Genomic DNA, 72,089 nt, shown 5'->3' on the forward strand with positions numbered 1-72,089 from the left:
TCTCTTTAAGACTGACACCTCCCAAGTTGATACTATGTCTTCCCTATTCCCTACAATATTTTATAATTAAATCAGAAAAAAAAATCAATAGAGGAAAAATCTGTGCTTACTCTTAGCAGAATTTTCAAGCCATAAAACAGAGAAATATTAAGAACTGATGCTGCGATTGTGCCATATTCAGTGAAATGGACTAATCTGAGGAAAAAAAATCCTCCCTTGTCTTCCTGATGTGGGTGCATGAAAAGGATATCTCCTCTAGGACAATGCACCTAAGTCAAATTAAGAGACAGATTCTTTGCCCAGGTTTTTCATAGCTGTTTGAAGCAGCTCTTTTCAACTCTCCTAAGTGAATCTTGTGAGGAAAAAAAAAAAAATCAACCATAAGATTTGTTGTGTTCTATTATCATTTTGCAGAATAAACAGTGTTACTAGGTCACAACATCAAGCCTAAAAGCAGGAATGAGCAATGAATGTCCTATTAAATTTTGTCACAAAATGGAGTCTTGGATGGGAATCATGCTTTATGATTTTGGCTGGAATTATTTACTGAACCCACATATTCTTCATTGCTATCATCTGATTTCTTCAGTAGAGAAAAGCTAAAACCCACCAAAATCCACTGTCTTGTACAGTCAGGAATGTATGTAGCATTTTGGTACCTAAAAGCTTGTGCTAAGTTTTGTATGTTTACAAACCTAGACCAACAGTCTTTGGTTTTCTAGGTTTTATTGCTGAAACATGTCTTTTCCTCTCCTCAGAATATCAAATATTATTATCAGTCTGAATAAAGATTAAATGATGTGCTCATGCATAAGCAGAAGTATCTTCATGGTGAAAACAAAAAAAGTCACAGTTTTTCTGTAGGCATCAATGAAGTTCAAAAGACATTGCGAGAATATGTCAGAGTAAAAAACCAAAAATTAGTCTACTCTCTACTTTGGTTAGATTTTGCTTTGTTAGATATTACAAGATGTTGTAAAGGCTTTCCCAAAATTACTAAATTAGAATTTTTAATCCATTTTGTATCGAAACAAGCAAGTCCCTCATGTACATTTCATGGACCAGAGGAAAACAGCATCTCTTTTAAGAGAAGGTCCTCCTGTAACCAGGCTTTTTTTTTAACCATTGTAAGGCCTTAAAGTATTTAGATGTTTCTTAAAAGTTTATTTACTTGAGTATGGTGACCTTAACAAAAGCCTTTAAAGGATTCTTCCATGTTTGTCCCCTGTTTGCTATAGAGAAAGCAGAAATGATTCAACTAACATTTCCTGATGGGAAACTCTTATACAGTCAAAAACCTACAGTCACACCTTTATTCTCCCCTTCCCTTTCCCCTTCTCCCCCCACCACCCCTTTCCCATTGCCTTTTTCTTTTTCATTGAGGGGTAAGGACAGCATTGCAAATTGGGTTCTCAGTAACACTGAGTTCAACAGTGAGAGCAGCAGGAGGAAGCACAGTGGAATCAAATTCTATTTCAGTTTTTCTTCATGTTTTAGAAATCTGTGTGGGGTTTTACATGTTGGTTGTGGCCAATTTTCTCTTTCTCTGATTTTCTCTTAGGCTCCTTAGTTGTCTTCCTGCCTAGTCACTGAGCTTTGGTGTAGATCTAAAATCAAAAGTTCTTTTTCCTTCTGTTCTTGCCCTTGACTACTTTCAAATCAGATCAAAATATATACTGTCACACAGTAAAAAAATAGAAAAAGGTACAAAAGGATACAGAGAGAGAGAGAAAAAAAATGAAATAACTTCCTCTTACTTTTAGATAGTTACAGAAAGAAAAAGCTCTGGAAAATATTATTTGGGGTTCTTCCCTTTATGAGAGTATCTTACAGTAAGAGCTTTTTTAATAGTGAGAAAGCATAACAGTGTTTCTCTAGGATCTGTGATCTGTGCTAGCTGCATGCCTATGTTTTTTCTGATTTTTTCTATTCATGAACAGAAAATAATTTTGCTTGGGGGTTCACCTGTCAGCTTTGATTACATGCTGCAGTTGTACAATATAAGCCACAGCATGCAGAGTACAGGTAGTTATTAGTCTTCACTGAGAGGGGGGGAGAGGAAGAAGAGGATGAGATAAAGGAGTTCATTTGTGTTTTAGGATTTTTTTTCAGGTGCCTGGGCTTTTTGGGAGGGAAGGTGTGGATTATTTCTTACTATTTAAAGAGAAATTAGCTGGATTCTTAAAATTACATTGTACTACTATAGGCCAAAAAGATAAGATCAAGAACACTGCTAGAAAGAGCTCTTGCTCTTTTATTCACAATGTGAATAAAGATGAACAAATGTAGAAAAACTGAGACAGACCTCACAGGATCTCCACAGAGGAGTCTAGCTTGTGAAAAACTTATGGTGGGAGAAAGGGAGTAAATAAGGTTGATGCAATTCTTTGCTTCAAACTGTAAAATTAAAAAGGCCAATCCACAGTTTACAATTAAAATATCTAGCTGTCACAACGGTCAGCTCTCTCCATCATAAATACCTCTTTTCTGCATTCACAGCACTCTTTTTTTTAATACAATAGACTCAAACTTTCAAATGTCAGGAAAAATAGCCTCCTGCTGAGATATTCTTACTCTTAACATTCTGTGTTATGTCACTAGTTTTGTTAATTGACTTTACTGTTTATGTAAGTCTGGAATTATTATCATTACTGTTATTGCTATTATACTTTTAGTAAGCATTCTGCATAAACACTTTTTGTTGTGGAAAAGAATCCAAAAGGCAAATACTAATGGCTACACTTCAGGATCAAATAAAAATTACCTTTTCTGTTATTGCATTAAAAGGCTTCTGTCTCCTCTTTAGTACCAACAGTGGTTGGAAATATCTCTGCTAACATCCATATTAAAGGTTCACAAAAACCTTTTTTTTTAAAAAACTCATTTTCATATAAGGTGCTAAAATGTTTCTTCAGAAAAACAAGTTCTTTTAATTATGAGTTTAGCATTTTTTGTCATTTCTATTATCTTTCCCCTTTCTTCCCAATAAAAATGCAATAGAAAAGCACAATGCTTAATTATTTTCCTTTAACCAATTGTAAGTGAAGAAAAGAAATCCTAAGTTAAACATAAAAAAAAAAATACAACTGAAAGTGTTGGGTTCTGGTTACATTTCTGCTTCCTCCACAGATGTACTTTTTCTGTCAAGAAAAACAGAGTGATGGACACAGGAGGAGAACAGGAAAAAAGTTGTGGGGAATTATGAAAATAATTTTAAAATACGAAAACCAGTTTCATTTGAAGAGACCCCTAATAATGCTAAACTCAGTGTTGAAGAGTTATACTGAAAACATGTTTTCAAATTTAGCAGACAGATTCTTTTCTAACAGCTGCAATTTCTTATTGGTTAAAGGAATGTTGCAGCCATCCCAACCCTCCACAATTGCAAACTAGTTCAGTGAAAGCAGAAGCAACTAGAAAGAAATAGTCATCAAATTTATGAATTCTAGCAAGACCCATTAAAATATATGACTAATGTTGTACACGTTTGGTGTCAAATTTTTTTCATAGATCAGCTATTTTTTCCCCTGACATAACTAAGAGATGAACCCTTTATGGCTGAAACATATTCAGCTTCACTTTATTTTTCTTCTTCATGGCATATATTTTAATTTTTAAAAGACTAGTTGGTTTAAATAAAGTGTTGGTCAAAAGTCAAAAATACACTTGGAAGCCACAACTGTAGATATTCAATAGGCTAAAAAAGTGCATTCTGGGGCAGACTGGAAACTTATATTCTTCAAAAACAAGACTATTTTTAAACTTTATCTATGAAAAAATAAATGTGGAAAATCTGTTGCATTAAATAGTGGTTCAATTATATTGTAAACTTTCAGTCTGGTTGCACCATCATGAATACAAACTTTAAAAAAAGCTGATACCATTAGAACCAAATACTATGTGCTAGACACAACTGAAGGTAGAGGATAGTTTTACATTTTTCCAGCAGGGAAAGAAAAAGAAAACAGTGATAGAAATAGGATATGAGGAAGGTGAAGAAAAATCTTTTTTTAGACTGCTCTTTAGTATTTTGTCTCAGCTGTAAAATAATGTAAAATTTCAGCTGAAAAAAAGAGTACCCTCGAAGCAACCATACAAATAGCAGCAATTTCTAAATGCTCCTTTTGTAATGATGTGTCGTCTGGAGGTCAAAAGTGTCATTCTAGTACAGGCTTCGTTAAATGTTATTTACATAACAGCAGGAGACTCTTCTCCTGGGTTATGACAGGCTCCTAGCACGAACAAACCAGCAATCCATACAATGGTCCTCAGAATGAAAAAGTGCAAATCAAATAATTACTATAATAGCATAGCAAAAGACAGATAGATGCAGAAATTAGGGGAGAAGTATGGTAAGAGAGGTCTTCCATCTAGTATTTAGGAAGGCTGTGGATTGCATTAGCTGCAACTCTTAATGATTATTTTTGTAAACCTAAAAGTCATACAGACTGTATCATACAGATTTTGACAATTCCCATAATATAAAATGGCTCAAACTACCATTACAATCAACAGCTATTACAATCAACTGCAGGACACAGTAGGAAGATACTGAAATGTCTTTTCTGCCAAGTTGTCATTCACTGAGGCTGACCTCAGACCATTTTATTCCCTTGCTGATTAGACCATCTCTTACTGCAGCCAGGACTCCAATTTAATACACAAGAATAACACAATAATTCTTTGTTGCTGGGATTTTTTTATTGTCTTGTCACTTTATGCCAAATTCTAACATTTTACCTATGTCAAGAATGCAGATGAAAGATGTTCAGGGTGTTACAATAGATTTTTGGGTGCTGACTACCACCGTCTTTGCTTATTTTATGTCACTGTAATTACATGCTGGAAAAAGGGACAGCCTTGGCTCTAAAGAGATAGGAGCATGGTCTTTCTTTCATAGGCACCTGAAAGAAACTACAACTTTCCCCCCAGCCCCCACTACCCCTCACTGTCACATTGCAACATGACACTCCCCTGGTTTGCAAATATTTCTGTTGCTGCATCTGAAAACAACGCAGTTGTGACAGTCTTACTGCTACTGCCTGCTGTATTTTTCTGCTAACAGCTTCTGTCCACTCTGGTATTTTGTTTCCTTACAAGTACTCTTCCCACCTTTATCCCTTTGAAAGCAGCAGTCCGGACACAGCTCAGGACAGCACAGTACAGTGTCCCCCCTAAGCACCATTCCGAAGAATAATAGCCAGATGAACTAAAACCCACAACAGACTAGAATGTGGAGTCTAAAGCTTTTTTTGTAACATCAGAATTACACAAATGCAATTCTGTTGATGTCAGTGAGCTCAGAAGAAGTGGGAGCAGAATGGTGAATTTCAGCTTTAAAAACAGAGTTGGCCGTTTCATCTCTACAGACATTACAGTGGAGAGCAGAAACTTCTCTGGTGCTTATTCATTGCAAATTAATTGCTATTATGACTCTGCATTGGATTAGAAGAAGCAGTTGGCTTGAAAGAGAGAATAATAACTTGAGATGCTGAGAAAAGTCTAAGATCAGTATTTATTTTTTTTCTTTTTCTTTCCATTCAATTGTCGATCATTAAATATTCTATAATTTACAGGATCATGTGCTTGCTTACCAATACGTTGTACACAATGTCTGAATATGTATCAGATGTAGTTATGCAGACTTACTTTGGTGCAATATTGGAGAAAAGGAGAGAGACTACCTCAGAAAAGACTTGAACATCTTTTTAGAGGGTAGAGAGAAGGGGAAGTATTTCATATCCAGAACACAGCCAGACAGAGCAACATACATTTCTTACAATGCCAGTAGGAATGTTAGATATGTATTTTTTATGCATTTTATTTACATCCACTTGTCTTAAGCTTTCCTTCAAGAATGCAGGAAAACCAAAGAATTAGAGAAATCCCTTCCAGCAGTTTTTATCTCCGTTAGGCCATTTTTAAATTATTGTTCTTCTGAAAAGGAGAATCCAGTGTAATGAGATACATTTCATAAGCACTGACATTCGCTATCACTTTTTTGTTCGTTTGCTCTTTCTAGAAGATGATAGAACTAAGATTCTTAGCTAGACAGAAAAAATTAAATGAAAATTAATTTGAACCATCATCCCTACTCATTGGCATCTGCTGAATGAGTTATGGGAGTAGTCATATTTCTTTAGCACCGAAACATACAGTTCCTTTAAAAAAATTGGACATCTGTTATCCCCGGAACATACATGTGCTACACAAATTAGCCTTTTAAATCTTCTGCAATTTCTAGAGGATGACATCCTGGAAGGAGTGGGAATTCCAGAGTAAAGGCTGGGCACTCTAGAAGTGCAAAGAGGATTTAAGGAAAATCTCCCATGAGTCCAGAACAGGAGTGAAAACACAGCCCCGGCTTTGGAAATGGCTTCAATTTGCTGCAGGATGTGCATGTGGAATTAGAAACCAGTTTTGAAAAGGTAAGTGAAATCAGAAAGCAAAACACATAGCAACAAACACTCTGGGCTCTTCTCAGCTCCTGCACCACCTCTGTCATTGGCCTTAGTTAGCAGTGTTACAGTGTGTGGCACGACTCTTCTATATTTTCTGGGTTTAAGTGTGTTCACATGCTTTCATGAATATTTCCAGTAAAATTAATGCAACTATATTTTCTACATCCCACAGCAAACAATGTGCTAAATGGCTTCATTATTAAAACTATGAGATGTTTTAAAGCACAGGCTTTGGAGACTAATGGGAGCCAAAGAGCAGGCAAGGCATCTGCAGGGAACTCTAAGGACATTGCTGTATTAAATAATGATTTGTTGCAACAGCCCCCTCATTAGAGGTAGAAATGAGCAGAGACACAGACTTCTTGTTTATCACAGTATGAAAATGTCCTGGTTTACTCCTCTTTATAACTCAGTTATCCTGACTCCAACTATTAACTGACTCTGGCTACAGCAAGCTCCTGCTGTAGGTTTGTTTCCCTTGCAGCCTCTGATGGCTGGTTATATCCTGCTAGACTATGACTGCACATATTATTTCGCAGGCTCTTAATGCAGGTTCCAACAACAGGCTCTAACTGCAGACCCAGACTAACCTCACAGCAGTGATTCTCTCTGTCCTGTTATGTCCAGTCCTCCTGGACCATTCCTCTTCCTCCAGGCCTTCCCTCAAGGTCCTCCCATAACCAGCCAACCCATCCCTTTTATCATACTTATCTTTATTGGAAATAGCTGTGACTCTTCAGGGGCAAGGCTGTATTGGGTAATTAATACAGCTGTTACTTATCAGGGGTGATGTTGCCTGTAATCCCTTCTCCTACAATGATTGACATCATCAATCATTTCGGGGATGCAATCTGTAATGTAACATCAATGGATTACTGTGTGTGAGTACATGCTTAGATGAATTATTAAGACAATTTGATACCGTGTAGCTGTGATGATGCTTGTTTCTTAGATCTGCCTATTTCAATGTATGAATACTATGAACCATACTGTGAAAATATATTCTTGTAAAGTACACTTAATATGGTAATTTTAGTTCCAGTGAAGAATGCTAATACTTGTAAAAATCACATAGAAAAAGATAATTTTAATTTTGATTAAGACATCATAAAGTCCATGCGTATCAGCAGACAAGTCCATGGCAAACACCAGCAGCCTTCTGCTCATATGATTTACTTTTGCCTTTGAACCATTTTCTATTGATCCATAATGTTAGTGTATTCCTTATCTATCTGTGCCCCAAAATTCTGACTCTGTAAGACCCTATAGCCAGACACCTTGTGTGTGTTTCTGGGGGTGCTATCATGGGTGTTTATAAAATTGTCTCTCACGGGGAGCTTCTTTGCTGCATGGTATTTGCTTCATGTGCGGTCTGGTCTTTGCTCAGGCAAAGGTTCTTTTCTTCCCTTTTCAGTTTTTGGGGATTTTTCTTCTCCTCTTCTGGGGGAGGCTGCAGCAGGGATTTCAGGCTGCCTTGGGGAGGGTTCTGCAGGAGCCTCTCAGCAGGGGAGGTGCTGCCCCAGTGAGCAACATCTCCCTCAGTCCTGCAAGCCCGAAGCTGTCCCTGCTGGGCAGGGTCTCAGGAAGGGCATTTCCAGCATTTCGGGTCTCTTTGTTTGGGTGGCAGATCGTGAATTTATGTTATTTCCCCCTTTTCCCTTGCCTGTTGACATTCTGTTACTGAACTTTTTTTTTTCACTTGTATCTACTCATATCTCATTCATCATTGGTGGGAAGAGATTGGCTGGAATCAAGAGGCAGGTTATTCATTTCGTACTCCCCACCTCATTAAACTGTCTCAATCCAAGACAGGCTTAAAAAATTTTCTAGGGTCAAAAAAGGCTTTTCACTTCCTTGAAGATTATTAGGTCTAACTAAAAGGGGGGTGCATGGCAACAAGCTATTTGAGATTATACCAGTAGTCTAGGTTTGTATTTTGGGACTGCTTTTTGAACCTGGACCATTCCCATATTTATCTTCGGTTGTCCAGATTGAAAGCACTTATACTGACCCATATCTCACAAGGTTTTTATCAAAGGTCAGAGTCATCACAGTGGGTTAGGTACATGTACTTTTAGACCAAATCACTTTAGTAGTCCCTACAACATCCTCAAAAAGCTATTGAAACTCTGATGCTGGATGCAGCTACCCTTCCATTAAGCTGTGACAGCTGTAAATAGATCACACTTCCTGCATCCTGCTTTTCTCCATCAGCAGTCCTAAGCTGTGAGTGCCATAATTTATGCAGCTGGGATTCCTGTTGCAGGTTGCAGGTGCCATGAAGAAAAATCACCTATTCCACCACTCCAGGGACCAGAAAATTAACAAGGAACAGAGAAGAATTTTTGCCATATTTAAACTTTCTTTGTTTCTTGGTACATGAAACACAGTGCAACACCTGTTTTGAACTGGTATGATTAATTGTAATCATAGCAGCCTAAAAAATTAGTCAGTAGTCAAAGTAAGACAATTCAAACAAATCAAGAGGATTTGTAATGTATTGTATTTGCAGTTCTTTTCCAAGTAAACACCTGCACATGGCATCAAACAAATCAATTTCAGACTCAATTTTTAAATTTCTTAATTAATTCCTCATAATTCAATGGGAAAAAAAAAAACCAACAAACAAAAACCCACAAAGCCCCAAAAAGAAAAACAACAAGACTTCCCACCCCAACATTTGGATGGAATTGCTTAAAATAAAGTTTACTGAAAGGTTACTGAAAAACAGATGACACTGGTTTCAACATTTGGAGGTTTTTTATTTTTGATTTTTGTATAAAAAGACTGAGACATTGCTGGATCTTTTAAAATGCAGTGGTTTTTTTGTTTGCATTTCCAGGTATCTAAAGAAAATAAGAAAATTTGGAACTCTGGACTTTAAATCATCCTGTGGACTATATAAAAATGGTACAAACATAGAGATCTTGTTTCCATGATCTTTTGTACCATAGACATACAAATCAGAATTTTTTTGTTGTACCTTTGTGAGGGGCAGCATAGAGTTCATGACTCAAGGAAAGCAGACCCCTGTTATGAAGCACAGATTGAGGACAATGGGGGAAACTGAAGTGAAAAAATTACTTTTTATACCCTGATTCACATATTTTGCTTGATTGACATTTCTTTGTTAGTTTCTGTACAATTTCTTTGGTCTGTGTACATGCTTTGTAATGCAGCTTTTAACTCGAAGACCTCGACCCCACAATGGCAGCAGCTATCCTAAACATAGCAGAGAGGGCAGGGGAGGAAATGGGAGTGAAGAAGAGGAGAGGGGAAACAATCTCTTTCATGAGACTGGCACAGAGAGACCAAAACTGTGTGGAGGTCAGCAGCAGCAGCGACTGGGTTACTAAAAAAACTGCTGTTGTTTTTCTCCTGGCCCAGACACTGCAGACAATTTGCCTTGACTGAGCAGGGAATGATACTTAAGAAACCAGCGTACACCAGTGAATTTCATGATTAACTTAATTCTTCAGGGATTAATTTTATTCTGAGTTCTGGAGCATGTCATGGCAAAATTCTTGTAGCTTTGCTTCTGGATTTCCTTAAATACCTATAATCCTCTCACTGTGGATTCTTGCATTGATGATCCACTTGCATTGCTGCCTGGACCAGGCATTTTCCATGTGATGTCTGGACAAGTTATCAGGCCTTCTGCTCAAGTCAGCTGTGAACTGTGGAGTCACAGGAATGCATAAAGATATGCAAATGTTGATGTAACAGCCTATTTGCATTAATCATTGTAGAAGAAAATAATACAAAAGTTTTGTATATGTTTTATGCATATACATACTTTATTTTTATTGATAAGAAAACTTTTTGGGTTTTTTATATCATGTTTTATTTTGTATTTTTTAAATCATAATTTTCCTAATTAAACTGGCAATCCTAGCATAATTTTACAGAGTGGTACTGTCAATACAATTTTAAATATTACTGTGGCGCAGGTAACTGAAAAGCAAAACAACTTAAAAGCAATATAAATAAAAGCAATGGGTAACTTTTTTCCATGCATTTCCCACAAAAATGGCAAAATGGGATACAGAACGTTTATAGATGCAACTGAAAATAAAACCTCATAACTAATTTTGACTCAGTTCTACAAGCATTCCCTGATGTATTGCCAAGTGGTCACTGCATTCAATAATCTAGACAGATTAGTACAGGACTCCTATTTTCAGGAATCTATCTGGTATTGTGGCAATTGCAGCTCTTCAGATTACTGCTATATCCCAGGTATGTAAAATGCATCAATGCTCCGAGAGAAACCTGCCCTGTACCACTCCAGTCACAATGTCAGTCCAGTTGCTGGAAGCATATGTGTTAGCTTATTTTCAATGATCATTATGTATAATTAATTCATGAACAGTCATATCATGTTTAAATTTTACACTGCCTTCTTGTATCATGTGTAATGAGGAGGGTCTGACAAATTCAGAGATGGTGAAAAGACATATGTAATATTTTAAGGAAAGCCACAATACGAAGATTTGCTTGGAAAAAAAAAAAAAAAAAAAAAAGAATCTAAAACATCACTTACATGAACCAACAAATACCCAGCTGTGGAAGGGGAGGAGGAGGGGGGCAGGCAGGTGTGGGTGTGTGTTTGGGTGTGTGCGTTCTTCCTGCTGCAAGCGTCAATAGCTACATCTAGTGGTTTTTGGCAGTACGGACAATTCACCTGCAGCCAAACCACGTCTGAGGGAAGCATTTTGTATTCTGCATTAAAGAGAAAAGTAAAATTCTTCTCCAGTGCAGAGCTTCAGCATCAGCATCCCTGATGCTTCACCGAAAGTACTTTTTTTCTCCAGTTCATTTTATACTAATAATGAATCTATAGAGACTGGGAGTCCTTTATATTTTTAATTTTTCAGTTGTATATTGTAAGAGAATATATTTGTGTATATTTGTAAGACTATATTATATTTGTGTATTTTCCTTAATACTAGGCTAAATACACATCTAGATTAAATTATAAATTAAAAATCCTAATATTTAAATTTTGTGGACTATAATTAAACAAGCTCAGGTAACTTGCCATAGGTTCATATCAGGGTACGATGAAAATACTTAACTATCACATTGTTTCTAGACTTGGTAGATAAGCTGTAGATTAACAAAATCTTCAAGTTTCCATAATATCAAGTATCCTATTTTTCAGATACTCCAGAAGCATTTGCCCCAGTCAATTAGAGGCAAGCATCCTATATTTCAAACAATTCCACATAATGGTAATTTCAGATTAAACAAAATAAAAAAATCCACACACAAACCTCCAGTCTTTTTTGAACAATCAGACAGTGTTAGCAGGAATAATTAACAACATATGGTATCTATTAATATCCAGTTATTATTTGAAATAAGCAAGTATTTGGAAATAATATTACCAATTTAGAAATCAAAATAATTAATTTGCCAATAAACTCATGCTAACTGAAATGTTAATTTCCAAGAAAATATATTAAAAAACTTCCAATCATCCACATAATTAAGCATATATGACTCCATGAAGAGTGGAGAGCTTTGCTGTAAATGGCATAAATAGCAGAAGAACCTTTACAATTCAAATGGACTTCTTGAAATCTGACATAACTTCCAGAACTTCCAGAAACTTCCAAGGTATTTGCCAGTTGTTTAGCAGCCAAGTTCTAGCATAGGTTAGAATATGGCAAGAGGAGGTTGTGGAAGAAGGTGTTGAAGTTCAAAATGGATAAAACTGAATAATAAGAAATTAAATTTTTTTTCTTCATACATTAAATTTCATTAATCTACTATTTTGAAAAATCAGCTGGCAATTTTCTTATAGTGACCTACAACCACTTAATGCAGATAAGAAGGAAGGACTAAGCAGAGTTTGACAGAGGCAGAATAAGTTTTATTGCCAAAATAAGTTATTATTGACAGTCAAAAATATATGTTATATGATACTTACTAGCTGCAACTGCTCAGAAAACATCTATTACTCTCACAGTGAACAATTTAATTCATCAATTTAATTAAAGCTCTGCAAAGCATAATCAAGGAACATACAAGATCTAATTTCTGCCTTTCTTTATTCAGACAGTGCTAGAAATACTATGATTCATTGATTTGTGAAGAATAACCCAGAAAATAATAAATATGGCAATGGGCATCTTGACACCAGTTCTGTAAATCTGAACTCCCTAGAAGCGGAGTGTTTGGCTTTTCTACATTTGGTCCCACTGAATGAGGGAGGCACTTGAATAGGTTGTAAAACAAGACATTAAAGACTAAAGCCCAGATTTTTAAATAACTTTTTGTCTATATTATTCCAACTATTTGAAGCAAAATGGACATACCATAAAAGCACATAGCAATTGATAGAACTGGGCACAGACCACCTCTGGAATGGAGATGGAAAACCAGCCTGATTTGATAAAGTGACATATTTATGTCATTTTATCTTTACTCTAGATAACCACACAGGGCTGTTTAGCTGTATTACCTTGCCACAGCACCTTCTGTAGTGGTGTCTATTCAAAGTTCACCCTTCTTTGCCCAAATCTGCTGAATAAGAGAGACATACCACGTGATAAATGAGTCCTTCAAGCACAGGGGTTGTTGTTAGCACCCGCACACATCTGCTGCAGTTTTAGAGAGGTCTGGTGGTGTGTTGGGTTTGGAGGGTTTTTTTTCCATATTCTACAACTATCCTATTCTACAAGTGTCCGTGCTTTGAGAAACTTCTCTTTGCCTCTACCCTTGATAATACTTTTTTCTACTTGTTCTTTTCGAAACCAGTATGAAAAAAATGAACTCTGGAGCAGGGGGGAAAATAGAAACCCCCCATTTTCCATAATATACTGAACTACCTTATTTTTTATTATGACAGTTGGGAAACAGCGCCAGTATAAGACCTTCCCCTGTTTGAGACTGAATTTCTGTAGAAATACTATCCCTTGTCCTTGTTCTCGATTGTCACAAGGTGGCACCACAGTCTTTTGGAAATGCCATTTGGAAATGTAATCCTTTTCTTAGCCTCCTGTAAATCCATTATTTGTTTTGTGAGGGCAAAGCCATAATAGTCAGAAAAGCATTCACAGTGAAAGAGGACCTGAAGAATCTGTCCAATGCATGCAGCAGATGGCTGATCATAAAGTAATAATAAATTAAATGTGACAAATGTAGTATTTCCAGTGTATTCTATTAAACAGTCATGAAGGAGTTAGTGCTATTTGAAGGAATGGTTTTCCAATATATTTCTAAATTATTTCAAAGTTATCAGCCCTTACGAAAGCCTTTCCTGGTGGAGATGCAAGGTAACCCTTTCATTTACATGTTTGCACTGAAGCTGTGCCCTCACAGTAGTTTTCTTCTGATAGACTACAAGTGTACAGTGATTTAAAAAATCATATTTCAATCTTCTTGTTGCCTTTCTTGTGACCCTTTTGTCTCTCCCTCTCCCACCAACTTACAGCAAAGCAAGGAAGCCCTTCTCATGAATTTCACTATGGCCTTTATTTTAACATATTAACTTGACATTTCCTCTTGATTTCCTCCCCTCCATCACCTTTAAATGGCGGGACAGCCATTTCTCATCGAGTGGATCACCATTGCTCACAAGCTGGAATGCAAGTCAAATTCTAATACATGACTTTCCAATAAAATCATATCTTACTCTCTTTGAAACATGGCAGGCTACATTCCTTCTATTCCATGTTCACACCTGATTAAAGGCTTCTTTATTTTTGCAGGGTGTTATGAAATACCTGCAAATACATCTCAGAAGAGGCATAAAAATTCATAAATTCAAAATTCAAAAATTTATAAAAAATCATAAAAATTCATAAATTGAGTTTCACTAAAATAGTGGTGAGAACCTGGGTGAAAACTGGAGTTGTTTAGCCTGGAGAAAAGGAGACACAGAGGTGACCTGATCACTCTCTACAACTCCCTGAAAGGAGGCTGTGGTCAGGTGGGGGTTGGTCTCTTTCTCCATGCAACGGAACCAGAGGACACAGCCTTGAACTGTGCCAGGGGAAATATAGGTTGGATATGAGGAAAAAGTTTTCCACAGAAAGGGTGATAAAGTACTGGAACTGTCTGCCTGAGGAAGTGGTGGTGTCACCACCCTTGGATGTGTTTGAAAAATGCCTGGATGTGGCACTTGGTGCCAAGGTCTAGTTGAGGTGTTAGGGCATGGGTGGGACTCAATGATCTTGGAGGTCTCTTCCAACCTGGTCATTCTGTGACTGTGAATTCTGTGAACCCCAGCACTGTGCCCCAGCAAGCCTTCCTCTGGACAATCTGAATAAGCCCCAAGAAGTCCTTTACAGTACGACACTGTCACAGTTGCCTTTTTGATTTTGAGATAACTTTAGAAAAAATATTTTTTATTTTGCCTTTCTTACTTTTCCTTATACTGGTGCTTAATATCTAACATTGGTTGGGAAAACAGCTGCAGAAAAATGTGATTGTACTTCTTTGGAACAAATCTGATTCTTCCCATGCTTGAAGTTCAGCATAGAGAGAGGCATGCTGCTGAATGGACTCCTTAGGGGCTTATTAAAACTCATTTGCAGTGATTTTATGTGACATTTACTTTTTTGATGCAAAAAGAAAGGAACAAAAAAATACAAACAACCTTTGATTACCGGTCTTCTGTGGTAATTCATCTTAATGACAATCTGACTAGAGCTAGCATATATAGACCTTCACTTACATTTCACTGCTAATGCTCTTATTAATTTGTATTGAAAATGAAAATTATCTGTACGGGTCTGTGTAATTCTCTGTCCCCCTTACTCTGCAGCATAGCTCTTTAAGACAAGGACTGTCCTTCTTAATGACAGAAAATGGCCTTTCCATTTATGTTAGCATACCTAAAAATCTTTGGCTTTAATTTGTTTTTTGTTTAGCAGCATCTCTCATTTCTACTCAGACCATCATGGGGCCTTCTGGCATTGAAATAGATGGTGCTGTTTCACAAGCATTAACCTCAGTCCTATATTTTGCACTATGAAAATTTCCAGACTGTAATAAAGGGCTTCATGTTTCCATGACAATAAACAGATCATACTACTTAAAACAATTGTGAAACAGCCATATGAAACGAATTTTTAAAAAAAACTTTTGTCGGTTTTTTTTCAATGTTTAAGGAAGTAGTTCCCTAAAAGTACAGAGGCTTTTCCATCTCAGACAGAAGTGAATGCTTAGGGAGATTAAGCTGGCTTGCTGTAAAACTGTGACTTACTCCTTGATATAGCACTACACAAACCAATCCCTCCTCTCCAAAACAATCAGCATTTGCATTTTAGAAGTAGACAGAAATAGAATACAAGCAAAATGCAGCTACTCTGGCCTCTAGCTAAGATGCATACATACATTTCTTTAAAAAACAGTGAAGCACCTTAAAATTAAGGTAAGTGCTTTAAATGCAGCAATGCACAGTAAACATTTCCTCTGTTGCATGGTCCTACAAAGCCCCTGTAATCAGGTAACAACTGTTTTCATACTAATAACATGTTTAACTTCTCCTTTACTTTAAATTAAAATTCTCTTTAAATTAAAATGCTTCCCCATTCCCATTTTGAAGTTAGAAAGTTAGGCTGGGCTCCCACAAAGGACATATTCCTGCTGAAATCCTTTTACATTCTGCTAAAAAGAAGTCTTATGCAGATCATAAGACTGCTACATAGTACTTGATATTACTACATTATGTTTTGATTAAGCTATTTACTGATTTTTCCCTCACACATCTTGAAATTGAATGCAAAATAGCAACAAAGGATATACAAAGTTACACATGTCTGAATTTTATTTTTAAAAGTTTATTTGCTTAGCATAGATAAAAACTTTACCATTCTTATAATTAATCACATGAATATAAACTTGGGGACATTCTTTCATTTTGGATAAATAATGGCAACCAGAAATATTGATGCCATTCAGAGCAAGAATATTGAAAAAAATACATTCTGAGTTAGAGGTTTCAAGCATAATACATATTCACTAAGTGCCAAACCACAGAAACCTCTGTATGTAAAGCCTGTGTTTTACATAGACATGCAAATACAAAGATTTTCAGCAGCTGGGCTTGAGTGCATTTCAGGAACATGAAACTTAGTTATCACTTCCACATAAAGCCGCCAGGATGGTTTCATAATCCCCTTTGAGTTCATCCTGTAAATTTAAGCATGAAAACCCCACAACTGTTAGAATAATGGTCTCAAGTAAAATAAATTTCAATCAACATTCAATATATATTGATCAAATATATAATCCTCCACCTATATAAATTAATCACTTGATAACACACCAATTAGCCACAGACTGAGCTGAAACCAAGCACCCTCACTGAAGTTATTTGCATGATCTAGAAATAAGCACATGCATTTCCAGGGTGAACCATAGGTAGACAAGGCTAATAAAAATGCTGGGAGGTCTAGTGGCATAGGTGAAGAAAAGAAGCGCAGAAGATTTTTATCTACCCAAGAGCTTAAGCTTTTACTCTGAATAAAATGAAACTTTCTTTCTTGATCAGTGGTGTCCAATGCCCATTAGTATTTACAGCACTTTGTGTGTGCTCATTGTGTCCAGGAGCATCTCAAACAAAGGCTAAACAATACAGTAATACTCTACCCACCATGGAATTGCTTATTCAGCTTGGTAAAAATGGATAATAGGCATCATGTATGAAGTGTAATTACTACACACATTTCTTGTTTTCTCTAATTTGAATCTAGTTTTCAGACCTGTGTCACCTAACTGTAAAAGTAGCAGATGTCAGTAAAATCCATCATACATGTATGGCGTATGTTTCTACTCCAATGAAGACTTTTTTCTATTTTTTTTTTCCCCAGAAATGTCTACTACTCTCCACAAAGATGCTATGCTTTGCCAGTTTAGCTTTCTTTGAGTCCCTCACCACTTGAATTTTCTGTAAAGGACACTGCGGGGGTCATTCCTTTTTAGCAGAATATTTTGATTAGTTTAACTCATTTATTTAGATCATAGGGAAAATGGGGAAAATAAATGTTAATTAAATTAAAATATTAATTTGCTGGAGTACCCCAAATGTTAAAAGCCAATATCCAGTTGTGTCAAATACCTCCCTTAAAGCTGTCATGGTAATCATCTCCACTATCCTGCCAAGGTACTGCTCAAGTACAAAGAATTTGGGGATATTGTCCTCTCCATTCAGCTCTTGTATTCTGCTGTAAGATGATATCTGAGAGATGTATCACTACTATTTCTATAGGTCTTTTGACAAAAACTTTGACCTGGAAAAATGTTTCGTTCTCCCAGCCTGTGGGCCATAGGAAACATAAAATACTCATCTACAATGAGCTATGCAGGATGAACAGGTGACTGAGAAGCAGAAAATTAACAGATTTTTACTGGACTTCAAAAAACATCAGGTTGTTTTGTGTTTCATGTGTCATGTGGCAGAAAACCTACCATAATGGCCTGGCGGAGGGAGATGCCATACAGACTCTTGTAGTAGCCTTTGATCTCATTCATATCCACTTCATGGCGTGAAACCATGATTCTGATGAGGTCCTTGTGCCGGGTCCCAGCACCCTATTAAAAGAAACAAAGAGAAAAGGGGGAGAAAAAAGGAGAGAAAATAATTACGCTGCTTTCATCACTGAAATATCTTTAATCAAATTCTGTATGTTAATCCATCAGACTAGAGATGAACACAACCCTGTCCTTTTCCTTTAGTATCTCTCATAACAGGGAGATCACATATCTGCCTTATGTTCCCTATGAGCACAATTCACTTCTGATAGGCTACCCCCACCCTGTTCTTTTGGGGGCTTTTAAAATATTTTTAAACATTTCTTTCAGCTGTTTCCTAAAAGCAGACATATCCGCCTTCACTGTGCTTGCTAGACATTAGGGACAGCCTAGACTTTACTGCCTTTTTTCATTACTTTTTTAATAGTTTGATGATCAGCATTTTTATAATGTTTCACTCAATTTTTCACACACTGCTCCTAACCAAGTCACAGGAGTTATGACAATACTCACATACTAGACTGTTTCATGATCTCCATCTGCCTCACTAACATAGGTTCCAAGTCTGCCAGAAGGATCGTGGTTATCTCATTATAGATTAGGCATCCACAAGATTCCTACCATGAACTATAATTGCTCTCCTTTTCCCTTTCTACTACAATTGTTGGTTCATAAGGAGGGTTCCAGCCTGTTTCCTGTTGCTGTAACAGTAAAAGATGTGTGGATGGACAGATGCCCTCCTGAACACACCACAGCAAACAGACAACCCCTCCAAAAGAAGTTTCAAAGAAAGCAATGGAAGGAGTGAGAGAAATACTCTGAATTTCCCTCTGCTGTTTTTTCTGCCACACAAAAGGCCTAGAGACCTCTAGCTAACATCTAATTTCTCAGCTTATAAAGCATCTCATGTTCACAAAGAGGAGATATTTATTTAGATTACCTTCATCGCCAAATGGAGTTTTTCTGCAAAGAAAGCTGGCTTGCTTGTGGCACACTTTACTGTAATGAAGCAGTGAGACAAGGTCACTTCAGCTATACATTTAATAAAGGTCTACCAATAAAACACTTCCATTTTTCCTACCCACATACCCTATTTATGTACTTTGTTACCTGACTTCATAATGTATGAGGACAAAAGCATCCCTTCCTCTGTTTATTCAGAAAGCAATTCAGTCAGGGGAGAATAATTACTCTAAAAACAACACATTACCTCCTAGTTTACTGCCACAAAATTAAGAAAGGTGTTGCAGTTCCCAAGAAGAAAAATGTGAAATAATTTATGCTTTCTATGTCAGAGCTCGAGGTTATAGTTGATATTTTCCAAACCAAGACATAGTTCGATTTTGATATTTAGAGGGATTTGATGGAAATTATTATTTTATCCAAAGTATGTTTGACTGTGATATAAAAACTAAGAATCAGATCAGTGTCTGGCTCCCAATTACATCCTTGATCCAGTGGTAAGAGGGAGGCCCTTCCTTAACTTTTTGTTCATGAACAACAGTTACTAACTTTATATGAATATTTTCTTGAACAAAACCACTGAAGGAATTTTTCTGGTTTTAAGAATCAGTATTATAATATTGATTATATATAATTTATATTATATATAACATGTTATATTATATATTAAATTATATTATAATATAATATTATATATATTATATTATTCTTGCAACATGAACCTTGGAGAAGAGTGGCTTTGGTTCAAGACAGGTTTAAAACTATTGGATCTTTGATACTGTTCTGACAGGTTTTTTTGGTATATTGATTTCTTGTAAAGGTCTATGTCAGCAACTTATCTGTTCTCCTCAAAAGACCTTTCCATATATCAAGAAAGGTATGTCTACTCATTCATCAATTTGAACAGATTTTAGGTGCCAATTAAATCACTATGATTAGATTAGACTTCCAAGGTATTATTTAGCAAGCTTCTCAATGAAGCAGGGTAAGTACAGAACAGTTTCTGATCAGAGCAATTATGGCAGAAATAAAAGTTTAAGCTTAGTCAGAACGTACAGTAGCTTTCAATCTGCAGAACCACTTACCAAGGGCAGTGAGGCAGTTCTCAATATCACCTTTCAGCTCCAAATCCAGTACTTTGTTCATGTCATGCTTGCTGTACTTGGTGTACTTCTGAAAGACTAGATAATGGGAAAAAACCAATATTCTCCTTGCACTGTTTCTGCCCTATTCTGTCCTCACTGCTGCAGCAGAGGACTGTTTGTGGGTCATCTTTCTCACTTCCTTCAGACAGCACAGTGTAAAGAGCAGTGTTGCTGCACAGACTGATGGAGTCAGCATACAGAATGGGACTTTGGTAGGATGGAAGGTTTCATTTCCCGCTGGGTGGGGTAGAGTTGGCCAACACTAGAGCCTGTGACATTCTGAGATAGCCCCCTGTCTAGGGAAAATTGCCTAAGAGGCAAGACCATTTTGGGGAGCTCTCATTGCTTGGCACTGTGATCACAGCTGAGACTTCAGTTTTGCTAACAGCCTAAGTGATACTGCTCATCCCTACTCCTGAAAGAACAACTAGGCTGCCAACCACACCCTTAGTCAGCAAGCACACTTGCAATTAGAGTCACTCTTGATAATCTGTATCTTTGAATTCATGACCAGGCAATGTTCAAAAATCATCCCAGAGAAGCATGAAGCTTTGTTCAACTTACCCCTTCGAAGATGTGGGTAGCTTCTTGCAGTAAGAACAGTTACAAACACACCAGTATCAGTTCCTTTCCTTTTCTCTCCTGCTTCGTACAAGGCCTGTCATAAAGAAAAGATGGTGGCAAGGTCAATATCAGAATAGTAAAACTCAAACAGGAATACTGTATTTTGAGGTGCAAATTGCTTGTTAGTAGTGAGCACTATCCCTTGACCCAGATCAAAACTGTACCCTACCTCAGATTAACTCCAGCTCTGTAAAATAATACTTCATATTTCACTTATGTTGTAATAGCACCTAGCAAACACTGTGCAGCTAGAAAGCAGATTTTCAGACATTTTATGACCATCATCTAGCTGTTCTGGGTATACTACATTCTTGAATTAAGTTATTTTTCATTTCTCCTGATAGCAGTCTGCATGAAAACTCAGGACTGGTAGGATTTCGTAAGACTGACTAAATTATTTCTGCAACTACCTTGTGCAACATGCAGGAGAAACCTATGCACTAAGTACTTCCTCATCTTTCCAGGAGTGACTTCTACTTCCAGGAAAGTAAAAACCAAACCAGCCTCCTCCATTTTCCTCACCTTCTCAAATCTCTCCAAGAGTAATAATAGGAGACCTCCACACTGCATGAAGATTTAACAGTCTGCATCAAGGTAAACAGTACTGAACTTTCTAACTTAGAAAAAAATATTAATTTACTTTCATATCTAGGGCTGATGATAGAACTAAACTCCTTATGTAAAAGGAATTAAAGCAGTATTTCTCAATGGCCTTTTCTTGGCCAAATCAATTTGAAGTAATCCAAGTTTAAATTGCAGCTATGATGCAACATATTGTAGGTGAAAACTCAGCAATAACTGCTAAGTTTTATCAAGATTTTAGCAAAGATACTCCCACTAATGTTGGAAGAAATAATAAGATCAGATGTTTATTTTAGAATTACTAAGAAAATGACTGTGATGTTTACCAATAATCTTGAAAGGTCTGTCACTAAAAAGCATCTGCTGATATGATACTCCGTGGTATCTAACGTGCTGCAGAGTTCACACTGCTACTATGGTAGCTAATTCTGCACATAGATGAGAACACCCCTGTCCCTTAATTCAAGAAATGTTTTATAAACAGAAGCAAGACTGGGTCTGTTTCCTTCACTTGTTAACTTGTACTTCAAATGGCCAGCATGCTTTTCACCAACTAGACAAGGTCTTGCAGAGATGTTTCTGAAGGTAGATATTAGGCTGAAGATCTAATTTCCTTCATATAATTAACTTACATGAACCTAGTGAAATACTGTCTCCTCAAATTATTACTGTATGATATTGAAATCTCTGCAACGCACAGGATCCAGACAGCCATGGGAATCTCAAGTAGAAGAAGTTCTGAAAAGTTCCAAGCATGATCTTACCCTGGCATCACTGTCAGCAAGTTCATCATTCACATGAGGATTTTCACATCGATCAGCCTATATAAAGAAATAAATAAAATTTCAGTGGTACTCACAATCATTCTGTTCATTAAACCTCAACACTTGAGAGTTCTGCAGCACCGCCCTCATACATAAACCAGTACATAACTGGAAATTGCTGCAGTTATGTCAATCATCCTGTGAATAAAACTGTTGTATTTGTAATCAGAGGACATACTTCTACAGCCATCAGCAACTTATTTCTTAATTCCTACCTAACAGTTCACAGTAAGCATTTGTTTCTTGTCATGAAACAGGAGGCTTCAAACCTATGACCTGTTCCCTGATGATCATTCAGCAGACTTCCTTTCAAGCTGATTTGATAGCTAAAACTGGAAATCCAAGCCATACACATAGATCTATCAAAAAATCATCATGCATGCAAATACAAGGTTCATATATATATATATACACAAAAATAAAATATTTATTAATTTTAGAAGGGTATTTTAATTGGGAAAGTCCAGCATTTGAACTCATCTACTTTTGAATGTAAATTTACATATAATTTTGTCCACTTATTAACTGCCTGCCCTTGACCTATTATCTAACTAGTATAAACATACATTAAAAGGGGAAAAAAATATTTCTCTAATGTTAAACATTTCTTCTTTTCCTAGTCAATTGACATGACATTATGCCTCTTACTTTTTCTAGTGCTTAAAGATAGCACAAAAAAAGTCTTAAAAGCATAACAGATAAAAAAAATATTTTTTTACAATAAAGTTTTTTAAAAGGCATTTGAGATAGATCTTATTATAGTTTGTTTAAGAACAGTTTCTAATGGTCTAAGATAAGAAAGTGAAAAAAGAACAATGCAAAGAAATAAATATTGCAGAAATATTTAGTTATTGCAGGTCTCTCTAAAAGAGCCTTGAGAACATTGATTTTTGATTGTAGATATTGTCACTCAAAATGTTTAAACATAGCATACCTTGGCTAGAGCAACCAAAGCCTTTTGAAAATCTCCAGATGTGTCAGAGATGATGTCTTGAGTCAGGTCTCTCTTCAACACTGCAATCAAATAGTTTGTTTTGAAGTTATCAACTTAGTTGACTACATAATCTTTAAAGGTCCCATCAAAACATTCTGTGATCTTTTTCAGTATTTTCTTAATTTCCCACTTAAATATGCCCACTAGAAATGTGATTTTCTTGCTTTCTTTCATTTGGTCTCAAGCAAAGGAGTTTGTTTGTAATGTATCCTTCAGATCCTGAGATGTGCTGTGAAATTGGAGGTTAAACCTAAAATGTGCTGAAAATGTCCTTCTCTAAGGTCTTGTGGGTAGCATTGTCTAAGGTTTCTGCTTATAAAATACACAAACCTTTTTCTGAGCCTTTTTCTTTTTCATTCTTACTTTTGGCTGTTCTTATCTCTATTGAACTCAAACACAAAACTCTCCAAAAAAATCAAGCTCTTAATATAGGCATCTAAGAAAAAATGTCTTGGTAAAAATTTACCTCATCATCTCAGAAAACAGGATTTAATTAGACAACACAGTAAACATGATATATAAGAGAGACACCACATTTACATTGAAGTAACTTCAAGTATTTTCCCCTAATAATTCACTGGCTGCTCCTACTGCTAACATGCCTTTGTTGCTAACTCAACTACATTTTGTTTGTTTTTTTCAAGCCTATGCTTTTATTTTAAAATGTCAGCCAAGGTTTAGTTATAGGGGAAGAAAAGCAGCTTGGCTTTGCATGCATCCAAGAAAACATCTAAATGTGTGACTCATTCCATGAGACACCCACAATTCCAGCAGTGGTGATGTATCTTTTCCTTCTCTATTAGGACCTACACAGATCAGCAAAAAAATCACCATGACCTCCCTCGCCAGAAACCCTGACAAATCTTTATGAAGCTTCATTTGCCTCCCATATTGTTATATTTATATATTATAAGTGAGGCTGTGACTCCAATGTGTCTCCTATATAATTATACAATGGTATAACTACTTCCTTGCATCTTAATACTTCTTTCTTGCTCTGAATTACCTTCCTTGTAGTACTTGCTGGCTTCTCTGATCTGTTGGTTGTTTCTTGAGGCCAGAATCTCAATTAAGGTATCTTCATCAGTTCCAAGTCCCTGATAAAAGCAATTGAAGTTTTAGAGATGTTATTCAATAGAGAAAATTTAAAATTCTTATCGGAAATAAGATGAAAATCATTGGATTAGCTTTGAAGACATGGAATGGGAAATAAAAATTAAAAATATTGTGCTTCCATATAATGTAATTTCAGCTCTTTTGGAATTAAATTTTTATCACATTCAATATACTAGTGCCTAAAAGATCAAACAGATAAAAGATAAGAATATAAAATCCATGAAGAAAAAAAAAGGCTCCCCTTCTTTCTTTCTCCTATATAAGCATGAATGTAAATGTTGTGGCTCCCATTAGCAACCAGTTTTCAGAAGGCAGAAAGAGTTCATTCTCACAAAAGAATCTCCTCCAACTCTGAAATTCATCAGGGATTACTGGGTCTTGTTCTCATAAACCGAGTTACCAATACAGATTTATGTAACAAAATGAAGTTAAAATAAAGATAATACCCAAGCCTTGAAATCTATGTCCAGTGTTATTTACAGGCCTTGATAAGTACAGATGCTCCCTAGAAAACTTTTTCCTTGGAGATTTTGCCCTTACCTTCATGGAGGCTCTTAATTCTTCAGCATCAAACTGAGCTGGAGTTTTGAGCAAAGCCACAACAACATCTTCTAGATGGCTTTTCAGGGCTTTTTTCAAAGCCTCTTCTAGACTCTGTTTCAGGAGGAATAAGAAACACACATTAGTTAATGAATGGTAAAAGGGTAGCTGCTGTTCAGCTGGAGTCCAAAAATTAGTCTGGCCTCTGATCAGTCTTAGTCTACATCATTCCCATATCCATAACAGAAAGAATTATGAAGCCCTATTTCAAGTTTCAAATTTATCACGTTTGACACATTAATTAAAAGTGTCAGGCAGGGTTTTTCAGTGAGTATTCTTGAGTGCTTTCACACATGGTAGTTCAGCTATATTGAAACATTTACAGCATCACAAGAACACTCAAAATAGGCTGCTCATTCTTCAAGAGAAGACAATGCCATATTACTCTTGCAATTATGATTGAGTTGCTTATTTGTGTAACATTTGAACTCATTTTTTATTGCATGAAGTTTGAAGTGAATGTAATATCACCCTGAAAAAAAACCCCACAATTTCTGAAGATAAAGGCTATATTCCAATTTGACCTAAATTTAAGTAGGGTGAAAAAAAATTAATTAAAATCAGATTTATTCTGCCACCTATCTAAAAATATTCTAAAACCACTAGAAGCACCTCCTTATACACTTATATAAGTGCTGGTATACTTGGGGACAGTGTTATGGCCCTACAACTCTACTGTCCTATTCAGTATTCTGTTTTTACTCATATATACCATTCAAGCCAGGAGAAACATTGATATTCTGGGTGAAAATTAAGCTTGGTTTGAATACACTTTACCTTTCCTTTAGCCTGTTGATAGGCAGCTTTGATCTGCTGTCGCTGAGCATTTGTTCTCTTAGTCAAGATGTCAATGATGGTGGCTTCATCTACACCTATGAATATCAAACAAAATTCCAATATATCCAAAATAGATTTTTGAATACAGACAGCTAATTTTTTTAGTTATTATCTGCTTTAAGTCTTTGATTTATTGACAAACTCATATTTAACCAAAGGAAAAACTGTAATAATCTACAGACTCACAAGATTAATGATGAAGCTAAGAAGCCAAATGAATAGATCTTATTAAGATGCAGAAATTCCATAGAATGTCTTACAGTGTTCTGAGTGTAGATCTTCCCCTACACTGAAAAAGCCCTAAAAAACCCCAAACAAACAGAAACCCCCACTAAAAAACAAATTGATGGCATACTCCTTTTATTTCAGTAAGTCTAACTGAAAAACCTTTTGAAGGTGAATGAAATAAGAATTTCATTAAAACAGTGAAATGTTTTAAACAGTGAAGCATACAATATATGATCAGCATTATCACTGCCTCTTGCAGGAATTTTATGGAAATCAAGCCAAAAAGTATTAGTATGGTATGCTGAAATAATATTTCCTTCCCTACAAATTAAATTTTTACAACCCTTCCTTCAATATGTTCAAGAACATTAATATAGTGTTAAGGTCTGAAACCATAATACATCAGGCTATGGAAGATACAGATACTTCACCAAGTGGTATAAAGCTTCACCAAGCTTTCAAAAGTAGATGCACCTCTCCTGCCTGCCACTGCACTGCCTCTTGCTCCCATATTTTATTCAGTACTATTCTCAAAATTTTCTAAGAATCCTAATGTACTAAGTCAAATATTTATTCCTCTTACCCTTCACAGTAATAGCTCTGTCCAAAGCGACAACATCAGCTGATGGATCAAAGTTTGGGTATGTCTGTACTCCACGGGTACCTTTTGAACTCTTCTGCAGAGGGAAAATAGAAAATAAAATTTAAAAAAGGAAAAAAGAATTGTGCTCATACCAAATTTTTTTTACAGAAGCAGTTTTGAATGCCCAAATAAACTAGGCATTTGAGATTGCCTTTTATCATCAATAACACACAGTTTTGTAGCTACAGGTAATTGAATGTGTTCAACAATGGATATGCATTGGATCTGGCCCTTTCACAGCTCTCATATGAAACAAAAAAGTACTTCATAAATTGGTTTAGGTACCTGAACACCTATTTCTTAGGGTAGGTTGGATTGTATTAGAAAATAATTAACTATCATAATTAGGAAGTTACGCTCAAATTCTATAGGCTCTAAATCCACAAATCCTACAGGCACTTCCATAAAAAGTGCTAATTTCTTTGCTTATCTTATGCAAACTGCCTGTGTATCGCACTGAGTGTGCCCTCAGCTGATTCATAACTAAGCTTTCAAACACTTCTTGCATTCAAGATCTGGGGGAAGTGTTCAAGCCTAACCCTACAAGGAAGTGGAGACCTCTTGCCCAGCTTCTTTGAAACTTTAGACATAAGGCACAGTCTTGGTAAAGCATTATCCACCAGCTGGTTGTGGTGAATCTGCCCCTAGATGGGCACACCCTAGTCAATGTCTGAAGATCTCTGGGAGCTGTACAACAGGTCATTTGGCTTACCCTGTCAGCAACGTGACACATCAAGTTACGGGTAGGACCTAACAGCATTAAATAAGTCATACAGCACTCAACAGCACTAAATAACAGATTCTCACCTACTGCTATTACAGAACTATAAAAAGCTGCAAGATTATTGGATGAAAGATTTATAGAAAATTCACAGAATCACCTTTAGTCTTTCTCTAGTTTCAAAAACTAGTATTTTTTTTTTTTTAAGTCTTTTGCCATTAAAATAAAATATCCCAAGAGAAAGGGCAAGGTTTTCTGAATAAATGTTTTATGTACAAAAATTTGTATTGAATTTTGTACACTTCTATCATCTGATAATTAAAGGTTCATCTCCTTACACAATTGTCTCACAGGAGTTGTAAGAGAGCAGACAGACTGCATACTTAAATCAGTCTCTTGCATACTTTTCAAGAGATCATTTTGTCTTGTGTGCTAAGTCAACAAAGGAATGGGACTGTCTCACTGCCTGTTTCTCAATCTCAAAGGCTAACCTTTGTATACTGGTTTCCATGCCAAACTTATCCACCAGCAATACAAAACTCTCTGTAACCACCATAGCCAAGAATGTCTCAGGGCCCTGGGAATGGAAGTGGGACAGGATGGTGGAGTCAAAATTACAAAATCTACAGGGGCCTAGAGCAGAAAACTTTTGTTTAATGAAATTTCCCCTATATAAATTTGTTTCCAAAATGTAAGTTTTTTAGGGAACTTGTGTGCTTTCACAGTGTACTGCTTTACCTTTGCTTTCATTTCAGTATCTTCACCTCATTCTGACAAAGACTCTCCATATCATCCTAGCACAGTAATTCTTGTCTCCTCACAATCATATCCCTCCCTTCTAATGTATAACAGTACTCATTGTCTGAGGCTTTATATTACATGCTGTGGCTTGTTCCACCATGAGCATGACATGTGATATGAAAGCTAGGATATACACTAGGGACTTTCACTTCCTCCTTTACATTCCTGGGTTCCAAATCATTGGGTTCCTACGCCTCAGCCAAAGAGTTCCTGTTTTATTCACATACATTACCTGAACATGTTCATACAAGTCCAGAACTCAGCATCAGATTACTACATTAAAGATGATCTGAGTGAATTAGTGACTGGCCACTGGGAATTACATTTTCATCACACTAACTAGTTCTGCCTAGGAATTGATAACTTAACAGATAGGTACAAATAGGAGCAATTTTTCATCTTATAATAAACTTCCTAGGTAATATGGTTGCATCAGACTATACAGCGCAATAAAATTGGGTTCCAGTTCTAATCTGCTAGAGTTTTGCCATTGTTTTCCTTACATCTGCATGTATGAAAGATGTTTAAATGCTTTTAAACCACTTGTAAGAGTACAGAAAAATACACATGGTGCTTTCAAAAGCTAATAACACTTACAATACATTCCTGCTCCTGATTGTCCATGAACCATGCCTGCTTCAGAAATTCTGATACCATAGCCATGTTGACAGAGTTTCTGGGAAGAGATGCGTAAAGTTACAAACCTTTTTCATAATTTTCAGAACCAGTGCAACTCAAGATTTTCCACCCTCAAAATCACTTCTCTAGCACAATGACATGTTGTGGTTACTGTCCCACATGGCACCTGGCCTGTGCTACTGGAGGCAGGTAACTTTGGTGCTTCAGGAGTGATGTGATGCTCCACAGCTGCTTTGTCACCCCTACTCTCTTAGCTACTTTCAGAAGTTTTAGATAAGAACAGCAGCAGCACTATTTGCTTATTAGCATAATAATAAAAATTAATATATTATATATAAATATATTATTAATACATAATAATAATTAATAATACATTAACATTAGCACTTCCTTACAAAGGGAAGTTACTAGAAACCAATTAGTCTTTCTCACTAATTAATCTATCATCTATGCCCACGTAGTTTGATCATTTGGAAACTCACTGGTAAACAAGGGTTCTTGTCTCCTTCACTGTGATTGCAGTTCTTGTGTATTATGTTAGGACAAAAAAAGATACTCCCCTGTTAAATATACTTTCATGTAATTTCTTTGACTAGACATTTTCTAAGGAAGGTGAGTAAATCTGGATAGTTTTATATACATTGTTTTTTCTGACATTTTCTACCATTTCTCCATAATAATAAAACATTACCAATTTAAGAAGAGGAAAGAAAAATAACTTTTGCTTTTTACCACTCAAAAAGAAAATCCACCCAGCTTTCCCAAAAGTCACTATGCAGAAAAGGAAAAAAATGAGATTTGGTGTAACAGTAAGTACTCAAAAATAATGAAGAGGTTGCTTCATAACAACTTCTGCTGTTGGTGTGGGGAACATTCTGTTTGCCAGCTGAATTAGTGAGGAAATAGAGGAAATCAATGGTTTATCAAATAAAGCTATTCAAACTACATGTTTTTTTAAAACACTCTTCCCCAGCAAGCTTTAGGGAATACTTGGTTTTAAAGCATACATGTAAGCAGTAACTAGAGATAGTATTGCTGAGTAAACCAGACTTACTTTGAAACTACTGTTAAGACACAAAATTCTATTTGCAGTCTTTTAGTACAGATGATAAACACAATTATAAAAAATTATGTTACTTATGCTGCTAACACATCCCCTCTGTCCTGTAGCAAGGGCAGGGACCAGTATTTTGAATCGATACAAGTTTAGGACCAAGGAGTATAGCTGCAGCCCAGCTCTTTCTTTCCATCACAGAAAAACCATAAAGATTCTTTCTGCCAACATTCATCTGCCAACAAAGTGACAAATACCTCACACAGCCTGCCTGCAGCTCTCTCCAAGGTAAGAGCCAGCCACATTCCCTCTTCCCCAAAGAACTCTTGCTTTTGCTTTCTTCCCTCAGGAAGGAATTTAGCTCTCCCTGTGCTGCCAGAAAAGCTGAAACTGATTTAAAAATCTGTATTTGTATGTTATTTAGAGTAGGTCTCAACTGGGTAAATAATGGGCAGAATGTTCAGTCAGATTTAAGGACCAACTTTTTAAGTTGCAACCTGCACTTTTCTCAAGCAGAGTGACTCCTGCACCCTTCTGTTGACAGAAGTTAGCAAGGAGCGATGAAGCAATACAATACCCGAAATTCTGCTGCATTTTTTAACAGCACACATGAAAGCTGTGTGCAGTGGGATGGAAACACTTAAAAGTCTCCACACTGGGTACACTGAGTCATCAGCACTGACATGTCCTGGTATGTCTGCTGACTATCTGACTCAGAGCAGGGAACCACTGCAAACTATGAAACAAGATTCTGTCTCCCAGCACCAGACCTGAGAAGAAGAGTGTTTTGCCTGATAAATTAACCCTTTCCAGGGGGTGTTGGCTGCAGGAAGCAATGCCAACACACCCCTTCCTTCTACATATCCCCACAGCCACCCTTGACACCAAGCGCTAAAGGTTTTGATACCTTTGGAGCTAGGAGTAGTAGAAGGCCACTAAACTACACTAAGTTTGGTTTATTAAGCCTCTAAAACTTCATGCCTTTTCTGATTTAAATTATACAGTAAGGGAAAAAAAAAGAGGTGCATCTTAAAAACTTTTAAAAGTACTTTTTCTTCTTTTGAAATAAAGACAATGGCATGTAGATCCATCTATATCCATATAGTAAAGAAATAATGCAAGTTTGTCAAAGTAGTCAATGGCCCTTGGGAGGAGCTAAAAACCTCAGTCTGCTTAAATTAGTTTAGCAAGGTAAGAAACCAATTTATATATAAAACTCTTCTTCTGCTTTGGAAAAAACTACATCTGATAAGAAAAAAGAAGATTGGAATCTAGGAAGACAGCCAGCCCACTGATGGAGACAAGATCTTGCCCAATACTTTGTCCTGCCACTCTAAAATGTAAAGAGATCATGTAAACAACACCTAGATACACGAGGGATACATTGAGTGCAAACATTACTTTAATATAGTAAAAAAGTAACTGATTCCCACTTGGAATTATCAACATCTCAATGGGACTGAAAAAAATCATACAGACATTCAGACTGAAAGACCTAACTGTTGTTTCACCAAAAAAAAAAAAAAAAAAAATCACCATAAAATTGCTTTCTGCCTGGCTCTTAATCCCCTGAAGATGTCCCCTCAAGCAGGACCAATCAAAAATTTTTAAGGTTCTGAGAAAATACCTTATTAAAAATATTTAAAGACAAAAACTAGATTTTTACATTACAGTCTGTGTTAGATGACAGTATTTATCTATACTTATTTAACCATATCATGAAGGATGTAAGATGCCTGGTTACTTTCAAAGTCTCAATATCAGGATTTTGATAAAAATTACAGTCATGATACCCAGTCAGATAAACAGGCAGAATATCTAATAGAATAATTTAGTTTGCAGTGGAAAATCTTCTGAATATGGAAACATCAGAGAGAAAAACAATCTTGTCCTTGTGAAATTCTATGGAAAGATTTAGCAGAAAGAACTCCCGATGAAGCAGCTTTTATATGGCTTTGCCAAGTTCTTAGTCAGAAAAGCAGGATTTTGCTCATGTTTCTAAAAGATTGATTTGATTTGTAAAATTTTATTTCTGATTTTATTTCCAAGAGATTTGATTCTCATCACTTTCATGAACAATGATTCCTCTACAGTCATAATGCAGAAACTGTTGAAGTTTCTATTTCTAAAACTTAGATAAAATGCACAGTAGTTTTCTAGGAACTCTGGTTTTCCTGCAGATTTCTACAGCAACCTACTAAAAAGGCAATGAGAAAGCATATGAAATGGACAACTCCAAATAAGTTTACTTTTCAAGTTTTAACCACTTTTTATTCCCTATATTTGATTGCATTAAATAAAAGCTATAATTGTCCTAGCCTTTGTGTGAAATGTTCCAGAATGGAAGGAATTCCTCCTGCCCACACCGGTCTTTTTCCCTGACAGTGAGCACAACCCACAGAAAGTTTGCACCAGGTCACTTGGCAAATTCAGCATACAATTCCTAAAGTGTGCTGGGTCTACAGAGAGCAATAATGAACTGCAAAATCCTACCTTCCTCCACACAAACACTGCCTTGCAGGGCTGCACAGTCAGGAGTAAAGGAACAGAGGGCTCTCAAAGCTTTTATAGCCTGCGAAGGAAACTCCACCCAGCAACCAGTGTTTCCACAGCTCTTGTAATCATCTGCAGCAGTTATATCTGGGTGCCACCCAGAGTGGAGAAACATCAGGGAAAAAAAAAAGTCATTACGAAACTATGTGCTGGCAAAAGTATGAGCAGATTTCAGAAGGGAAAAGATAACAAATGAGCAAGCCACAGTAGCTCTCCTCTCCTTCCCTGACCACATCCCCAATTTTAATAAACTGCCATAAATCTTTTGGGATCATGAGATTAAATATTAAGAAAACTTAACCTGTGTTATTCTCTTCACATGTTGATATGTCTGATATAATTTCAAAAGTGAATCTGTTAAGATATACCTTTGCTCAGTGAAACTTTGAGAGAGGAAAGGGTAAAGAGTCAAGGCAGCATCCTTACTTCACTGAGATCCACTGGCTATCAGTTCTGCATCTTTTGCATGCAGGCCCATGGCAGAAATAACCCAGGAATAAAACACATCTAGTCTTTCATATAAATAATTTTTTTTTTTTTGAAAGAAACTCATGGAAAAAGGCAGGCTAAATATAAGGGCACTAACTAATTGGCACCTATGTAATTAGAAAGAGATTGAAACAATCAGATTAAACTCTGAAGTTCAAAGTGAGAGTGGTTTGCACAAGATGAGGGTATATCTATAAGATGAGGGAAGTGGTTTTCTGCAAGCACTTCCTTGCCAAGCCATCACAGCACAACACCATGCATATCACTAACATCTCAAATTGGCCTGGGGCATGATGCCCAGTGAAGAAATACCTGCTGCTGAGCCAGAAGTGCTTGAAGTGGGCAGATAAGGTCCCCAGCAGACTTTCATCCTCCTTCTGCCGGCTGGCTGCAATGCCCAGGTACTCCCAGTATGGATGATCTGCCTTGAATGAACATACAGGAAATCCAGTCTGCCCTTGAAACCCATATCTAACAATTAATTGTATGATATTATAGAAGGAGGAAGAAGAACAGACTGATGATAATTATTAGAGGGGACCCTCACAAATTTCTCAAATATAAGGTAACACACATGCACATTCCAGCATAGCTTACATCTTCCTTCCTCTGTGCACCCAAATATGTGGTGCTCAGAGTTATGTGAGTACAGTGCCCACCCCAGGTGTCCTGCTCCTGGCTGGGGTGATGGGATAGGAGCGGCTGCTGCTGACCCTCATGGGAATACATCTGGCCCCCAGGGAGTCCCCAGCCCCCCTGGCTCTCTAAGAACACTTTTCTCCTATGCTTTGTTATTTCCTTTCTCCCTGTACATCTAGTATATAATTTCACAAAAGTATTTTAAATGTTTCCAGTAAGCTGAATAATTGAAGGGGCCTACCAGCTGACACAGATACAGTGAGCAAGCTGTCAGGTGTATGTTGATTTATTTAATTATGATGTGTGATATTCAAATTACTTTAGCCCACCTGAATTCCATGTCAGAATGACACTAGCAGTCTTATTTCATTTGGGTCAGGTTTTGGCCAGAATCTCTGTTGATACTCTTTTTCTGGGGTTTTTCCCCTGTCTATTACTGAGCACTACTAGGGGTAAAAATCAGTGTGCTAGCATAGTAAGACACTCCTCCTTGTTGACTCTTTTTTCTAATACAGTTTTCCCTAATCAGATTACTATCCAATTTTTATTGCCTATTTTTTAACTTCTGATTTAGTTCTTTTGTTTTTTGGATTGTTTTTTTAAAAATCTATTTCAATTGTCTTAAGGCCCACGTTTCCACCTTGAGAGTGATGTCACAAGAAGGCATTGTGTTACTACTCATTGCAGGAGCGGTTTGCATTTGCTTTTGCTCCTTCTTAATGGGTGTACAGATGTTGGTTGACTCAGTTTTCCTGGAGCTCGACTGAGTCACCATCTGCTCTGGACTGCTTCATTGTACAAAATGTTGCCACTTAAAAAATGCAGTTTAGTTTCACAGAGCTCTTAAAAATTGCTTATTGTTACTCTGTCATTTGTTTCATAAAGTTATCACAGTTTGCATATTGTTTATTGTTGAGTTGTCACTATTTACTCAGAAGCAGCAAACCATGTAGCCACTGATGTAGAGGCTCAAATGCCCCAAAAGTGACAAAAATAAGTATGTTTGTTTACAAGCCTCTGTGCATGGAATGCAGTTGAGAGAAACAGAAATGTTCAGTGAAAATAGAAAAGAAAAATGATCGCTTGATAAACTGCCAGATTTGACCATGCCAAATATTTCTCTTAAGGCTAGTGATGACAGCTCAGTTGGGAAAATGAGATTTCCCCAAGCAATCCATCCTACACAAAATCTTAGGAAAATGAGTTAGGAATTTTCATGGAGTTTGAGAGACAGAGTAGCAGCCCTTGCATCTATTCTGTTGTAAATCTGTTTTTATTCTATCCAAGAATAAAACTCTTAAAGAACAGTTAAGTTTGGGGAAATTTAGGAAATGATGATTCTACCTACACTAGACCAAAGACCCCATTTTATGAATGAGCTTCATACTTTCTCTTTTAGGGAAAATTGATGTTCACAAATTGCATTGTTATTAAATACCATTATCCTGAAAGAGCTCCTGACAGTAATAAATTATAATATATATATATATATTGCAATAAATTATAAAACAGAGATCTGCCTGTTTCACACCAGGACAGCCATCCAGTTTGAACCATCTGATAGCAATCCAGAGCCAACTGGAATCTGCCTCTCATCTTTTGCACCTTGTGACATCAGTTATCCTCAGTAGCTCTTATCCACTTCCTAAAAACTGAGGAGGAGCACATTACTCAATTTCCTTAGGCACCCAGGACCTGCAGTACAGCACCTGTACTCAGGCTTCAGGCAACAGAGACATTAATATCGATGATAAAGATCTAAGAGCTTGAATGGCTTACAGCAAGCCTACTGAAGGCAGTAATAATTCCAAGAAATCATACCAGGGATAATGCAGTGTTTTTCCTAACACATATTTACCAATTCCTGTACAATTCCTGTTTCAGGAAGTGTGTCTCAGTTGCATTATTCAGAAAAATATCTTTCCTGCATATTGAGGTATAGGGTCTCCTCAGACCTTCATCTCTTCCTTTGATATAAGAGGTTAAATATCAAATTCAGTGAGAACAGCTACACTGTCTCACTGTGCATTTTTACCTGATATGCATGATTGCAGTTAGGTCCTTCTAGAGTCAGGTTACGATTATGTATATCCCTGTGATCCTATATTATGATATTATGGGCGGGATGACTTCAAATCTAGACGTACAATTTCTTTTTTATTTTTATGCTTAAACAAGAAAAAAGATACATATTCATTAGACACAATAGGACACATTCAAAACTGTGTAATATCTCTTATGGATTCTCTGTTAAAGGTTTTATTTTCATTAATATTGTATTTCCCATTCAGATCATGTTTCAGTTCTGAACCCCTTTGCAAGATTGTAAATAGGGAAGAGTGCATTTGTTGATACCGATGCAAAACAAATCATAAATATTTTTTAGGCATTTTCTAACAAGGATTTATTTTATTTACACTGCATAAAATATTTAACACCTCTGTCTTTTAACATGGATTTGCATTTTGTTATTGCCTCATGAAATACTGAATTAGCAATAATTCTCAAGCAACAGGAATTCCATGGTTTAATTAAACGTGAATCTGTTTCTATAATCAGCTTTAATACTTACTGCTCTCTTAGTTACAGTAAATACTTTTCTGCAGTTCCATAGATTTTTAGAAGTGTAATGGGATATACTGAGTCTCATGGTTAAACATGGCTTGGCTATCCAGAAGACACAAAATGTTAGTGAGCAACCCTCTGCACTGAGAAATAAAAATAGCCCATCCTCTCGTAAAAACAAGCAGAGTGGCTGCATGAGAAATCGTGTAAAAGTAACATCATTAGAAATCCCATTCAGTTTAAATGAACTCAAGTTCAGGTAAGGACTTCCAGAAGCTTTTCAATGTCTCAGAGTGCATTCCAGACAAAAGCTGCTCTGTGTGCCAGAGTAATTTATATGAGGAAAATGTGGGCCTTCTAGGCAGCCTCTAGGAAAAACAACTTTGGAAATCCTCATTACACATATCTTCTTCCAAATCATGGTAGAGCAAAACAGACGTGTTTGATGTGGCAAAAATAGTAAATTACAGTGGAAGGTAAAACTCAGTGCACATTCAAGGGAAAGTGCTAAGGGGACAAGGAAAAGTGGGAATGCATAAGCTTTTTACTGTCCTATGCAGTGTACAGTGCTAATCAGAGGGTGCAAATAATAACAGAAGAGTCATTCAGGTCAAGGGAGCACATGTGACTTTGACAATTGAACTGTGCATAAAAGCTGTGAAAGGTTGGTGCCCTGAATGGAGAAAAAGCCCAGACATCCTCCCCAACAAAAAAACAAACCAAAAGAAGAGAGTTGGAAGTGTGTCACACCTGATCTTGGGAGGAATGGAACTGGGCTGTCTCTTCTACAGAAACCAAGCAGCAAGATGAGCAGTCCTCTGATTGACAAGATACTGAACCCTGCTGCACAACTAGGTTGTTGTAACTTCAAAGAAAGAAGAGACAGCACTAATTAACAAAAAAATAATCAGCAGATGAACCACCTATGGTACTGCAATATGCAGGTTAAATTTAGCCATCTGGGATTTCCCAGTTTACTTGGCATTCTGAAATTGACTCTTTGAAGTAGCTTTACATCTACTGCCATTTCTTGTGCCACTTTTTCTTTTAAAGAAAATTAATATTCTATTTTATTTTAGATATATTTATTATATTAAAATATTTATTTATAATAACATATTTTCTTCTAAAGAAAATTAATATTATATTCAATTTATCATTATGCCCTTAGCAAACTGTGCTGCTTTGGTTGCGGTTGAAATAGATACCAGTGGGTGGATCTATTGAGAAAAAAAATATCCAGGTTAAACCAATAAAACATATCTTATTCCATATCTACAACAAGAAGCATGTATCATGGTCTAAATTTTCAGAATCACTTCAGTCAAAGTTACATTTGTTCTGAGTGGCATTGCCCTCACTTGGGTCCCACAACTATGAAGAAATAAAATTACATAAGTGCAAAATAGTAAATCATGCTTTGCTCATTGTCTAAGTTCAAGGTGTGGTAAGAACAGTCATAAGAAACCTGAGGAAACCTGGGGAAACTACACATTCCAATCACTCTTGTAACATCTTCTTCCCAGAATAGTGGGGATGGTTTGTGGTTAGGAGTTTTTGGAGACTGCTTGGCTCTTACTATTTCACTCAGCACTTTACCTGCCAAAATGAGGAGACAGAGCTAATTCACAATTAGTCAGTGATTGCAAAACTGATTTGCTTCCATGGAACATTAGAATAACCTCAGACAAAATAAAACTTTTCATGTACCTTTTCTTCAAATCTTCACCAAAACCAAAGTATTGATAGTGAAAAATCCAAATGTCAGTATTCAATTCAAAAAACTATTTTTTCTAACCTCCTGCCTCAGTTTGGAAGACAGGTGTCTGGTAGGGAAGGCAGGAGCCTCCCTTGGAATGGAAATATAGACCCCCTCCCTCCGAATTATTATAATTCTGAAATCAAGGGGCTCTCAGGCAGAGATCTGGGGATAGGAATAACAGTTCTTTACTGGTATAACCAGGCAAACAAACAACAATAACTACAGCATTAGCAAGAAAACAGAACCAGGGACCCTGTGGCAGCTTTCTCGGCTGAGACGGGAAAGGATGGAATTAAAAAACCCTGGAGCAGTCAATCCCAGTGCACCTGCAGGACTCTGAGGAGCACCCACCTGGGATGGCAGGAATGAGCAGAAATCCTGAGGTGATAGATGAGATGTGTCAGAAGCTCCAGAGCTGTGGCTGGAACCGTGGGATGTCTCAGCAGACAAAGATGAAGAAGAAAAAGAAAAAGAAGAAAAACAAGAAAAATTCTATAGGTAAGAAGGAACAAAAGAAAAGAAACCTATCCCTGAACACCTTGTTCATTTTATGTGTTTTTTTCCTCAATTTAAATAAAAGTTTATTGCTGACTTTCAGCAAAATATTTTTTGGATCCAGGCATTTTCCTACAGACTTCTGTACTGTGATGTTGAACAGGAATTCCTTATTGTGTTTCCAGCCAAAACTCCAGAAAACTCTGGTTCTTTTGTTTCAGTTTTATTCTAGACTGTGTTATCTCAAGTCTACCAGGGAAGTAACACCTCTAGGACACAATGGGTGACATGGTGCAAGTCACAATTATTAAAGGGAAATTTTAAACAGTTTAAGCTTGCTTCTGTTTCCAAGATAACCAGGTTCAAGGCATGTTTGTATTTGTTGTAATTTGTCCCATTATAGAACTGCCTAAAGGTACATTACTCAGAGTTTGATTTGCATCTGATTTTCCTCAAAGGAGAAAGATGCAGATGAAACATTTCAAATGTAGCCCAATTCTATACCAGTGTAAATAATTTCTCCCTGTAACTGCTATAAGTTTCTCAAGATAATCAAAGTCATTGGGAGTATACATGGAATTCCTAGCCATAGAAATTCATCTTCACATAATTAGGCATGAAATATCATGGATAACAAAATATAAAAGTGGAATATTGAGTCTCAATGACATTAATATAAGAAAAAGACATAAAGTGTAACTGGTTACTGTTTTAAGTAAAAAAAGTAAATATTTTTGAGGTAAAGATTCTTCTTAAAGTAAAATTACCAGGAATACCAGCCAAAACAAATATACTGAAAGGAGTGACCTCTCCCCAGATATCAGCACTACCAATCTGTTTTATTGTGTTTCTTTAACAGCTAGCACTGTCACATTCTAGTTCAAGAATGGGATTACTACATAGACTTAAAAGATTAAACAAAGTAAAAAACATCACAGTGAAAATTAAAAATTTAAGTAGAAACCTAAAATACCTTACTTAAATACTACTGGGAGTGTGGTATTATCTGATTGCTTTGCCAGTTTCTTCATCTAGCAATAGCTGTAGTGCTTATGTGTCTTACATAATTTATCAGTGTAAAAATAATTTGGAAACATAATCTGTCAAATATGTTTTTATTTTTATAAGATAGTGATTATTTAAAATCAAATACACTCACTTGTTCCAATGGCTCACTTTCTATTGTTTCTTTTTCTTTTCCATTCTTTTTTCTTTTTTTTCTTTTTTCCCCCTCTGTGGTAAGAGGAAAGAAGAAGGAAGGCAAAAACACCCTTTGTTATCATAAAAAGAAAAATCACAAAAATAGTCCCTTTAAAAAACCCAAAAAACTCAAAAAAGCTTTTTGTATAGGTCCCATACTGTTTTCTTTACATCCCAGTGAAGCTATAAAATATTCAAATTTGCACAATAGAGTAAATAGTCATAGAAATTATATTAATGGTGGGTTATTTATACAAAGGTTCACAATGAAGCTGCTTCCTGAAAACTCACAGCGAAACTGCTTGTTGAGTTAGTGATACCAAAAGCCTTGCTTTTGTACTATAATCTAAAGGCAGGTTTCTGGGTTTAGTCCCTTTTGTCATAAGGGTGGGGTACACAAAAAATAGCAGTGAGGTAGAAATCCTGAGCCACTGGTCTTACCTGTCTAGGCTCGATCATGTCAGGCTGCAGATTTCATTCTGTATTTTCTTTTTCAATTGCTAAATAGTACTTTCTTCTCCCTGCTTCTTCTGCTGCTGGTTTTTTTTCATATTAATATAGGAATATCGAAAGTTCTGTGCCTGGAGTTATTCCAAGAAACTTACAGTTTGTTTTACAGTTCAGAATAACCAGCCTGTCTCAGCTGAGGCCATTCACAGTATAACGGCATAGGCAGCAATAAAAGTATGGGCTTGTTTGACCTTTAATTATCAGAGAAGAGAAATGACAATACAATTCCTTGAAACAATTGTAAAAAGCAGGGAAAACTTTGTTCTAATGTAGTAACAGCTTCATCTGGACCGATTTAATCACTCTGTTCTTATGAAATTAGAGCTGCAATTGTATAAAATACTACTTGGAACTCTATCAATTTAACTCCTACCAGAAGAAGAATCATGTTTCACATTCTTCAAGCTGAAACAAGTGTGGAGACTTATAAATTATTCTAATGAAGCCCTTCTCATCTTCTGGATATTTGTGCTTTCAGATATATAGAACCAACCTGTACTTTTTTCACTTACAGCTAAGTTTCCTACAGCTTTGAGTTTCATCTAGTAAGTTTTAGTCTGCTGGCAAAACAGGCATTGCCTGACACAGGAGTCAATGAGAAGAAACCTGATCCACGTCTATTTTATTTTCTGCAGGTATCTTGTTGCCTAGTGAGGCTCTTGCATTTTTTGCAGGTTAAATATTTATGTTCACAGTGTGGGAGGTTTTCAGAAAATAACAGAAGTTAACCCTCATCTCTCTGGAAACACTGAGAAACAGACGGATAAACATGGATGAAGGTAATTGTTTAAGACTTAGTATGTATTTAGTAAAAATAAGAAATGTTTGTGTATGTTACATTATGACACACAGATATAGAGTGTGGTAAGGTGGAGCCAGGCCACTATTTTATCAAATAAGTTGAGTTCAAAGTGTGAAGAGGACAACCATCACTTTTTCAGGGAAAGAAAACAACTCATGCAAATGAAATGCATACTGAAAGAGCTAAGTCCTTTACATAACAGAAAGATAAGCACAAATGAATGAAAATAGTTTTATACATAGCTAATTATTTTTCAAAAGCTGTCTTGCTAACAGCGTGTTTGAATGCTAGGGATAATTTGGAACGTTGTGTATGTATGTGTCTTCATAGACATTTAGAAAAGTGTAATAAATTAAGGTCTTCTAAGTCACTGCAGGATTTACAAATAGTTTGTGATTTTTTTAGAAAAATAGGCCTGACTTTTCACAGTTCAACAAGTTACTGAGTATTTCAGGCATGATACTCCTTTCGTTTCAGGAAATGCAACCTTAGAAGGTGAGTAAGAGAGATTGTACAGGGGAATCATCAAAGGGCTGATGAATGTGGCTTCTGGTGAATGTCTGAAAAGTGGAATGATGGTCTAATAATGTAAGAATCTTTAGTTATTTCTTAGAAGACTGAGTTCAGAAATCTTAAAAAAATCATCAGTTTCATTGTAGGACAGGAAGCAATGAACTTGAGGAAAGGGAATTTCAATTGGATTTTAAACATAAACCATTTTCACTAGTAAGTGATTAAAAATAAATTTCTTGTTTACTATTATTTTATTTAGGGCTATTTTTTTTACAAAATTAGAGCTTTTCTCAAAGTCTTGCATCCCTACTGCTCATTTCTTCCCTGAAATTTTAACTCCTGATTGCTGAAAAAAATTAACCTGCAAGGCAAATAAATTTTCCCAGAGGATTCTGTCTCAAAAAAGAAATGATGATGCCAAGACAAAAGAAAAAAAAAATTGTATTGCCAAAAGTTGTGGGTTTCCTCCTAGATTTTTCCACAGAGAAAATCCTAACCATGTCATCTTAAAACTGTCTTTAAATTATCCTTGTACTCTTAAAATAATTTTTGTTATGCAGATTACCTCCTATAAAAACTATTGTGACTGTTCAGGCTTCAATTTTTTTTCTGATACAAACCCTCATGTGTCCATATTTGAGGACCAACAGGTAACCAAGGTTGGGTCTCAAAAATTAAAACATTCATCATCCACAATCATTGATAGTTTGAGACTTTTATTAAGTATGCATTTAGGGTTAGAATAAGCGAAAGCAGAAGGCCAGATTCTATAATTGCTTTTCAAAGGTGTACAATTAAAAAAGAAAGGAGCAGTCATGCAAAGCCTGTAACAAAAATGCAGGGTGGTTTGTCTTGCCCCACCTCAGGGAGCAGGGTGCTGAAAAGCAGGATAGGGAATGATGAGGAAGATCTTCTATTCAACCTGCAGATTCTGCCCATAAATCATGAGGGAACAGTCTTCTCTTACCTAATATTAGACCCTCCCACACATATTTGTAAAAGTAGCTTTTCCTCAGATGTCAAGCATAGTTCTCAAGCATTAAGTTTAAAATTTAAGTGCAATAGTAAGGATTAACGTTGAATTACCAGGTCTGATTCAGAGATGAATAGCACCATTGGTGGTCTGTTTGTAGTCTCAGGCAGCTGACTAATGAATGAGCAGACTGGTAGTAACACGGAATCTCAGGTCTAACCAACATGAAGGAACAACTCTGTCTATCAGTAGACACACAAACACACATCTTTTTCCAAGGAAAGTAATTCTACTTTCTTGCATTTTGTCCAGCATCTCTGTGACTTATAGTATAAAATGTATGTCTTTATTTTCAAGACGAAATATCAACAAAATACAGCAAGAAAGTTTTGTTGTCTGTGGTAGCAATATTAACTCCTGACATGGGTGTCAACTTATCAGGTGATAGCTTCCACATATTCTCTTCTCCTTGCCAGGATATTACACATATACACATATACATCCTGACTGACTGTTTAACCTTCACACGAGAACTGAAGAATAACAAGTTAAACAAGTTTGATTGTCAGCTCTGTTGGGCAATACAACTGGGCAAGGTTGTTACATAAGGCAGAGTAACCTGAGAATGTTAGAGATAAAAATGTGGTTTGACCAGAAAGAATAAAAAGAAAGTGTTTGCCTAATATATGTCCATCTTGAAAAGAACTGAATTGTAGCTTGCATCAACGTAGACAGGCCTTTACTTGTAATACACTGTCCAAATTCATTGCTAAATCACTGTCAGGGGATGAGATGGAGTTATAAAAGATATCCTGGTATGAATCTTCCACCTGATACCAACATGATGTAGTACTAATGAGGAAGGAGTGCCCTTCAGAAACAATCCAGGCAGTTGTTAAATAGGAGGGGAAACCACTATTCCATGCACAAAAAAGAGATGAGGGTTCAGTAGGCCCATTTTCCAGCTACGAGGTATACTGAATATTGCAATTACGTTGCTACATTCCTGCTTCTCTGAATGATCACTAGCAGAGATAAAAATGACAATTTCCACATTTTTGTAAGCCACAAAGGGAAACAATATGGTCTTGCTTATCAGGACGTTGGAAGAATGGTTGTTCTCTATCCACACTGTTTCATGTTCCGTTTTACACATGATGAAGGAGGAAACACTCTTTATATCTCACTGCCCAAGTCCAGAAGGAATGGTTTTCTCTTTCACTATGGCTGTTTTAATGAACCATACTTTAAGGACACTCCCACCACTCCTACCAGTCCTCACACTGCTGTTCTTTGTTTTGCACCAGAGCACAGAGGGTGGGACGGGCTCTGTTCAGTCTGCTGATGATATTGTAAGACAGCCCAGAGCGTGCATTTTCACTGTGGGTAATGTTGAATAGCAGAAAGTCTGTTCATCAGTAGAAAGTGCTGTAACAAGAAGCAAAAAAGAAACTTGCTCTCAGACAGCTGCTGTACACAAAGATATCAAAAGAGCGTTTGTTTTATGTTATGAGAGAGTGGTGTGCTTAGGAGTGTGCTTAGTGTGTGTCTAGGAGAGTCTTGGTGCAGCCATTGAACTGGACGTCACCATTCCTAAACTGCAACACCGTCCAAAGGGACATCCTGTGCAAAAATATTGTGTGCTGCAATAAAAGTTTAGAGTTTAGAGGAAAAGAGAAGGGATTTTTTGAGTTACAGAATTTGTCTTTTAAGTAACAATTATATGCAATTGAGCCCTGCTTTCCTGTAGAAGACTAAACGCTCACTTGGCCATAGGAAGTAGTGAATTAATTCCTTACTATGTTTTGCTTGCATGTAGCTCTTTGCTTTACCTATTAAACTCTCAGCCCAGTTTTTATCACTTTTACCCTTCTGATTCACTTACCCATCACTGTGAGGAAGTGAGGCTGCATGGGCCTGAGTTGCTAGATAGGCTCAAACCACAGCAGAAGCTGGTATCAATCTAGCAACATATTCTTGTGCTGCTTCTATGGGAATGCTACTTACTAAATTGATCAAGAAAAAAAAAAAAAAAAAAAAATTCAAACTGTGGTGATAGTGGGAGGGAAGGATTAAAGTTAAACCAGATTGATCTTCGTTATATTGCGTTTCTGAAATGCATTTCTCAGTCTGTCCTATGAAAATATTCTGTCAGCTTCATTAGATATGTAGAACTTCAACTGGTCCATGGTCATTTCAATAACTTTGCAATCATCATAATTCTTTATGACCACTTTTAAGTGTAATTCTCAGGCCTTTTGAGTGGGCTCAAGCCAAGTTTTAAAAGCTTTAGTACTTTTTCTGTGAGGTTGACAGGCAGTGGGCAAGTCCCAATTCTGACAGCTCTTGCCAGATAGCTGAAATTACTGCAATGACATGAGTTCATTTGCTGAACTTAGAGTCACCTATGTTTTCATTCCTGTGCACATGCTCTAATTGCTTCCCAAAAGGCCTGCCATTTTTATTTCTTGTTCAGAATCAAGTATTCATTTTCTTCTGTTCTATAAACCTTGAAAGTCTAGAAAAGCAACACGTTTCTCTATAGGACTTATGAGGTTGGCAAGGTAATCAAAAAAATAAAAAAAATAAAATCTTTTTGCTAGTAAATATCTTTGGTTTCTTTAAAATTCATCAAGAAGACCTTCTTCTGGGGAAACAGAAATTGATCATAAAAAGAGATCAAATATCTTAGAGACTTCTAGAGACAAAAGTTGGCCAAGAGTTATGCACTGAGGAGTGTGTTTGAGATGCGCTTTTGGATGGAAGCTGCATGAGTCTTGCCAGGTTTTATTCAGGATAGATGGTGAATTCTGACTATATTTCATGGACCTCAATGTGCTTTCCTAATTCAGCTAAATCTGACAGTCAAACCAAGATTAAATCACCAAATCATGTTAGATTTCACAAAAGACAGAAAGACCCAAAACCAAAGGTTCTCTTTGATCAGTTTCTAAGAAAGTCACCCAGGTTTAATTAAACTGCTGATAGTTTCCAATATTTTAATCTTAAATCCATTTTGGTGTCTGATATTGCAGATCTGGTCTTGTTTCACAAAATTTGTTTTTAATTCTCAACGGAATGTCTTGAGCTACCATTTTACTGAAAAGAGTTATGTTGCTTGTTTTTCAGAAGCATGGGTACAAAGTGTTGACCTTCCATGCTGGCAAGTCCCCAACGGCTCAGTGCAAATTGATCCTGAAACGAAACCACAGACCACCACACACTCCACTGTTGTTCTACCAGGGAGCGTTACTGATGACTCGGAGGACGTACAGGAGCATCCTTCGTGTGTGATTGAAAGTGTTGTGGTGAAAGACACACCTGAGGAGCGTAAGTAGTAGTAGCAGAATCAGATTGTACTCCACTGCTTTCCACAAAAGGCACTGGTGGTATCTGTACTGTAGAGTCACAGCAGCAGGACTGCATAAACATTATATTATGTGCTCTTGACCTACACACATTGATGTGCAAGTGGCTAATTTTGCCTAAAGTAGGATTATGGGAAGGGTTGCTAGGAGTCTCCAAGATGGCAAAAATGAAACAAAATGTCAACCAAAAGGATCTAGATGCGAGACATCAAGTCTTTTAAAAAATACAGGTTTTGTGTCCTTCAATGACATTATCATTAACATGAGATCATATCATAATCACAGAACAAAAGCTGATATTTCTTTATATGTAATGTATAGTGATGAAAATAATGAATTCAGGAAAAAGAATAGCTTGGGTAGAATAGCAAGGGTACTGTTTTCAACACTTATTTTATGTATTTTGTAAATCACCAAAACTGGATCTTGGAAAACAAGACTTTTATGGCTGTACCTGAACTGGACCATCTGGTAGCTGAGCAGACTGTATTTTAGAATGGTGCATCCTCTTACAGTACAGCTAGTAAAAGCAACATGCAGAGAGTTACTATAAAATCAATAGTATAAAAGCATTTGTTAGTATAAAATCATTGCAGTATGTAACTAAATAAAAATTGTGTTAGGAACTAAGGAAATATATACATTTAAATTTTTCCAGCATGCAAAAATTCTTAATGTCTAATAATTGTTTCGACCAATTCAAAGAGTCAGAGGACTTCCTTCAGACACTGTTTTCTCTTTCACATCAGAGTACTTGAAGGTGTTGTGGCTAGGTTTTCTCTCAGCAAGTGTTGCATGCATCGAGAGTCAGACACACCTCATGTAAAAATGTGATGCAGCCCCACCTCTTAGCACACACATACACACACACTCACATTTTCCAAGATATTAGGAAAAATCCAGTTTATTTTGTAATTTTTAAAATAACATTTTGAAAACATTCCTACAGAAGGTGAGAAAGAAGTCCAAAATGTAGCTTTTGCATTCGATATCTCTATTTTCAGGATCAAGTGGAACCATTCAAGTCTCACACAAGTCCTCACACATCCTTCTGATGCTTGTGGTTTTCTCAATAACTTCCCAGTCTCTCACATTTTGTATTCCTTTTAATTACTTAGAACACTTGTTAGTCAAAGAGAATCGGGGCAAGAATGTCAATGATTTTTACAATATTTTAGCCCTTGAATTTTGTTAACAGACTTAGAGGGAAGCTCATGGTTGCACAAGCTTGGAATGAATATAAACAAGTGGTCATTTCTGAATTCCCTGATTGGATGGAGTGAAGACAGAACTCAAGATAAAGGTATATTGTAAAGCAAGTATTATTCTTGTTTTGGGAACAGATAATACCTTAAATAAAATGAGGAGGTTTATTCTTTTTTTTCCCCTTATATGTGAGCTCTGATTGAATTAAGCTGTGTTGCTTGGATTTTCAAAGAAAAATCTTTAGCTTAGATATACAAAAGTCACTATTCTAGGTAATTACATCAGTATTTTTGAATTCATACTCCTATTAGTTAATAATGATACTGGGTTGAGAATTGTGTTACTTAAATTAATTTTCCAGTAACAAGTCAGCTACTGTATTAAGCAAGAACAATCTGATTGTGGGGGGAAAAGTAATTTTACATTCTTATTTAACAAAAAGGAATATTAGAAAAAAACTAATATGTATGTCATACCCTGATAAAAAAATGTGTCTATCCAGTAATTTGCAGCAGGTAGTTTCCAAGATGTAAAGTATCCTCTTAGTTGTTGTAAAAGCTAGTTTTCTTAACAGGCAACATGTTTCTGCATGGGTTTTTTAACCTGATTTTTAATTTTTAGTTTTAATGACATAAATATATGTAAGTAATGAATATCAGAGTATTCATGAGCAAGCAATTGTCTAATGTAAGTCTGTATGATGGTGTCTAGAGGAAGAAGCTAACAAATCTGAGTTACTGTATTTCTCCTCCCAGGATCCTATTTTGTTATTAGAAAAAATCCCAAAAAACAACAATAAATGCCACTAAAAAAATTTTAACTGTAATATGTACATATGAAGTTGCAGCGCATTTTAGTTGATAAGGTAAATTTTGTTTTATGCTAGATCAGTTTACCACATCTGGAGTTTGTTCTGCTGCTGATCACAAAGAAACTGAGTTGGAGGAATGTACAACCAAAAAAGTGCCATACATTCCATACAGCTTAGCTACATTGCATATCATCAAGGTAAAAAAACCTAAAACATCCAAATACATATGTATTTGTATTTATTTTATATACAGAGGAATCTACACAGATGATGTTCCATAACTTAAATATGGCTAAATACAAAATCATATTTTTGATGACAGAAACTAGAATAACTTCTGATTTTGTATTTAGCCATATTTAAGTTATGGAACATTATCTGTGCACATTCCTTTGTATATGAAATAAATACAAATACACATATATCCTGGTTTACTGGTTTCCTTGCTTTATTTATTCCACTAAACATGGTCTTGTATTCTCGGTTTTTTAGTATGAGTCAAAAAGGTTCAGTGGTGATTTCTTTTGTACAGGCTGCATACAGACTGCTGAGCTAGCTGTAAGACAAGTTAAATACCTGAAACAAATTACTAAAATGACTCAGACCTCTGTGGGTGATGAGATCTGGAGCCCATCTGGAGCTTTTCAATCTCCTCTTTAAACAGGCTTTTCTTGTGTCTTACACTTTTGATTGTGTCTCCTTGGAATTCTGCTACTTCCACAGTAGTTTTTGTGGATGACGAGTAAATAAGAGAGTATAATTCAAGACTGCATTGCTTCTTGGTTACTTTTTTTGTCATTTGAGCTCTGACAGTGTCAGATGGTAGAGACTCCTCACTCCCAAGTCAACTGCTTGAAAATATTCATGAAGATTTAATCTGTCAGCCTAGATCCATGCTAACAACCACAACTATTTTCAAATAATTCATCAGCCACAATAAATAATCTGAGATTGTATTTTATTTATTTATTACAATAATCTTGTAATTGAGATTATGTTTTTGCTTTAATTTGGCTGAACTGCTCACTGTCAGCAGAATCTGCATCATGTGAAGCTTAAATGAAGAGCTGAAACCAAGGAAATCTCTGGAACAGTTCTAGATTTTTATAATTTTTTATAATTTACATATGATCAAGTTACTGCTGTAATTGACAGAGCCATATCTGTTAGTCTCATTCACGTGTCAGTGAAATTTGACATTGATCCTACCAGACAAGTATGTTAAAAAAAAAAGGGGGACAGTAGAAGCTAGGATGGAAACTGATGAAATTCTCCTTTAGTGACTATTATGAATTGAATAAAAACCAAAATTAATTAAAGATATTAATTAACGAACCTGATACTATTTAAAACTTAAATGATTCACTTTCAAACAGGAAAATGTTCAATTTGTCCATCCTGGATGTAGGCATCACTTTTTGTTAGTCATTAAAAATTCCAGTGTATCTTAAAGATATATCAATTTTGTAGGATTTCAAGTTATTTTAATGAAATATAAAATAAAATAGAACATAATATGTAAGTACTATGTTTTCCTAACTATAAAATGCAAAATTTGTCTGTTGCTTCTCTTTTTTTCTCCCAGTTACAGGCCTCATAATACTATTCTTTTTTATGAAATTTAGAATTATTATAATGACTATGTCATTATAATAGAGGAAGAAGTGGAAGGTGTAATCTTAGGACCAAAAGAGAAATTCCATTTCAAGTTATTCAAAGACTTTTATTCAATAGTGTAATGTATTTTCTATTATTGAAGCCTGAAAGGTTTAGCCTGCAGTTCTACTCACTATTTATCTCTGATAAAACAAATGGAGTTGCTAGTGCTCTGACTTCCTAATTTCCATATTCCTCTACAGATTGTAAAAGACATGCAGCAAATGAAAAACAGACACATGAAGATAATTAGAAAACTAGATGATATAAGAAAAGAAAAGCAGGTAATTATCCTGGAGCATTAGGACTGTTGACCATTAATCAAAGTGATACAGAGAGATAAAATCTACTTCATTCACAATTACATCTCTTCCATTCATGTACCATTCTTAGTGTCTGTATGTAATGACAGTGTATCTTGAAGTGTATTTTATCTTACAACTTTGTGAAGTCTGGTTTAACTTTTTGTCTGGCACAGTGGCAGAGGTTTCTCTAAAATTTAGTCGTTACTAAAATTTTCTCTTAATATCACCTTTATGTTATGACTGACACCATGGTTTCAGCATTTGCATTTCTGTAGGCTGTGCCTCTCAAGAATGACTGCAATGTTAAGGGCTGTGCCAGGTTGTATTGCCTTTTATGGCTTTTTTTCCTGAAGGTATTTTTTGTCTACTTTTCATTTAGCTTGGCTTTAGCCTTGCAATATTTTGTCAATGTAGTTTACAGCATAGCAGAATATCTTCCTCTGTAAACTCATTCCAAGTGACTGTGAGGATCCAGAAGTGCCATTCCTGTGATCAAAACTGCACAATACCTCTCTTTCCTTAGTGGAAGCCTTTCTGTATTCTGCTAGTCAATAATTCTCACAAAAAGAATTACCTGTATCATATTTTTCTACTCTGTTCTGGAGTCTTTTCTTGCAGTTACAGCTTCACATTTCTGTCTATTCGTCACATCATTTTCCTTTTCTGATCCAGACAGGCACTCAGTTCCCATGAAGAGGAATGCTTTCCACACAAAGTTTACTCTGGGCACACAGAAAGAGGAGATTCAGAAATTCTTCTAAAGCCACCAAGGGGAAGTGAACAAAATCTTCTGACTGTCAAGTAAAATCTAGAGAATTTCCTGTACGTAGTGCACAAAGCCTAGACACCCTTTGGAGCACAACAAGATTTCATCTTTTTGTCAGGTTGTCACATCTGCACAAGCATAGCAATACCAGTGTAAATCAATTTCTGAACTTTGGTAGGGAAGTAACCCTCACACAGTCACATCTTCCACTTTCAACTGCCTACAGTTCACTAGGGGAAGAGAAAGAGAGAAGGGGAAGAGAACAGGGGAGAGCACAGCTGCATAGCAAGACACAGCAACCTGCTGGACAGTGATGCAAGCACAGGGACTGTAATGATATTACTTCACAGAATCGCTCTCATTTTAGTTGCTGTGTGTTTTTTTTGCTAAGCTACTTCTTAACTTTCCCTGTCTGAGCTAAGTTTAATTTCTTTAAAATTGCTTAGCTGTACTTGGGTGGATTCATTCTGATCTGCTCTGAGAGTGGCTTTGGTTTTATTTCTGAAAAAAAATACATAGAATATATATTATTTTAGGAGTAAGTTTTGCTTGAAGTCTGCAATGAATGACAGTACAAACCTCCTGTGATTAACAGTAAATGTTTGCAGCCAATAAAAATTGTTCATAAATGAGAATAAAGAGAGCCTGATGTGTAAACCATTTCCTTTATCATACCCAACTTTCTGTTCTCATTCACTATTTCTTTTCTCAATAATATTTTGTTACAAAGGAGGAGACTATAACTACTATAAGGAGCCATTACAGTGAGAAAATGAGGTGTCTGAAATCCCAGTTAGAAGCTTACCAAGAGCTGATGAACAAGAACAACATACACTGGGAAGATACAGTTATGGTAAACAAGTGTTTCTGTTTTACATGGGGATAAGCACAGCAGGTATTTACAAAGGTGGCAGGAACAGACCTTATAATTAATGCTCTCTTATGCACAGACAGTTAAATGAAGACATGCAGCTTTGCATAAAACTGTCAAATTTTATTTCAAAATAAGCTATGGTTTTCTCCTTCTGGACATGAATAAAGCTTCGTTTAAGGTTTTCATGGTTTGACCTAGCTGTGCTATGCACTTGGCAACAGCTTTGTTTTCATGTAAATGATGTGTGAATGATAGTCCTAGAATATATAGAATGTTTGCTGCTCATTTGGTGATGAATGGATATTAAGGTTTATCATGTTCCTTCTGATCTGCTACTGAGGAAAAGATTCAGAGTCCTCCAGCATTTAGAAAGGGTCTTTAGAAACAGACTGCCTCTGGACACAGATGGTCACTGTTAAATGAGGAATTTTAATTTTTTTAGGTCCACAGGCCTTAGCAGCCTGGTCGAAATGTTAAGACTTTTCAAGGTATGAAACAAAAATCTCAAACTGAATGCCTTTCTGAAAAATAGTGTTGCAATTGTCAACCCTTTTGCCTTATTTTACTGCCTTCAGAACCTGAGAGAAAGAAACAGACAATTGATCCAAGAGAAGGAAGATCTTCTTTACCAAATGAAGCAAAGAACAGAGAACTGGAGAAAAGAAAAGGTAAAGAAACAGAGTTTGTATTTTCTTTTTCGAGGAAGATGGTGTTCTTGCTATTTCAATGTGTGATGTTTGCCTACCTCACTGCCTTTAGATGTGTACATCTAAATCAGTGAAAACTGAACTACAATGCACTTGCCTTCCTCTTTTTCAGAGAAAAAATTAGATTTTCGCCCTTTAAAGAGCAATGGAGATGTTGTTTTTTTCTTCCTATATTTTTCTTTCCACTAAAAATTATTAGATGGTCACTTCTCTTGCATTCCATGTTTTATGTCCTTTTTTGAAGAATTTTAAAATTACGGTACAGCACATTGCTTCTTCCTTGTTTAGCAATTGAAATTAAAAATCAACAAAAGCTTCTAATTGTCTAAGTTATTGCAATATTGAATTTCAGCTGGCTGACACAGCAGCAAAACTACTTTATTTGGTATTTCCCAGGAAAAGTTTCTGAGGCTTTCCAAATTTGTCTGTAGTAATGACACTTTTAATTTATTAACAGCATAAATGTTAAAAAACCAAAAGAAATTTGTTGAGTTTTTAGAATTTGTAAACATGGCCTGATATTTGTTATTTTCTGCACAAGGTTAAATTCTGTCAATTCTGTGCAGCTATTCCTTTAGTTTTGCACCACTGCTTGGTTACAACCAGTTTTCATTGCAGTTCTCCGAGACACGACTTCAGGAAGATCGGGAAGGAGGGAGGGAGGGAGGGGGTCTAGGGGCGGGGTCTGTGAGGCAAGTTATTCCTTAATTCGTGAAACTGAATGCGGATTTCTGTATGATTTCTGAGTGAAGAGCTCAGGCAGGTTTTTTAGTATCTCTTTTCAAGTGTCCTAGCACCACCTTCCGTTTAAGTTCTGCACGGCACCAGTATTTAAAATTAGGATTTTTACTTTTCAACCACGTTGAGCTGCTATAATATACCAGGCCTTATTGATAAACTGAAAAAAAAAAACAAAAAAACAAAAAAACGTGGGGGTTTGTTATCATATTATTATTGTTATATATCGAGGAAATGTAGCAAAAATACTATAATGAAGAGTTAAAAGTGGTGAGGACACTGTTCCAAGGCTTGTGGGAAGAAGGAGTATTTTCTGTTAGGCAGATAGTGCTGGTAAGATTTGGCATGCATGATCTTTTCTGCAGGGTCACCGTAGGAATACTTCCAAAAGCTTTTGTTATTCAACTGTTTCAGGAGAATCAATAATTTTGTCTCTGTTATCATTTCAGTATTGTGGAAAAATGCTTAAGAAAGTAAAAGCGTAGAACCCCTTGACTGAGGCTCTTGTGAAAACACTGGTGCCTGAGCAGTCTCTGTTTATTTCTGTATTTTATATATTCTGTATTTGATTACTGCTCAATAACCTGTTTGTACAGGTTGTACACATAAGTAGCAACAACATTCTTTCCACTTTATTGATTATTCTCCCCACAGAGAATATAATGAAAAGTGGTATTGATTTCCTGCTATTATTCTTTTCTCGTCTTGCAGGTCTGCATTCTAGAAGATTTGTGTAAAAAGCTAGATTACCTTTATACACAGCACACGCTGAGTGAGTGTTTCAGATGCAGAGTTTCTTGACCTGTGTCTCTTTCTTCTCTGTTTGTTCTTTTGTTTACACTGAGCTGCATACCTTCTGAAGTCAATATAAGTATTCTTTTCAATATTGTCTGCTCAGGTGGAATAGTAAAAGAATGTTGAAGCTACAAATACTGCCTGTAATAACTCCAAAATCCTTAGCACATCTTGCTTTTTACAGTCAGCATAATTTCTCAGTAGGTTTATTTCAACACTTTTAGCCTTTCCTTTGGAAGTGTAAATAAAAATAAAAGTATGTATCCTTAATAATTCTTTGATTTTAAATAAATTACAATAATTTATTAATGAAAATTGAATATTGATTATTAAAAATTTTTGGTTCATGATAAAATCTTGATTTCTAAAGGGAGATAATTTCACAGAGACAGTATTGTTGGAACTGCAGATTAGAAATGCTGAAGTTATTCTTACCTGGTTTTCTATTGTTCTCAATTCAGCTTTACAGGAGCTACACAACATCAGTTTACATGTGGAAAGATTGCAAGACCTCATGAATTTCCAGATAAAAATTCTTCAGCAAAAGTCTGAAAAGGCAGAAGGACAAAATTCACACGTGTCGGGGGTTCCAGAAGAACAAGTGAGCACAAATATGGAAATGTAACTGGTTGTTTATGGGATTACTGCAGGTATTTCAAAGGCAATCAGGCTGATTCTAGCAAAAGCTGAAATCAACTGATATCAACAAACTATATTAACTAACTGAATCAGTCTAATAGATAGTAATTAAGGTGTGTAAATATATACATGGCTTGAAAATTACACATTTATGAGGAATGATTAAAACATCACAATAATAGAATAAACTCATTGGTTCAGGAATCACCAGTAGTGTGCTATGGCTGTCATTATATATTTGATAGTAGACACTTTGCTACCAAATGCTTTTAAGTATTCAACTCTTCGACTTACAAAAACTATATTCTGAATGTTGCAACCAAAGAAACCATCTTATTCAATATTTCATTTCCTTTTCTCCATTTCTGCTCCCCTTATTAAAATCTTGGTGGTTTTGCATGAAAGCAATCAAAATGTAGATATTGGCAGAGTGCATAAAAGTTATACAGAGTTTGTTGCCTGCAGGCAGCTAATGAAGGAGAGAAAACCGACTGGTCAGTGGAAAAGCAATATCTTTGGCAAGCACACACCATCCTGCAAGAGATACAAGAATCTTTACAGAAACGAGAGAGGGAAGTCACTGATCTCCTGCAAAGTGAAAGAAGATTTAACAAGGCGATGAAACCTCAAATGACAGTGCTAATGTTCCTGAAATCTCTTATCAAGATGGTAAGAATACAGTTTCTGCAAAGATGAAAGTTTATTTAATGGGTTTTGTAAGAAGTTCATTAAAAAAAGAGATTGCAGTTTAGTTTATTAATGTTATAGTCTTAGAAGTGGCAAAATGTTACTTTGAATACTATAATTTACAGGTAAGATTTTCAGAGTAACACATGGAATTAGGGACTACCTTGAATACTCACTAGGTGGCATTATTTCTAAAGATAAATTAATGAAGCATGAGAATAGTACCATGTAAAAAACATGTATTTCTAGCCTTTCAGTTATGTGAACTGCAGAAACTGCATTTTTTTATCTATATTAGGTTCACACCATATATTGTGATGTCCCTGGGGCACAACAATGCATCCATGATCTTATCAGGAAAAACAAGGATGAAAGAGCTGATCTGGAAGAAGTTTTTAACAATGCTCAGGCTGACATTCTGTCCTATGAAATATTTTGTGGAAATGAACTTATGGATGACACAAGGTATTTTGAATAGTTAGTAAAACAAACATAGAAATAACAGGAAAATAATTAGCTCTTTTCAGAGAGAGAAAATATATTTTGGACAATGCTGTTATGGTTTTCATGTCTATTTATGGGGAGAAGTATTAAAGTAGTGTCTACATCTATATTATGAAAGAAATCAATAACATAGAAATACCTTGTATAAAAAGCAGAAAAATGTTTCAACTTAACTGTGCAAGTTTTATCCATTGTATTTTAAAATATGCTGAAATAAGCTTATTTGGTAGCCCTGTGCTACAATATTATCTTCTCTTCCTACTTTTTCTGCAGGAAGTTCATTACAAATTAACTTCCTTAAAAGTAACTTCTACTTTTTCTTTATTGTTCTCTTTTTTTCTTTTGCTTTCTTTTTTCTTTTTTTTTTTTTTTTTTTTATTTTTAATGATAGGACACACCTCCCAACGAAGCTTTTCAGAAACATTGGAAAAGCAAAATCTGATTTAGAATATGTTGAAACAGAAAAAATTGTGTTTGATTGTATCCAGACAGGAGAAATCCCCAAATGGATTAAAAGGGATTGTCTTTATGTGCCCTGGTCAGGTGAGAAATCCTCTTGTCAAATCACAGAAGCTTAACTATCCTCAGCTAGCATACTTTTGAATACATAAAACAATAGTACAGCAGTAAAAAGCAAGTTGTTGCAATGCCTTTAGCGTTCCAATGCCACATTTTCCATTTTGTGTATTTTAGTGAGCTACTGTATGAATTGCAATAGTGTGTCAAGGATTTTAAATTTGGCTTCTAAATTTAAACTCCATCATTCATCTTTTCTTTGGTATCTTTATCATTTTGAAAACTGATGTACTTTTATATTGTGCCTAAATATCTCAATACATGTTCTAGGTAGATGCACTCAGAATCTCCCTAGATTTGTCAGACATCCACTGAACAAAATAACAAATGTGGAATTCATAAGGCAGTAACCCCTTTTCAAGAAAACTTAAAAGTATCTATAGCATGAATTTAACAAATTATGTTCCTCTGGTGGGACTAGCAGAAAAATCTTTCTCAAAATATTTGATTTGCTTTTTCTGTGATTCTGCAACACAAAGCCTGGTCTTGGTGAATTAGGGAAAGGAAGGTTGATGTGTTCTTCTATTTGAAAAAATGGTAATTCCTTGTTTAAAAAATTTACTGGGTTATATATTGATCTTGTGTTATATCTTGGGTTATATATTGATCCCATAATTATGGGAACTCTCCAGAAGACCCTGCAATATGCTCTGAGGAGATAGAGTCACCATTCCAAGAAACTCATGCAGAAGTTTAAAATGGAAATCAAGGTAATACATTACAATGTGTCACTCAACTTGGTTTTAAAGTTATTAATGTGCTTGTTTTCCTAGCTGTTCTTAAGGGATTTGAGATTTGCTTTTTTTCTGTGATGTCTAAGCACATTTACGCCCAAGAATGACATAGTTTTGCTAATTAGTGAATGACAGGGTTATAGATTTCTGCATGTTGAGAGGATTCCCATGTTCTATTTTGCACCTGTATATCTATTTTGTTGTTCATGTACAAGTCTTTATGCATCATGGTGGCCCTTGATGTCTGTTACAAGTTAAATATATTAGAATCATGGAACTCTTTAGCTTGGAAAAGACCCTTATGATCTTTCAGTCCAACCATTAACCCATCACTGTCAAGCTGACTACTAAACCCTAAATAAGTCCCTGAGTGCCTCATCTACATAGTTTTTTTAATACCTCCAGCTATGGTGATTAAACCACTTCCCTGGACAAACTGTTCCAATGTTTGGCAACACTCTACATGAGGAAATTTTCCCCGATATCCAGTCTAGACCTCCCCTCACTCAACTTGTGGCCATTTCCTGTGGTCCTCTCATTTGTGTCCTGGGAGAAGAGATACATCTTCATCACACTCCTGCCTCCTTTAATGTAGCTGCAGAGAGCAATAAGGTTCCCCCTGAGCCTCCTTTTCTCCAAGCTAAAAACCCAAAGTTGCCTCAGTCAATACTCATAAGATTTGTGATCCAGCTTTGTTGCTCTTCTCTGGCTCCAGCAGCTCTGGTTTCAGATATCTAATGATTTGGAATTCACGGATTCCCTGCTTATTAGTAGGTTACAAAAGAAGCTTTGCCTCGTGTGAATTTAGATCAGAGTAAATAACTGGAAATAGAAGTAACTGTTTGAATTGAGTTTTCTCAAACAACACCCACGAGTCCACGGGCCCAGGCAGGATGCAGCCGTGAGTGCTGAGAGAGCTGGCATAAATCATAGCAAGGCTGGTCACCATCATCTTCAAAAGGTCATGGAGTTGGGGAGACATGCCTGAAGACTGAAAAAAAGCAGATGTCACCCCAGTTTTCAAAAAGGACAAGAAGGAGTGCACAGAGAACTATCACCTCAATTCATAGAAAGGCTATGGAGAACCTCATTCTGGAAGCCATCTCTATCCATGTGGACAGGAGGTGATCAGGAGAAGTCAGAATTGATTCAGTAAAGGTAAATCATGCTTGACCAACCTGGTAGCTTTCTGTGATGAAACAAATACCTGGATGGACCAGGGGAGAGCATTGTCTAACTTGACTTCTGCAAGGTTTTCCACACCGTCTCTCACAACATCCTCATAGGCAAACTCAGGGAGTATGGACCAGTTAGTGAGCAGTGAGGTGGATAGAGAGTTGGCTGAATGGCAGAACCCAGAGGGTCATCACCAGTGGCACAGTCAGGTTGGAGGCCTGTCACTAGAGGTGTCCCCTGTTAGAGTCTGAGGCACAGAGTGTGCCCTTATTTCTGATACCAAACTCTGATATCCAAGAAAACATAACGAAAATAACTGTTAAAGTTAAATATTGTTAAATACTATTAAAAACCGTTAAAGTTAAAAGCTAAAAGTGTGTGTAAATTAGAGTTTTCTCAAGTCACTGGATTTAAGCTAGTTTAGAAAACAGAAGACAAGATGGAGGATTCAGGGTGTTGTCTCTTTTTCTTCTTTCTTCTTCATCTTCTTCTAGAGGTTTTTGGGTAATAGCAGATCATTGGATAGAATATGCCACAGTGCAGCACACAGGTGATGGGTCACTAGAAAAATAGTATACGTGTCTATTGTTAATTGGGTGAAAATAAGTATCAACGAGGCTCAATACTGGGCCTGGTATTGTTTATTTTTCAATGGATTCAATGGAAAGGCAGATGCCTCCTCAGGAAATTTGCTGATGACTCTGAGCTGGGAGCAGAGGCTGGTATCACTGCTGTGCTGCGCTCTAGAAGGACCTCCACTGAAGAGATGGGCAGAGAAGAGCTGTCTGAAGTTTTGCAAAGGCAGGTGCAGGATCCCGCATCTGGGGAGGAACCACTCCATGCACAGGCTGGAGTGACCTGCTGGAGAGCAGCTCTGTGGAGAAGGACCTGGGGATCCTGGTGGACAACGAGCTGTCCATGAGCCAGCAGTGTGCCCTTGTGGCCAAGAGGGCCAGTGGTGTCCTGAGATTCATCAGGAAGAGCACTGCCAGCAGCTCGAGGGAGGTGATCCTGCCCCTCTGTTCAGCCCTGGTGAGGCTCATCTGCAGTGCTGTGTCCAACTCTGGGCTCCTCAGCACAACAGGGACATGGAGCTCCTGGAATGGGTCCAGGGGAGCTGTACAAAGAGGATGAAGGGACTGGAGCATCTCTCTTATGAGGAAAAGCTGAGGGAGATGGGGCTGCTCAGCCTCAAGAGGAGGCACTGAGAGGGGCCTTATCAATGTCTGTAAGTAGCTGAAGGGAGGGTGCCAAGAGGATGGAGCCAGGCTCTTGTCGGGGGTGCTGAGCAATGGGACAAGGGGTAACGGGCAGAAACTGATGCACAGGAAGTTCCGCTTGAACATGAGAAAGAATTCTTTACTGTGCAGGCGACTGGAAGAGATTGTCCAGAGATATTCAGGGACCATCTGGACACAATCCAGTGCCATGTGCTGTGTCACAACTCTGCTTGAGCAGGGCAGCTGGACCAGATGACCCACAGTGGTCCCTTCCAACCTGACCTATTCTGTGATGCTCTGCTGAAATTGATCCAACTATATACATTAAAAATGCATCAAAAGCCAGAGTGCAGTAATGCATTTAGGATATTTTGACTGTTGAATCTCAAAATTAAGAGATTCAAAATTACATTAAATACTTAAGTACCCTACGTAGGTAAGCAGGGTAAGACAATGAGAAGATGTCCATCATGACAAGTTATTGTAAAGAAGCTCTTCATTGGTAAATAATGAATAAAAGCGGTTTTGTTTTTTTTTCTTTTTGTTAATTTTGAGCTGCATCGTTCATTGCATTTTTGTGTTTGGTTTTGTTTTGAATTTTTAGGTTTACCAGATAATGAAGAAACACTAAGAGAGATTCCAACTCTGAAAGAAACTCCCTGTTTTAGAGAGGAGCACTGGAGAGAAAGCTTGAGCACAAAAAAACTCTCTGCAGTATTTTTTGAGTGGACAAAAAATTAGAAGCATTCAATACATGTGGTTCACTAAATATCAGAAAACTTATGCAGGCATATAAGTGATTTGAAAATTTTATGCTCTTTAATAAATATTTTTTAATAAGTCTTCTACAAGAAAGAAACAACAACAAAAAAAGTAAAAACAAACAGCTTAACAATGACCTGAAAGAAAGAGTCTGTGACTGAGCAAAGGAGTCTTTGAGTCAAACACATTGCAAGTGGGATATATAAGCTTTTGCTGTCTAAAGTGGGGCATTTAGCATGCCTCCACAAGCAATATCTTCAGACACATGGCTCCTGAGGCTAACTTTCATCTGTGAAGCAAAAGCCTCCAAAATTAACTTTGTCCCACATCAAATTTTTTAGCAATTGTTTTAAAGTGCTGGCTTTTATACCATAGTATGTGTTTCAACTTTACACACTCGCTCTCTCTTGTTTTTTTGGGTTTTTTTTGGGGGGGAGGGGTTGGGTTTGGGGTTTTTTTATTTGTTTTGTTTGGGTTTTTTGGGGTGGTTTTTTGTTGTTTGTTTTTTTTGTTCATTTTATTTTGTTTTAGTTTTTTAATAAAAGACGAAATTCAATAAATAATAGACATGAAGAAAACTTTAAAAATATAAACCTCAAAATCATAGTTGTAAGAAGGTTGTAATTACAATCAAGTTATAATTAATTCCCAAATGAACGGGAAGATGATGGTTGTTTTTGCTGAAGACAACACTTGTCTCTAACAATCTCTAATAGTTGTTGAAGATGATAATGCAATGTTCCTGGAAGAGAATGCACACTTTAAATACCAAATGTGCCCTTTTAGAGTCTGGTTGAGGTTTTTTGTCATCTGTTAAACATGTGTACCTGGAGCTGAGTGGTTTATTTGAACTACTCAGCTGCATCAAGTCTCATATTATAAGCTGAAAAAAATTTGTATTCCAGCACTGATCTATAATTCAAATAGTATCATCACAGGCATAATTTTTTTTACTGCATATCTGTTCTTAAGGTGCATATTCTAGGTTTGAATCACCTATCTGGAGAGAACACTCTGTACGGATGAAACATCCCTCTTGTGCAAACAAATTGCTGTGTACTTATCACTGTCCTTGTGGGAGCTGTCCTTGTGGGAACACGATGTCTGTTCCTGAGTGCCATTATTGTACTCAGGGTGTTTTGCATTGGACTCTTAGAGCACACTGTGAGACTATCAGAAGAGAATGTAAGAGAAAAGGAACAAGGACATAGATGTCACTGAGATGTAGATGCATTATGGTGAAGGTGCTGTAGAGAAAAACAGCTAGAGTGGATAGAGAGGGTGATCTCGAGTGCTTTGCTGTGAACATACCACTCCAAGATGTAGCAACACTGATGATAAGCCCAAGCTTTAGACAGGACTGAACCAGATCCAGTCCACCACAGAGACAGAAAAAAACCCTAAATATTTATGAAAGCTATATGCAATCTATATGCAGAATGTACACATAGACACTGTTTGATTTTTTTACTTCTGTTAGAATTTTTATTTTGTTGGTAATGAGACAGCTAAAGGCAGTTTTAAATCAGCTTTAAAGAATGGAAGTTATGTAGTAAGCCAGAAGTCTGTTTTAAATCAAAGGAGATTTTTGAGCTGTGGTTCAGCCATAGAACTGTATAACACAAAGTAATTGAATGTTTTATGTATAAAAGTGTAAAATAAAATATCCAAAAAAGAAATGTTTTTATTAACTTTATTGTTTAACTTTGTTAGCTATTTAAAGTCCTCATGTGAAAAGATTTAATCTATGAAGAAATTTTGGCACTATTCTTATTCTTTCTCTAACCTTTTTGAATGTCTGACTCCAAAGCTTATAATTTAGCACCTTCCCACACCTAAACTCATGTCTACGGAAGTTTTCTGAAGCAATTTCATGGTGTCATATGCAAGTTGCTACCTTTTATGTCTTTTATATTTTTTAATTATGTGACAAAGTGAAAAGGAGTAATTTCTCTACTAGGCTACTGGTCTTTGCTTACTTATAATGCCAACATTAAGGCTGGGAACTAGATTTTCATTAAAATTATCATAAAACATAATTTTATACCAGTCATTACATACTTTAAATGTAATTAACTTAATCAATATACAACAAGTGATGAAAATAAGAAAACAGTGCCATTTTGTTTTAGAATCATAGTCCGAGAGCAACGTACCCCAACAAGAGGAAAATTGGGCAAAAATGACAGGAAGCCTCCATGGATGTTAAAGGAGTTGCTGGGCGAATTCAGAGCAGAAAAAGAAGCTTTCAGGAAGTAGAAAGAAGGACCGGTGACCTGGGAGGAATACAGGGGAATTACAAAGGAAGGACAACCTAGGGACAAGGTTAAGGAAGCCAAGGCCCAGTTAGAGTAGAACCTGGCCAAGGATATTGAGGATAAAAAAGAGAGCTTCTCTAGGTATGTTGCAAGCAAGAGGAAGCCTTGGGAAAATGCAGGCCCTCTGCAGCAGGAAGCAGGACACCTGACTGCCCTGGAAAAAGAGGTGGATGAGGTTCTCAAAGAGTTCTATATCTCAGTCTTCAACTGAGATGTGGCTCCAGCCACACTATTCAAGCTGAGAACAAAATCAAATTCAGGAACTGGGAGAATGAAGACCCTAAGCCCACTATGGGAAAGGATCAGGTTTGAGACCACCTAAGGAACCTGAATATGTACAAGTCCATGGGAAGACCTGATGAGATTCATCCCAGGAACCCAAGAGAGCTGTCATAGTTACTAAACCATTTTCCATTAATTTTGAAAAATTGTGGCAGGCAGATGAAGTCCTCAGTGACTGGAAAAAGCAAAATATAACTCCCATTTATAAAAGAGGGAAAGCAGAAGACTCATGGAACCACTGGTCAGTCTCACCTTAGTGCCAGGCAAGATCATGGAGCAGATTCTCCTGGAAACTGTGCTAAGGCACACAGAAAATGAAGAGGTGCTTGGTAACAGCCAAGATGCCTTTACAAAGGGGAAATCATGCCCGACAAATCTGGTGATCTGTAATGGGGCTAGAGCACTGGATAGGGGCAGAGCAACTGGCATCATCTACCTGGATTTATGCAAAGCATTTGACAATGTCTCTGATAATTTTACTTCACTATTCCTCTGGTGTATGGAAACAAACAAATAAAAGATTAAAAAGTAGAGCAATCAATTTATAGAAGAGTACAACGAAAGAGCAAATAATAATTTAGAAAAATTACATTATCCAGAAACTTAATTTCAAAATTATTTTCTTTCATCAGGGAAGAATCTTAGCTGTAAAAGTCAAATACTCTTTAAGCAAACTTCTGTATATCTGTAATTTATCATATCTAATCTTTTGTCCTGAAAAAAAAATAGAATTTTTTCATCTTGTTCATAAAATAATTCATTTTTTTGAGTAAAATATGATTGCATGGATTAATTATTGAAATTTTATTTGAATGTCCTGTAAGGATTTGCTATATGCACAGGAAAAAAAAAAAAAAGAAACAAAACAGAACAAAAAAAAAAACAAAAAAAAACAAAATAAAGAAACTAAAAAATCAGCAGTAAAATGTAAGCTAAAACTCCTTATTCTAAAATACTCTGACATTCTCATGAATACCAATTAAAAGCTTCAAATTACTTTATTAATACCCAAAAGCTCAAGAAAAGTCTTCCTATTACTATTTGGTAAATCTGGAACTTTTACATTAGTTGTGGGTTGCATATCACCTATATTTAGAACGTTAAAAATGTCTCTGAAATTATTTCAAAATTGAAAAAAAAAATAGGGGATAAACTTTCATCCAAAAACCTTTCCCATGACAAACTAAGTATCATAAGTAGTAGGCTTCACATCATTCTGAGGTATATGGGACTTGGAACTGCAAGTACCCTAGACATTCCTTCCATGGGAACTCTTGCAAGTGCACTGATATAGGGTGTGTTCAGGTGTCTTCCTTAGCCCTCCAGGACCCCTGCTTCATGTGGGATGTTCTAAGCTGAACAAACTAGCAAATACTTTTTTAGGGCAGAAAAAATAAATAATTTATTAAACTGTTACTCAGTTATGATATGAAATAAATACTGAACTCCAGATTGCTAGTAAATGAGAAAGCATAGCCTCCTGGTTTCATTCTGCACAACTAGATCTATTGCCTCCCATCAAATTCAAGTCATAGTTAAAATAATTTTTCACAGGCTACATTTCTCAGTAGTGTCTTATAATGCTTTATATGTGCACTACTATATCTACTCTCAAAATGACAGCTGTAGACACAGGTGCATAATTAAAATTATTATCAGGCAGATCAGCCTGTCCAAATGCTGCATGTACAATATTTTCTTTATTATAAATATAATCCTAAAGTGAGTGGCCTCACTTTGTGCCCCTGATCCGTGCTGGTCCTGATGATGCAGGCTTTGGCTGTACCTACAGTGTCTCCAGTGCTGGGCTCACCTCAACAAACAGAGCAACCAGTTGCATCCCTGCCACATTTGGGGCAGAACTCGGGCTTGCTTGTGCCAGCTCCCTCTCTGCTCGTGGCAGTGAGGCAGTGTGTCCATGGGCTCAGATCGAACATGACCCCATTCCTGGAGCACCTGGGTGACAGGGCAGCCTTCTCTGTGGGTTATTGCAAGACTGCCTACTGCTTACTGAGAAAAGACTCTGTGCTTCTGCCTGTGCTAATTTTTTTGGCATGTTCAAGGTCAATACCACCTTTGACCCTCACCTGTGTGATGAATGCAATCTGTGTGCAGAGAACCCTCTGCTCCCACCACTGTCCCCTTTGTCTTTATCTCATTTCAGCATCCCAGCTCTTTGCCTTCTCCCTACTTACCATGTTCCTACTGTTGACTCTACTTCCACTAGCCATTTTATTTCTCTGTTCCAGCATTTCACCATCCCTTCTGCAAAGGACATACATGCAGCTTTGGCAGTATGAATCATTTTTAGTTCATATAAACACACAAAACTTAAGCTGAGTTGAAATTGTCTAGAGGCATTTGGCAGTGAAACCCATCCCATCTCAGTGACATTTGAGGACATTAGTAGCATACTCTGCAAGTCAAGCAGGTCCTCCATGGGGCAGAGAGAGCATTCTTGGTGAAACTGCCTTCTTCAGTGCCTGAAGAGATGGCATATATGTCAGTTCTAAATTACAGGTCTTTTGCTGTGACAACTGCAGTTTTTGCTAACTTTTAGTACCTCTCAGTCCTTTTATGTATCTTTGATTGCCTCTTCTAGATACATAACTTCACCAAATTAAGCTCTTGATTTGTTTGGCTTTTTTTCTTCCTGTATTCTTTGGAACTTACACACTAGTATAAAAAGATGTTATTATGTATTCCACTTATTATACATTATTATGTGTACCATGCATGACCGTAACCACAGCATCACACACAGGATATGCATTTCATTCCTCATTTTTCTTCTGCTCACAAAATGCTGTTGTACAAAAGGCCAGGGACAGGTCACAAACAAGTTCCAAAAATAATGTTTCATAGTCTTCTATGTGGAGAATATAATATATAAATAGAAGATTAAAAGAAAGCTCATACCAGATGTTACCGAATTAATTTTATATCCATGACAAAAGACTTCTGCACTTTCCAACAATTAGTGCTAAAATGGGCTCATCCTTTTTATTTCACCATTTCTTTACATCGTGAAACAAAATATTCCTAACTTACTAAATATCAAATCTTTCAAAAAGATTTACTAACAGTAGCACTGCAATCTCTTTTCATGGAAAATTCTGCCAGGCAGTTTCTATGGATTAGTATAACTTTATTAACAGTAAAGTTTTATCATATCCTTCTTTATGATATCTTTCAAAAGTTGAAACACACAATATAATAAATCTGCAAATGCACAACTTTCATTGAAGACACCTCTTTTAAATGGGACTAGATTAAAGTCATATTCAGAGTAGTTCAGAGTTAAATCACAGGTTCACAGAACAGGTCAGGTTGGAAGGGACCACTGTGGGTCATCTGGTCCAGCTGCCTTCCTCAAACAGGGTCCTCTCAGAGCACATGGCACTGGACTGTGTCCAGATGGCTCCTGAATATCCCCAGTGAGGGAGACTCCATAGCCTCCCTGGGAAATCTGTTCCATTGGATGGTCACCTACACAAGCTATTCCTTTATGTTCCAATGGAACTTCCTGTGCATCAGTTTCTGCCCGTTACCCCTTGTCCCATTGCTCAGCACCCCCGACAAGAGCCTGGCTCCATCCTCTTGGCACCCTCCCTTCAGCTACTTACAGACATTGATAAGGCCCCTCTCAGTGCCTCCTCTTGAGGCTGAGCAGCCCCATCTCCCTCAGCTTTTCCTCATAAGAGAGATGCTCCGGTCCCTTCATCCTCTTTGTACAGCTCCCCTGGACCCATTCCAGGAGCTCCATGTCCCTGTTGTGCTGAGGAGCCCAGAGTTGGACACAGCACTGCAGATGAGCCTCACCAGGGCTGAACAGAGGGGCAGGATCACCTCCCTCGAGCTGCTGGCAGTGCTCTTCCTGATGAATCCCAGGACACCACTGGCCCTCTTGGCCACAAGGGCACACTGCTGGCTCATGGACAGCTCGTTGTCCACCAGGATCCCCAGGTCCTTCTCCACAGAGCTGCTCTCCAGCAGGTCACTCCAGCCTGTGCTGGTGCATGGAGTGGTTCCTCCCCAGATGCAGGATCCTGCATTCTTAACAAGAGAAAAGATACATTCTGTATTTTGAAAAGTTGACACCTTTCAGCCTTGGAGATACAGCAACAGGTACACAGGCTTAACAAAAATATGAAATTCAATTTTTTTTATTTTTTGAAAAGGAAACACAGCAGAAGTTACTGTACAGGTAAATTGAAGATTTAAAGTAATAGCCAAATTTGCAGATACTATCTCTTTTTTTTTTTCTGTTTTTTACCTGCAGCACCATGCAGACACCTCAAAAAGAAAAATTGATCCTCAGTCAGTAAAACATTTGTAAGAATTTTTCAGCTACCCTAACATCTAAAGATGTTCCTGATGGGATACAATATCCATTTATTAATGAAAAATTTGCTTGAATCTTTTTCTACTGTGTAATTCTGAAATGCACAGTAAAAACATCTGTCTGTTCCTATCAACAATTGCCCCCGCAGGACATACTACATACGTTTTGTTTTTCTCTTTTTTTTTGAAAAATTTAACTGAAATTGCTTTTTATTGCTATCACAATATAGGGCTTATCAAAAAACATATGCAGGATATGATGCATTACTATATGATTATTAGTTCAGTAAAAAAACCCTATGAAACTCAAATGTCTTGCCATTATAGAATTAAGCTTTTAAAAACATTAAAAAATCTTCCTGAAACCTTTTTCTTCTCTAGCTGAATGCTTTTACAAGAATATTTCTTAATTAATATACTATCACAAAAGAAATAAAATTATACAACTACATAACATTTAAGATCTCTGATCAAAAGTTTATCCAGAGAGAAACAAGTTATTAAAACCAGACAAATCTTCATAATAACAATTTATCTTACCCAGGCTAATGTCTGTATTTTCTTTGTAAACCATGACTATTAATTTCACAAGAGTCAAAATGTGTTACTTCTCATTCTGTTCTGTTTCAGCAAATGTATTCCCCTAAGTGAGATGAGAGCCCTGCTGAGCTTCCATCTCCACTATTTGCTTGTACAGTTAACTGTAGCAGAGACTTTTTAATTGAAGAAAGTAATTAAACAGAAAAAAAATTATTTTACAAAACCAGTTAAATCTCCATTATTAGGTAATTGCAGATATGGGATGTTGAAAAAAATTGCTTTTAAATAGCTAACTAAAGAATTCTGAAGTTTTAGAAGGGTAACCTGGAATGCACAATTCCTCCTTTTAAGGAGGCAAGGTCCCTCATTTTTCATCTGTAAGACTAAAACTGGATCTAGCCACATCTAAGTTCCATCAGGAGTTCAGAAAACAAGGAGTCCACTGTGAAATTCATCACTCAATGGGAGAGTCTCCCTTACCTTTATGCATTAATATCTTTTATGGATTAGTATCATTCTAACTCAGTTCTGCATTGTATGCTCCATCCAAGTAATAGAGTGAGCCTTACCTTTCAACTTTGTTAAAACTGCATTTTTACAAATCCATATTAAAACTATTTTTGCTAATACCTTTGATGGTGATACTTTGAGTGACCATAAATGGCCCATTTGAGATAGACATGTCTTAAATGCCACACCAACACAAGGTTTGAAATAAATAATTCTAGACAAGCAAGCCATATTAAACTTTCTTTCACTGAAAGAATGAAAATACAAACATATTTCCTTGTTTAGTCTGCTCATTTTCCTCCTCTATGTTTAAGAGAATGTTGACTTTCAAAAATCCCCAATCTAAATGCTTAATAAGTCAATCTACAGACACAGAGCATATGCAAAAACAGGGCAAAACATAAGATCTACAAAGATTCATGATACTTTGCAGCAATAGAGCTATGCACGGCATATGTAAGTAGAAGTCACCGTGCCGAGACACTGGAGACAGGAAAGTTATCTGAATTATAATGCCTGAACTGTCCTTCAGTCTGAACAATCAGGTAGACTCCCATCTGCCTGAAAAGATATTTTAACCTGTGGAAACTTAAGGTAGGACAATTTTTTTAATTGAGCACAAGCAAAATTTGTGATTCTAGTTCACCTTTATGGCAGAAATGGGAGCCTAAAAAACTCCAACAAGCCCTACTATTCAAACCGTGAAGAAAATATCAAAGTGTGCTTGATTCCTGATTAAATCATGGCCTATTTGCATATCACTTGTCTCCTTCTAAAATTGGGGGATTTTTACTTCCTTGGAAATGAGTGGACAGCATGCACTTTCAACCACTTGAGTTTGAAACTAAGCACCCTCACTCAGTGTTTATGCACATGTATTCCATTAAGTTTTCTTTTTAAAAGGAAACAAAAATAACACATGAGCCCACCTGAAGGAAAAATGTATGAAGGATGACATATTTTAAACCACTGGCAAAAGGTGCTGTCCGGGCTGTTCGGTTTGAGGACAGCCATTAAAATTTTGATGATTCCCTTGGACCTGAAGTACAAATATCAGAATTTGTATTTAAAGCCATTTAGATTGCTAATGAAAACCAAGGGACTTTCCTCAGTAGAACCAGACTGTTTAGCAAATTTATGTTCTTTATAGGAAGAGTCTGATCCCTTCTAGTTGGCATGCCTCATCAACTTTCTTTTATGCAGATGTTGATAGGCGCAGAAGAGTCTTCCAGGTAAAAACACTGCTGAATCTGAACTTTGATCAGACTGCAGAAAGATCAGATATTTACTATGAGAATCAGTACTTAATTTGTGCACACTGTTTGTACTCCGACTTGCTATCAACAATGTTTGCACCCTGAATAAATCCGTTTTTGAAATGAAAGATATTTTCATGTAAAATTTATACATTATAACCCAGCACCATGGCTTTCCCACTTCATACAACAGCAGGTGCCATTTAAAGAACAGAAAGGCTGACAAAAGACCAGCAACCTCACCCAGGCAAGTCTTAGCCAATCACAAGCACTAATAAATAATTGAACAGTATCCAAGCAAATCAGTTCTTGAGTGGTGAGTTCAGCTGTTCACAGTTTTTCATTCTGGTAGCAGTTCCCCATTGCAGCAGGAGGCATGGCTGGCTGGTGCCTCTGGCTTCTAGCCTCTTGTCTACCAGTGTATGCTTTCCATGAAGCAGGTTACAACTCACTCCAGAGGTATTTTTGAGATCTTTTTTTGCTTCTCATTATCCTGCTCTGATTTTATTAGCAATAAATTCAAATAGTACCTCTAATTTGAAGCTGTTTTCCAATGATGGTATTTGATGAGTCCTTATCTCAACCTATGGATGCCTCATTATATCTTCTCTCCCCTGTCCAGCTGTGGAGAGGGCTGCTTTGATGAATCCCTGGCACTTCAGTCCACTACAGTGAATTGAAGATTATATATTCAAAAGGCACCATGACATCCACTTTCTTCCAGAATGTTTGTGTGATGAACTTTGAATGCAGAAGTTTTTTTACACATATAAATGTTTTATGCTTTAATGTAGAAACATTATCTTAGTGTAAACAGAGGATTTTATCACACAGCCCAGTTCACACAAGGGGATGCACATACAAGAAGATAGAAATAAATGCTACAGAGAGTGAATTGCTGCATTCTATCAAAGTAGCAATCTATCAATAAAAGCAGGGCTCTAATTTGGCAAAATTAAGAGCCCATAGCTAATTAAGGCATTCCTAAATGTCCCTGTGTTTCTACAGAAAGCTCCTCTGACTACCTGGTGAAAGCTGTATTTCCAGGTGGACTGGAGTACCAAATCCTACCATGATCTTTCTGGAAATTATGTCAGGCCATGATAAGTTGAATCTCATGCCTAGGCAAGATGGGAGGAACTTTGCTCTAACCATTCCCAAGAAGCCTGATGACAATTGCAGATTCCAGATAGAAATTCTGAACAGCTTCAGGCGAGATGAGCAGAGGCGCATCGCAGTATCTAAATAATTCCTGTCACAGCCTGTGACCAGTGCTAAAGGCAACAACAAGCAGGGGTTACAGATGCTTTATAAATTTGTCTGCAATAACTAGTTTAGTCCTCCATGGAATAAGTAATTCTCTGTATCTCATTGTCCCAACAGCAAAAAAAGCTGGCATCCTCTGTCTGTGATTTGCCAATGAAAGTGTGGCTACAAACATCAAATATTTTTTGAATATTTTTAATACTAGGCTATTTCATTCCCTTTTTGGACACAAAGACTGATAATTAAAGAAGTTCAAGCCTTTTTTACCTTCTATGTTAAACAAGTAATGTTGTGCCATGCTTTCAATGGATACTGTTTGTGGAAATTAAGCTTTCTTCAGGTTTTCTGGTCAGGGAATGAGAAATGACAGAAAAGATCATTTTCAAATAAGAATTTTAGACAAAAGAGAATACAGAGGCTATGCAGGTGTTTTTTGAAAATGGACCTATATTATTTTATTTTTGGAAAAATTATTTTGCAGCATTTTATAAGTAAGAGGACGGTTCAGAAAAAGAGAGTATTTTAAAATACATTCTGTACTTTTCCAGATGGCAATGTTTAACAGTAATGAAAGAAGAAGATCTTTATTAATTCCTTATTTGTTTCCTAGTTCATGGAGCCCACCTTCACACATTAAAGTTTCTAAAAATACAGAAATCAATTTCAGAAAATCAGAATTAATAATACTAGACAGATATATTTTATCTATCTGAAAATAATAAAAAATAAGGAGATTACCTAAACCAAAACTATATTACAAATTTAAAAATAACTCTGTATGTGCATACACACATGATCTCAAGTAGAGTAAGCAAGCAGAGAATATAAAATTGCCATGGTCTTACTAGATGTTCCTAACACAAGGATACCTAAAAGTTAAACTTCAAAGCTACTAATACCTTTGTTTTCTTGTTTGTCTTTGTCATTGATATTGCAATGTCTCTTTAGAGATCTGTCTTTTTATGATTGTTGTTTTAGGATGTTTGGTTTGCATGGCTTTGGGTTTTTGGGGGTTTCCTTTGGGTTTTTTGTTGTTTTTTGGTTTGTTTTTTTTTGTTTGACCTTTTTGTGGGTTTGGTATTTTATTTTATTTTATTTTATTTTATTTTATTTTATTTTATTTTATTTTATTTTGTTTAGTTTAGTTTAATTTTGGGGGGTTTTTTTGTTGTTTTTTTTTAACTGATAAATGTCGAGATCTTAATATCCATCTTTACAAGTAGAAATTTTTGATTTCCAAGTAAAGGATTCTCCCATACAATTCCAGGGAAACACCTGGTTTGGTGAATACTTGAACACTCAGGTTCTGCATGACATTGGAAGGAAGTGATGGAGACATCTTGTTAAACATTTGTTTTGTCCATATCTTGGAAGGTGAAACCACACCAAAACCATGACTGTAGCAGATACAGGGAGAGCAAGGTAAAATCAGTGGAACCTTGAAGATCCTAGGGATGCATAAGCAACCCAAATATAACTTTGAGTGCTCTACAGTGGCTGCCTTTATAGTTGAAGTATCTCTAGCAGATACAAGATATTTGCTTGTAGGATTGCACGCATCTATCTGCTACAAGATGTTTGAAAGTAGGAATGAGAAAAAAGAACCTGACATGGTGCTCTTGAAACCGGTGACTAGTAGGCAGCAGAGAGATGTGGCCAGCATTTGGGTCACAGTTTTATGTAATAGTGACAATATTTTATTTTTTACTTTCATATATTCATACTGCTCAAAAAATATCCCTTCTGAAGGCCAATTCCTATGCAAGTAGCAAATGAACTGCAAATGCCTATTTAATGTAATTTTTGCAATAATTGTAGAATGGCTTGTG

At 36.5% G+C, this 72,089-nt stretch overlaps 2 protein-coding genes and 1 long non-coding RNA gene across 3 annotated transcripts in view; 1 reads left to right on the plus strand and 2 right to left on the minus strand.

Moving 5' to 3' along the window:
* Nucleotides 1–7,118, minus strand: part of LOC148184456 (uncharacterized) — a 15,071-nt gene extending 7,953 nt beyond the window's left edge. The window contains exon 1 of the long non-coding RNA XR_015772368.1: nucleotides 7,052–7,118. This is a non-coding gene — a long non-coding RNA (uncharacterized LOC148184456). The remainder of the gene's footprint in view (nucleotides 1–7,051) is intronic.
* A 9,099-nt stretch (nucleotides 7,119–16,217) lies between these two features.
* On the minus strand, nucleotides 16,218–32,304 carry ANXA1 (annexin A1). Its single transcript, XM_005530364.3, has 13 exons — nucleotides 32,213–32,304; nucleotides 28,624–28,702; nucleotides 26,445–26,538; nucleotides 25,574–25,668; nucleotides 24,737–24,850; nucleotides 24,087–24,177; nucleotides 23,021–23,100; nucleotides 22,027–22,083; nucleotides 20,621–20,714; nucleotides 19,997–20,092; nucleotides 18,889–18,947; nucleotides 17,886–18,008; nucleotides 16,218–16,607 (listed from the first exon to the last, which is right to left on the minus strand). The coding sequence occupies exons 2-13, from the start codon at nucleotides 28,687–28,689 to the stop codon at nucleotides 16,548–16,550; spliced, it is 1,029 nt and encodes a 342-aa protein (XP_005530421.2). The 5' UTR covers nucleotides 28,690–28,702; nucleotides 32,213–32,304; the 3' UTR covers nucleotides 16,218–16,547.
* Nucleotides 32,305–40,701: 8,397 nt separating this feature from the next.
* LOC148184457 (uncharacterized) lies at nucleotides 40,702–56,549 on the plus strand. Its single transcript, XM_088054668.1, has 13 exons — nucleotides 40,702–40,711; nucleotides 45,464–45,550; nucleotides 46,787–46,891; nucleotides 47,681–47,802; nucleotides 49,465–49,545; nucleotides 51,063–51,185; nucleotides 51,782–51,874; nucleotides 53,363–53,423; nucleotides 53,908–54,047; nucleotides 54,551–54,754; nucleotides 55,071–55,237; nucleotides 55,668–55,819; nucleotides 56,485–56,549. The coding sequence occupies exons 1-13, from the start codon at nucleotides 40,702–40,704 to the stop codon at nucleotides 56,547–56,549; spliced, it is 1,410 nt and encodes a 469-aa protein (XP_087910794.1).
* The last annotated feature ends 15,540 nt before the right edge of the window (nucleotides 56,550–72,089 follow it).

The sequence above is a fragment of the Pseudopodoces humilis genome, chromosome 4, assembly GCF_049639895.1.
Source record: "Pseudopodoces humilis isolate 2021_Gansu_Grassland_sample_001 chromosome 4, ASM4963989v1, whole genome shotgun sequence".
NCBI classification, from domain to species: Eukaryota; Metazoa; Chordata; class Aves; order Passeriformes; family Paridae; genus Pseudopodoces; species Pseudopodoces humilis.

Excerpts from the sequence above, each read along its gene's own strand:
- ANXA1 (XM_005530364.3), bottom strand. The coding sequence starts at position 28,689 with ATGGCTATGGTATCAGAATTTCTGAAGCAGGCATGGTTCATGGACAAT. Across the intron at positions 23,101-24,086 it reads CAGCAAGTACTACAAGGAAG|TGTTGAAGAGAGACCTGACT; the intron begins GTAATTCAGAGC and ends ATTTGATTGCAG. Across the intron at positions 18,009-18,888 it reads AACTCCATTTGGCGATGAAG|GGTGCTGGGACCCGGCACAA; the intron begins GTAATCTAAATA and ends TTCTTTTAATAG.
- LOC148184457 (XM_088054668.1), top strand. Across the intron at positions 51,875-53,362 it reads AGAACTGGAGAAAAGAAAAG|GTCTGCATTCTAGAAGATTT; the intron begins GTAAAGAAACAG and ends CTCGTCTTGCAG. Across the intron at positions 55,238-55,667 it reads GAACTTATGGATGACACAAG|GACACACCTCCCAACGAAGC; the intron begins GTATTTTGAATA and ends TTTTAATGATAG.